The sequence below is a fragment of the Cajanus cajan genome, chromosome 7 (assembly GCF_000230855.2).
Source record: "Cajanus cajan strain Asha chromosome 7, NIPB_CcT2T_4, whole genome shotgun sequence".
In the NCBI taxonomy this organism is placed as follows: Eukaryota; Viridiplantae; Streptophyta; class Magnoliopsida; order Fabales; family Fabaceae; genus Cajanus; species Cajanus cajan.
In genome coordinates, this window is record NC_138523.1 from 29785572 (window position 1) to 29857660 (window position 72089).

Below are 72089 nucleotides of genomic sequence, written 5' to 3' on the forward strand. Positions count from 1 at the left end.
TGGCCTTGGAGAAGGTAAACTCAGCTACCGAGGATGTCAGAAGCGCCGAGGTATGCACCCACCTGGAGAGGCTACTCAACATTTTCCCACCGGAAGACGCTACAAGTCAGAAGGTCGGCACAATACCCGGACAATTGGGTCAACTCCTTTACTTGTCAGCCGATACACCAAGAGGCCGTCCGACTAAGTAAAGGGGGGGCAGCTGTAGACCCCTAAAATTGTCCGGGTCGGAAATAAAGCTTGAAGACTCTCGAAGACTGAAGGATAATCAGCCAGAAGGACTCCTCGAAGGCCCTAGGAGGGTTCTCTGTAGGTCCAGAGGTCTTAGAATAGCTCAAAATAAAGAAGTGGAGGGAAAAAGCCCAATACGGCCGTACTGAACTCAATACGGCCGTATTGAAGCTTCAATACGGCCATACTGAAGTCAGTACGACCGTATTGACACTTCAATACGACCGCTGCGAACTCAATACGGGCGTATTGAAATTTCTGACTTTCAATACGACCGTATTGAACTCCAATACGACCGTATTGAAGTTCAAAAATTTCAATACGGCCGTATTGGCCCTGTAGGCCGTACTGCGCCTATTCCCTATAAATATGACGTCAATTGGACGTCATTCCACACTTTTCAACATAGTTTGAACCCTCTCCTTGAGTATTCTGGGGTTTTTGAGCAGTGTTCTGCCCTAGAAATCACTCAGAGAGTTGATCCGACGAAGTTCTTGAGCCCCGAGCCATTTTGCTTGAGGATCGAACCTAGTCGAGGGGAAATCTTTTTGATTCCCTTAGTTAAAATTTTGTTCTAGGAGAGCGAGGAGCGGGCTTGTAGAGCGTGGGAACGCCAAAACGCTTCCCAGTTCATTTTTTATAAAAAGCACGCTTCAAGAGGTTTCCCTTCAATCCTTCCTTTTACTGCTTTCTGTGTGCATATTTAAACTGTCATCATGTAGATAGTCAATTCATAATTGTTTAGAATAAATAGGGGTAATTTAGTAATTTTACGCTGTTATTTTAGAAAATAATCTGTCATAGGGAACCCGAAAGGGGCGCTGTGGGGTGCTAACACCTTCCCCACGCGTAACCGACTCCCTTACCCAACTCTGGTTGTAGTGGCCAAAGTTGATTTTTAAATCAATTGCCTTATCCCTTTTTCCAATGTTTTGAGTAAAACATTGGTGGCGACTCCACGAACCCTCCCTTTATGAAAACCTCTAATCCATGGAGGGTCCCGCTTGGGATTAATATGGATTATTGAGCCTTTTAATAAAATTGCTCGTTTGACGAGGTCTCAGTTTGAGAATAAGTCATTCTAGCAATCCACTATTTTTAAACAAATAAAACGAGTCCAACCATCCTTCGCGAATGCCGAAAGCCCGTTTCGGGCCGGTGGCGACAACCATTTTTGAAAAATAATCCCCTCTAAAACACAAACTTTTGAAAAATATACCTTTCCTTCTTTTCTCTCTTGTCCCAACGATTTTAGAATAATCTAGCGGAAGCATGGAGAAATAAATCATCACTGATAATGGATCTAATCTGAACAACAAAATGGTGGAAGAACTGTGCCAAGAATTCAAGATCCAACACCACAACTCTTCCCCATATCGGCCAAAGATGAATGGGGCAGTCGAGGCAACCAATAAGAACATCAAAAAATAGTGCAAAAGATGGTTGTCTCATTTAAAGACTGACACGAGATGTTACCCTTCGCTCCTCATGGCTATAGGACTTCAGTACGTCCATTTACAGGAGCTACTCCATTCTCACTCGTTTATGGGGTGGAGGCAGTTCTACCCATCGAAGTCGAGATACTCTATCTAAGGGTAATCATGGAAACAAAACTTTCCGAGGCAGAATGGGTTCAAAGCCAATATGACCAGTTGAACCCTATCAAAAAGAAACGGCTGAACGCCATATGCCCTGGTCAAGCCTATCAGAGGAAGATCAAAAAGGCTTTTGACAAGAAAGTCCACCCTCGAGTCTACCATGAGGGAGAGTTGGTAATGAAGAAATTACTACCAACTCAAAAAGGGCAAAATCGGAAGGTGTGCCCCAAATCACGGAGGACCATACGTGGTAAAACGAGCCTTCTCAGGAGGAGCATTGATCCTCACAAACATGGATGGAGAAGAACTTCGATACCTAGTCAACACTGACGTGGTAAAGAAGTACTATGCTTGAAGACGTTGCTTGCATAGGCCCGCTAGGACGAAAACCCAAAAAGGGCGTCCTAGGCAAAAGTTAGGGCAAAATAAAAAGCCCGCCTGTACAAGGGTACTAGGCAAAACAAAGGCAAAAATTATCCCCGCTAGGATACGTCCTAGGCAAAAGTTAGGGGCAAAAGAATAAGATGTAAAAACAAAGCAAGCAACGATCGCTTGAATCGAAAACCGAAAGGCGGTTCAAGTGATTATCTTCTAGAAGCAAGCGTCTTGCAGCATCTACACTCCTGGCTCAGGCCGAAGCAATTAGGGGAACGTAAAGAGCAACAATTACAGATATAATTGTTAAGCCCAATGTATATAGCCTACCCTGGCCAGCCATTCTTCAGAAATTTCCTTCTGTATATCTTTCTGTAAAAAAAAAAAACACTTGTGAATATCAAATAAAATATCCATTTGTTTCTTTTCTCTCTTGACCATGTGATTATGCCTCTAAATTGATGTTTCAAAAATTGTACGAAACTCTTTTAATAATCGGTCAATAAAAGAAAATGGGAGGGGTTCCTGTAAAATCCATAATCTCCTGCATAAAGGCTCACAAAAATACTCCCTCACGTCAATGACAGAAAGTCCTCCAAAAAGAAGAGGATAGGGAGAGCCACTCACTTTTCTAAATAAATGAACAAAAATAAAAAATTGTATTGCGTTTGTGCATCACACACACATTAGTTGCACATTCAAAGACCTTATTATGAGGCAACTGCATAAAATAGAAAAATAGAAAATTGCTTGTGTATGACAGCAGCAAGCAAAATACAAAGATTCAGAAAATCAACAGCATCATAAAGAATAATTGAGCCTGGAGAGGCTTGCCGAAAGAATACTCTCAAAATAACTGAGCCTGGAGAGGCTCGCCGAAATAATACTCTCTCAGAATAATTGAGCCTGGAGAGGCTTGCCGAAAGAATACTCTCAGAATAATTGAGCCTGGAGAGGCTTGCCGAAATAATACTCGTACAGAATAATTGAGCCTGGAGAGGCTTGCCGAAACAATACTCCCACAAGAATAATTGAGCCTGGAGAGGCTTGTCGAAATAATACTCCTTCAGAATAACTGAGCCTGGAGAGGCTTGCCGAAATAATACTCTCTCATAAAAACTGAATTTAATTTCTTTAGCACTTTTAATTTCTGTACAGCAAAAGCCAAAAACATAAAAAAGGTAAAATACAGAAAAAGCCAAATCAGAAGAAAAGGCAAAATACAGAAAAAGCCAAAAATGAAAAAAGGCAAGGATATAGAAAATCCAACAAACAGTTTGTACAGAATAACTAAGCCTGGAGAGGCTTACCAAAATAATACTCCACATCCTCCACAGTATGCAGAATAACTGAGCCTGGAGAGGCTCGCAGAAATAATACTCCCCAGAGGGAACCTCAGCTCAAGCTCACGGAAAAATCCCCAGCGAGAGCTATCAAAGCAAAATCGACACAATCCCCAATGGAAGTGCGATCATCCAAACAGTATATACAAGTCAAAGGACTTAACACTTCCTCAGTGGAAGATAGCTCTCCGACTCAAAGCGCTGAGCGAGGCTAAGCCTGTAGAGGCTTCCTAAAAAATACTCTGGGATACGTAAGATCCCCAAATCCCCAGTCGCCTACTCAAGAGGCATTCCTACAAAAAGAAAAGATCAAAAATTTCAATAAATATTCCCCAAGCGGAATGCGGCACTCAGCCAAACACTGAACATCAAGATAATTCGCCTACTTAGAGGCACTTCTTCAAGAAGAGAAAATCAAAAAGATCAATAATAATTCCCCAAGTGGAATCTGGCTCTTAGCCAAACATCAAGCGTCAAGATGATACGCCTAACAGAAGAGGCTAATCAAAATGAATGACAAAATCCCCCAGCGGATAATAGCCTACACAGAGGCAGCAAAAATCAGAAAATCAAAAAGAGATACCCGAATAAGGATAAACCGGGATACTCCACCAACGTCAAAGGACGTCAGCCAAACATAAGGCATCGCTCAACTCAGAGAGAAAGAGCATCTGTGTCTACACCCCAAGGAGTCAGAAATTCCCCATGGGTACCAACAATGCAATGCAAGTTGGGGCACAGGAACCTATGAATGACTGCACATCCCCTAGACGGATCCCTGCGTTATCCAGCCCTCAGTGGCACAAAATCAGAAAAAACCGTCGAAGCAGCATCGTGGACTGTGGAGACAAAATCATCTCAAAGCCTAAAAGGCAATACTCAGCTACCCAGTTGTCGAGAGCACCGAGGTATGCACAAGTCTGGAGAGACGGTACTCAAACAAGGTCTGGAGAGACGGTACTCAAACAAGGTCTGGAGAGACGATACTCAAACAAGGTCTGGAGAGACGGTACTCAAACAAGGTCTGGAGAGACGGTACTCAAACAAGGTCTGGAGAGACGGTACTCAAACAAGGTCTGGAGAGACGATACTCAAACAAGGTCTGGAGAGACGATACTCAAACAAAGTCTGGAGAGACGATACTCAGAGTCTGGAGAGACGGTACTCAAGGTCTGGAGAGACAGTACTCAAAGTCTGGAGAGACAGTACTCAAACAAAGTCTGGAGAGACGGTACTCAAACAAAGTCTGGAGAGACGATACTCAAGGTCTGGAGAGACAGTACTCAAGGTCTGGAGAGACAGTACTCAAGGTCTGGAGAGACAATACTCAAGGTCTGGAGAGACAATACTCAGCCATCAGCGTCGTCAGAAGCACGTTGATGTTAAACTTAGCTACCGAGGTTGTCAGAAGCGCCGAGGTATGCAACAACCTGGAGAGGCTACTCAATAATTTTCCACCGGAAGACGCTACAAGTCAGAAGGTCGGCGCATCACCCGGACAATTGGGTCAACTCCTTTACTTGTCAGCCGGTACACCAAAAGGCCGTCCGACTAAGTAAAGGGGGGGCAGCTGTAGACCCCTAAAATTGTCCGGGTCGAAAATAAAGCTTGAAGACTCTCGAAGACTGAAGGAAGATCAGCCAGAAGGACTCCTGGAAGGCCCTAGGAGGGTTCTCTGTAGGTCTAGAGGTCTTAGAATAGCTCAAAATAAGGAAGTGGAGGGAATGAAGCCCAATACGGCCGTACTGAACTTAATACGGCCGTATTGAAGCTTCAATACGGCCGCCGTGAACTCAATACGGTGTATTGAAGTTTCTGAAACTTCAATACGGCCGTACTGAAATCAATACGGCCGTATTGAAGCTTCAATACAGCCGTATTGAACTTAATACGGCCGTATTGAAATTTCTGAATTTCAATACGGCCGTATTGAACTCAATACGGCCGTATTGAAGTTCAAAAATTTCAATACGGCCGTATTGCTTCTGTAGGCCGTATTGCGCCTATTCCCTATAAATATGACGTCAATTGGACGTCATTCCACACTTTCATACTCAGTTTTGACTCCCTCCTTGAGTATTCTGGGGTTTTTGAGCAGTGTTCTGCCCTAGAAATCTCTCTGGGAGTCGATCCGACGAAGTTCTGGAATTCCGAGCACTTAGCTTGGAGATTCGAACCTAGTCGAAGGGAAATCCTCCGGATTTCCATAGTCAAAAGTTTTTAGGAAGGAGCGAGCGAACTTGTAGAGCGAGGGAACGCCAAAAAGCTTCCCAGTTTTACTCAATATATAAAAGCACGCTTCAAGAGGTTTCTTCTTAAATCCTTCCTTTTACTGCTTTCTGTGTGCATATTTAAACTGTCATCATGTAGATAGTTAATTTATAATCGCTTATAATAAATAGGGGTAATTTAGTAATTTTACGCTATTATTTTAGAAATAATCTGTCATAGGGAACCCGAAAGGGGCGCTGTGGGGTGCTAACACCTTCCCCACGCGTAACCGACTCCCTTACCCGACTCTGGTTGTAATGGCCAAAGTTGATTTATAAAATCAATTGCCTTATCCCTTTTTCCAATGTTTTGAGTAAAACATTGGTGGCGACTCCACGAACCCTCCTTTTGCGAAAACCACTAATCCATGGAGGGTCCCGCTTGGGATTAATATGGATTAGTGAGACTTTTAATAAATAAATTGGATAAGATCGACAAGGTCTCAGTTTGAGAACAAGTCGTTCTAATAATCCAATACATTTTCAAAACTAAAATAATAAGCGAGTTCGACCGTCTTCGCGACCGCCGAGGCCCGTTTCGGGCCGGTGGCGACACATGGTCAAGCCTATCAGAGGAAGATCAAAAAAGGCTTTTGACAAGAAAGTCCACCCTCGAGTCTACCATGAGGGAGAGTTGGTAATGAAGAAATTGCTACCAACTCAAAAGGACAAAATCGGAAAGTATGCCCCAAATCACGGAGGACCATACGTGGAAAAACGAGTCTTCTCAGGAGGAGCATTGATCCTCACAGACATGGATGGAAAAGAACTTCGATACCCAGTCAACGCTGACGAGGTAAAGAAGTACTATGCTTGAAGACGTTGCTTGCATAAGCCCGCTAGGATGAAAACCCGAAAAAAGGCATCCTAGGCAAAAGTTAGGGCAAAACAAAAAGCCCGCCAGTACAAGGGTACTAGGCAAAACAAAGGCAAAATTATCCCCGCTAGGATACGTCCTAGGCAAAAGTTAGGGGCAAAAGAATAAGATGTAAAAGCAAAGCAAGCAACGGTCACTTGAATCGAAAACCGAAAGGCGGTTCAAGTGATTATCTTCTAGAAGCAAGCGTCTTGCAGCATCTACGCTCCTGGCTCAGGCATCTCACCCGAAGCAACTAGAGGAATGTAAAGAGCAACAATTACAGATATAATTGTTAAGCCCAATGTATATAGCCTACCCTGGCTAGCCATTCTTCAGAAATTTCCTTCGGTATATCTTTCTGTAAAAACACTTGTGAATATCAATAAAATATCTATTCATTTTCTCTTCTCTCTTGACCATGTGATTATGCCTCTAAAATTGGTATTTCATAAAAATTGTACGAAATTCCTTTAATAATCAGTCAATAAAGAAAATTGGAGGGGTTCCTATAAAATCCATAATCTCCTCCATAAAAGGCTCACAAAAATATTCCCTCACGTCGATGACAGAAATTCCTCCAAGAAAAGGAGGATAGGGAGAGCCATTCATTTTTCTAAAAACATTAAATCATCAAACTTGCATTTTTGCATCACACACACATTAGTTGCACATTCAAAGACCTTATCATGAGGCAATTGCATAAAATAGAAAAATAGAAAAATTGCTTGTGTATGACAACAAAATACAGAAAAAGCCAAAAAACGACAAAAAAGGCAAAAATATAGGAAAAGCCCAAAAACGACAAAAAAGACAAAAAATTTAGAAAATCAATCGCATCGTACAGAATAACTGAGCCTGGAGAGGCTTGCCGAAATAATACTCTCTCAGAATAACTGAGCCTGGAGAGGCTTGCCGAAATAATACTCCCACAGAATAATTGAGCCTGGAGAGGCTTGCCAAAATAATACTCGTACAGAATAATTGAGCCTGGAGAGGCTTGCCGAAACAATACTCCCACAGAATAACTGAGCCTGGAGAGGCTCGCCGAAATAATACTCAACAAATTGTACAGAATAATTGAGCCTGGAGAGGCTCGCCGAAATAATACTCCCTAGAGATATCTCAGCTTCCACTCACGGGCCAAATTCCCCAGTGAAAGCTATCAAACCAAGATCAGCAAGATTCCCCAAGGAGGGTTTGATCGTCTAAACAGAATATCCAAGTCGAAAGGACTTAAACTTCCTCAGTGGAAGGTAGCTTTCCAACTCAAGTGATGAGTGAAGCTAAGCCTGAAGAGGCTTTCTAAATAATACTCTGGGATACATAAGATCTTCAAACCCCATTCGCCTACTCAGAGGCACCCCTTCAAAAAGCAAAAAATCAAAAAACATCAATAACCATTCCCCAAACGAAATCCGGCACTCAGCCGAACACCGAACATCAAGATCATTCGCCTACTCAGAGGCACCCCTTCAAAAAGAGGAAAAATCAAAAAGATTAATAATCATTCCCCAAGCGGAATTCGACACTCGGAACATCAAGATCATTCGCCTACTCAGAGGCACTCCTTCAAAAAGCAAAAAATCAAAAACATCAATAAACCATTCCCCAAATGGAAATCGGCTCTCAGCCAAACATCAAGCGTCAAGATGATCTGCCTAACAGAAGAGACTAATCACAATCAATGACAAAATCCCCCAGCGGATAATAGCCTACACAGAGGCAACAAAATCAGAAAAACAAAAAGAGTCACCCGAATAAGGATAACCGGGATACTCCACCAACGTCGAAAGGACGTCAGCCAATCATAAGGCATCGCTCACATCAGAAAGAGCATCTATGTGTCTGCATCCCCAAGGAATCATAAATTCCCCAGTGGGCACCAACTACACAATGGAAAGTTGGGACACAAGAACCTATGAGTAACTGCACATCCCCTAGACGGATCCCTGCGTTATCCAGCCCTCAGCGGCATCAAAATAAAAAACAACCGTCGAAGCAGCATCGTGGACTGTGGAGACAAAATCATACGACAAAATCCCCTAGTGGATAACAGCCTACGCAGAGGCAATAAAACCAGAAAATCAAAAAGAGTCACCCGAATAAGGATAACCGGGATACTCCACCATCGTCGAAAGGACGTCAGCCAACCATAAGGCACCGCTCACATCAGAAAGAGCATCTTTGTGTCTGCACCCCCAAGGAATCAGAAATTCCCCAGTGGGCACCAACTACGCAATGGAAAGTTAGGACACAAGAACCTATGAGTAACTGCACATCCCCTAGACGGATCCCAGCGTTATCCAGCCCTCAGTGGCACAAAAATCAAAAACAATCGTCGAAGCAGCATCGTGGACTGTGGAGACAAAATCATCACAAATCCCTGGAGAGGGCAAACTCACGCTACCCCGAGGTTGTCAAGAACACGGAGGTATGCAACTACCACGAGGTTGTCAAGAACACGTTGGTATAGCCTGGAGAGGCGGTACTCGGCTACCCCGAGGTTGTCAAGAACACGGAGGTATGCAACTACCACGAGGTTGTCAAGAACACGTTGGTATAGCCTGGAGAGGCGGTACTCGGCTACCCCGAGGTTGTCAAGAACACGGAGGTATGCAACTACCACGAGGTTGTCAAGAACACGTTGGTATAGCCTGGAGAGGCGGGTACTCAGCTACCCCGAGGTTGTCAAGAACACGGAGGTATGCATGAGCCTGGAGAGGCGACGACTAATACTCACCCTGGAGAGGGCAAACTCAACCTGGAGAGGCTACTCAACAATTTTCCCACCTGAAGACACTACAAGTCGGAAGGATGGCCTTATTCCCCGGACAATTGGGTCAACTCCTTTACTTATCAACCGGTACACTAAAAGGCCGTTTGACTAAGTAAAGGGGGGGCAGCTGTAGACCCCTAAAATTGTCCGGGTCGGAAATAAGACTCGAAGACTCTCGAAGATCAAAGGAAAGTCAGCCAAAGGGACTCTTAGAAGACCGTGGGATGACAATCTGTAGGTTTAGAGGTCTTAGAGTAGCAAAAAATAAGAAAGTGGAGGGAATGAAGCCCAATACGGCCTCCCAAAAGTTCAGTACGGCCGTATTGAACATTTTAAACTACAATACGGCCGCACTGAACTCAATACGGCCGTATTGAAGTTTCTGAACTTCAATACGGCTGCACTGAACTCAATACGGCTGCACTGAACTTCAATACGGCTGCACTGAACTCAATACGGCCGTATTGAGGTTTTTTGAACTTCAATACGGCCGTACTGAATTCAATACGGCCGTATTGTAGTTCAAAACTTCAATACGGACCGTATTGACCCCCAGAGGCCGTATTGCGCCTCATCCCTATAAATATGACGTCAATTGGACGTCATTCTACACTTTTACACTGAGTTTTAACCCTCTTCTTGAGTATTCTGGGTTTTTTTGAGCAGTGCTCTGCCTAGAAATCACTCGGAGAGTTGATCCGACAAAGTTCTCGAGTTCTGAGCTTTTTGCTTGAGTCTCGAACTGAGTCGAAGGGAAATCCTCCGGATTTCCATAGTTAAAATTTTCTAGGAGGGAGCGAGCGGGCTTATAGAGCGAGGGAACGCCAAAAAGCTTACCAGTTTTACTTGAATATAAAAGCACGCTTCAAAGGTTTCTTCTTAAGTCCTTCCTTTTACTGCTTTCTGTGTGTATATTTAACTGTCATCATGTAGATAGTTAAGTTATAATTGTTTAGAATAAATAGGGGTAATTTAGTAATTTCGCACTATTATTTTTAGAAATAATCTGCCATAGGGAACCCGAAAGGGGCGCTATGGGGTGCTAACACCTTCCCTACGCGTAACTGACTCCCTTACCCGACTCTGGTTGTCATGGCCGAAGTCGATTTTTGAATCGATTGCCTTAAACTTCTTTTTCCAATGTTTTGAGTAAAACATTGGTGGCGACTCCACGAACCTTTCCTTTTTAAGAAAACCGCTAATCCATGGAGGGTCCCGCTTGGGATTAACATGGATTGGTGAGCCTTTTAACAAAATTGCTCGTTTGACAAGGTCTCAGTTTGAGAATAAGTCATTCTAGCAATCCATATTTTTAAACAAATAAAAGAGTCCAACCATCCTTCGCGAATGCCGAAAGCCCGTTTCGGGCCGGTGGCGACAGGACTTAGGTAAACATCTATGTCATTTACTGATTGTTTTGGGCCTGCAATCATCATACACAACATTACATATTTTCTCTTCATGCACAACCAAAGAGGCAAATTGTAAATTGAAATGAGAACAGGACATGAACTATGGTTGGTGCTTAAGTTTCCAAAAGGACTCATTCCATCTAAAGCAAGCCCAAGCCTAAGGTTTCTTTCCTCACTACCAAAATGTGGAAACAAACCATCAATTTTTTTCCACTATGGGGAATCAGCTGGATGGCAAAGTATGCCATCACAATTTCTATTGTCTGCATGCCATATAAGGTTCATTGCATCAGTTGCATTAGCAAACAATCGCTTGAACCTTGGAATAATTGGAAGATACCATAACACCTTCGCTGGAGGCCCCTTGTCAACTACATCTTCATCACTACTACGACCATCGTCCTTCACTTTGTACCGTGACAACCCATAACGAGGACATTTGTGCAATGATTCAAACTCTTTTCTATATAATATGCAATCATTAGGGAATGCATGTATTTTCTTATATTGTAGACCCATCGAACACAAAACCTTTTTTTGCCTCATAATGACGATCTGGCAACGTGTTGTCTTTTGGAAGAATTAACTTCAACAACTCAAGCAAGTTTGTGAAACTTTTATCACTCCACCCATATTTTGCCTTCAAGTTCATTAATCTCAACACTGTTGATAATTGTGTGAAGGTTGTACAATCAGGAAACAAAGGTGTCTCTGAGTCACTTTTTAAAGTATCATACACATGTGATTGTTCTTGCTGGAAAAACTCTTGTCCCACATCATGAATCATGTCTTCTATTTGATCTTCCATTTCTACATCAGCTTGCTCAGTTTGGGCCACAGTTTGAGTTTCTTTATCTTCACCATGCCATATCCATGTTGTATAGCTCATTAAAAACCCATCACAAATAATATGGTCCCGTATTTCGTCAATTACACGTCGTCTCCCATTTAAACAATTAACGCAAGGACAATAAAATTTTCCATTCAAATATGCTCGATTTTGTTGAGCAAATTCCAAAAACTGTTCAACCCCATTTTGATACTCATCAGTGATTCTTCTTGCATTTATCCAACTACGATCCATTTTTCTTCTGTGAGACAAATTTATTTACACAATTAAGTATTTATGGTCTCTCTATATAGTACAAGAGCAAACCATACACTAGTTCAATGTTATTTGAACCTATTATTTCATTTATCTAAGTAGGTAGAAGATCCAAATATAAGTCATCTTATTTCATCAACTACATAAATAAAATTCATCTCATTTCTTCAACTAGATAAATAAACATGATGGAGACCTCCCTTCCATGGTTGAAAGTGATGTGATGAAGAGAGTCACCTTTCCCATGATCTAGGTTCACCAAAGGGAAAATGATTGGGGAAGTGTTTAAGGTGGGGTTGTTTTGGACGTGAAAGTAGAGGTGAGATGGTGAGGGGTGGCGGAAGTGTATGGTGCTCAAAGGTTGGCTCACTCCAAAGGTAGATGGAGGCCACTCTAGGTTTCTCACTCTCCAATGGTGGAGATAGGAGAAGGTTAGCCAAAGGTAACCTAGTGACTAAGGAAGAGATGTTGAGGCAAATAATGCTCACTCAATATCATATAATCCAAAGTATTTACAAGGTGTGGTGCATTGGGTATTTATAGGAGGGGAGGCATCTAGGGTTGCATTTAGAGGATGCATGGCCAAAATTCACAAGGCAAATGCACTCCAAATGATATGCAAATTAACCCTAGATGCAACTTGGTGGCCAAGGATGGAATCTTTGGGTTTAGATTGGCTATATCTAGGTGCATGATAAGACCATGCAACCTTTGCCCTCCACTTGGGCCTAAGCCTTTCTAACACCAAAAATAGGTCCAAGAACACCAAAAAATTGCGTCACCCCCTAATTTAACACCCTAGCCCAAAATTAAAACCCTAATCATCTAGAGCACCCCATAATACAAGGGTAAAATGGGAAATATAAAAGAAAATAAATTCTAAGTCCTAAACACCCTAAAATACAAGGGTAAAATTGGTAAATAAAATAAACTCTATACTAATGAAGCTTAGGAGAGAACTAATACTCTATGATCATGAGGAGAGTGTCCCTTGGTGTGTGAGCTCCCTCCTCCTCTTCAACTCTCCTAGCCATGGACCTAGTGATGGGGCCCACATGTGTCCTCAAGGATGGTCCTCCATCATCCCCTCCTTCTTGAGAAGAATCTGTCCTCAGATTAGAATCTTCATCCAAATCCTCAGCTCCTAAAAATGGGGTGAGATCACATACATTAAAAGATGAGCTAATGCCATACTCAGAAGGAAGGTCTAATTTATATGCATTGTCATTTATTTTATGAAGGACTTGGAATGGTCCATCTCCCCTAGGGTTTAGTTTTGACATCCTTTGAGTGGGAAACCTATCCTTCCTCAAATGAAGCCAAACCCAATCCCCAACTTCAAAAGTTATTTTCTTTCTTCCTTTGTTGTTGTATTTGCCATATTTTTGTGTTTTCTTTTCAATTTGGCTCTTGATCTTTTCAAGATATTTCTTAATAAAATCCGCCCTAGATATTCTTTCTTTGTGAAACAAGGAAGGGTTATTAGGAAGGGGTAATAGATCAAGAGGAGTTATTGGGTTAAAGCCATAGACAACTTCAAAGGGTGAAAGATTAGTAGTCTTACGGACTACTCTATTGTATGCAAATTCTAGATGGGGGAGACAATGATCCCAAGTTTTCTTATTCCCTTTGAGGAGTACCCTTAACAAAGTGGATAGGGATCTATTTACTACTTCGGTTTGGCCATCGGTTTGAGGATGACAAGTAGTAGAATAGAGAAGCTTTGTTCCTAGTTTTTCCCATAGTACTTTCCAAAAGTGACTAAGGAACTTAGCATCCCTATCGGATACAATTATTTTGGGTAGACCATGCAAGCGGACGACTTCCCTAAAGAAAAGTTTAGCTATATAGCTAGCATCATCCACTTTGTGGCATGGTATAAAATGAGCCATTTTGCTAAAACGGTCCACTACCACAAAGATGGAGTCAAATCCCCTTTGAGTCCTTGGAAGTCCAAGCACAAAGTCCATACTAATATCTACCCAAGGGGATCTAGCTATAGGAAGGGGGGTATAGAGTCCATGAGGCATTACTCTTGATTTAGCTTTTAAACAAGTAATGCACTTGGAGCAATGCCTTTGGACATCTATTCTCATGTGTGGCCAATAAAATTTAGTCTTTAAGAAACTTAGGGTTTTGTCAACCCCAAAATGGCCCATGAGACCTCATTCATGACTCTCTTTGACCAAAAGCTTTCTAATGGATCCTTGGGGTATGCAAAGTTTGCCCATTCTAAAAAGATACCCCTCAAGAAGATAGAATCCATCAAAAGGCTTTTGGAGACATTTGGCATAAGTGGATTGGAAGTCTAAATCAAGCTCATACAATTCCTTTACATCATCAAAGCCAAGTATTTGTGTTCCTAAGGTGGAGAGCAAGGTATGCCTCATTGAAAGAGCATCAGCTACCATATTGCTCTTTCCCTTCTTATATTTGATGATGTAGGAGAATTGTTCAAGATATTCCACCCACTTTGCATGCCTTTTATTCAACTTCCCTTGCCCTCTAAGATACTTGAGTGACTCATGGTCGGTGTGTATAACAAATTCTTTAGTCACTAAGTAGTGCTCCCAAACTTGTAGAGCTCTTATGAGGGCATAGAGTTCCTTGTCATAGGTGAGATAATTCAAGGTGGCCTCATGGAGTTTTTCACTAAAGTAAGCAATGGGGTGACCTCCTTGAAGTAACACAGCACCTATGCCTAGACCGGATGCATCACATTCTAGCTCAAAGGTTTGGTCAAAATTTGGTAGAGCTAGAATGGGTGCATTGGTGAGTTTCTCTTTTAGGGTTTTGAAAGCTTTTTCTTGGGCTTCACCCTAAAGGAATGGTACATCCTTCTGAACAAGCTCATTAAGAGGGGATGCAAGTGTGGAGAAGTCTTTTACAAACCTTCTATAGAAGCTAGCTAAGCCATGAAAACTTCTAACTTCTCCAACACTTTTTGGGGTGGGCCATTCTTGGATAGCCTTTATTTTCTCAGAGTCAACTTGTACTCCCTCTTTGCCAACTATGAAGCCCAAAAAATTTACTTGTTCTTGACAAAAAGTACATTTTTCAAGGTTGGCATAGAGATGGTTGACTCTAAGAATTATTAGGACTTGCCTTAGATGTCCAAGATGTTCATCTAAGGTCTTACTATATACAAGGATGTCATTAAAGTAGACAACCACAAATTTTCCTATGCAATCCCTAAGAATATGATTCATTAGGTGCATAAAAGTACTAGGGGCATTAGTGAGGCCAAAAGGCATCACTAACCACTCATATAAACCAAATTTGGTCTTAAAAGCAGTTTTCCACTCATCACCCTCTTTGATTCGAATTTGGTGATAACCACTTTTAAGGTCAATCTTGGAAAATATGATGGCCCCATGCAATTCATCTAACATATCATCTAGCCTAGGGATTGGGTGCCTATATTTTATTGTTATGTTATTGAATTAGTGCACATCCTCCATTTGCCATCTTTCTTAGGCACCAAGAGAACGGGGACAGCTCAAGGGCTAAGGCTCTTTTGAACCCAACCCTTCTTCAACAAGTCATCAACTTGAGCTTCTATCTCTTTGGTTTCTTGAGGGTTAGTCCTATAGACGGGCCTATTAGGAAGACTAGAACCCGGTATGAGGTCTATTTGATGTTCTATTCCTCTTAAGGGTGGAAGTCCACTTGGGACTTCTTGAGGAAATAGGTCATCAAACTCCTTTAAAAGTTTTTGAACCTCATGAGGTAGAGACTCAAGCTCATGACTAGTGGCAGCAAGTGTCTCTTTAAAATAGAGAAGGTAAAAAGGTTGTTCAATCAAAAGTGTTTTTTTGATGTCATTTTTAAGGGATAGATCACTTTTGTGAACAACTTCTTTAGAGGGGACACTTGCCTCTAAACTTGGCACGCTCTCTTCCCCTTCTTTATTCTTTAGGGGAAGGTCTTTTTGTTCTTTCCTTTATTTTCTACTTTTTTTTTTCTTCTCCCTCTCTTTTGACTTTCATTTTGAGTTGGTCCTCACACACTTGAGAAGGTGATAGAGGAAACAACACAATCTTCTTGCCTAAGTGATGGAAACTTATTTTGTTGGTTAGGCCATCATGAATAGTTTTTTTGTTAAATTGCAAAGGCCTTCCAAGTAGAATATGACTAGCATCCAATGGCACTATATCACATAAAACTTCATCTTGGTATTTTCCAATGGAGATAGGTATATTCACTTGTTGATTAACTACAATACCTCCCTCCTCATTGATCCATTGTAATTTGTAAGGTTTTGGATGAGGTATAGTAGTTAAGGCTAGCTTATCCACTAATCTAGTGCTACAACAATTGCAACTAGATCCACTATCCATAATGAGAGAACAAGTGTTTTCTAAAACTTTGCACCTTGTATGAAACAAGTTCTCTCTTTGGGATTGATCTAAATCACTAGATTGGCTTCCAAGAAGCCTTCTAACCATTAACAAGTCTCCTTCACAAGGGTAGATTTCTTCCTCGGACTCTAAGATTCCTTCTTCATCACTTGAAGAAGAAGAAGTAGCTTCATCAAGGCTACTATAGTGGTCTTGGCCCTTTAAAATCATGGTTTTCTTTGTTGGGCATTGAGAGGCAATGTGCCCTCGACCAAGACACTTAAAGCACTTGATGTCACTTGTCTTAGTTTCTTTGGAAGATGTCCTTTGAGAGGTTTATTTTTCTTTTTCTTTAGGAAAATGTTTGAAAGAGGGGTCCTCCTTCTTGAAACTCATGGAGTAAGATGGAGTGGAGTCTTTTCTAAAAGTTTTCCTTTTGAGTTGGTGCTCCACTCTAGAACAAAGTTGAACAAGTTCATTCAAATTTCTATATGGTAAGAGTTCAACTTTGTCTCTTATTTCAAGGTTAAGACCACTTTGGAATCTTGAGATGGTGGTCCTCTCTTCTTCCCTTATCCCAGCCCTTATCATGAGTAACTCCATAGATTGCCTATATTCTTCCACACTAGATGACCCTTGTTTCAATCTTTGTACCTTGTCCATAAGCTCACGGTCATAGTATGGAGGAATATGCCTCCTTCTCAAGGCACTACGAAGCTCATTCCAATATTGAATTGGAGGCTCATGGTTTATTCTTCTATCTTTTTCTAAGGAGGTCCACCAATACATGGCATGCCCTTGGAAGCTAAGGGTTGCCAAAGAAACCTTTCTTTCTTCACTCACTCCATGGCAAGAAAATAATTGTTCTACTTTCATTTCCCAATCCAAATAAGTTTCAACATTGTCTTTGCCATGGAATGGGGGAAGAGTGATGTGAGGTTCCCTATTGGAAGACTCCCTATGTCTATATTGCCTTGGGAGTCTTTGATAGTAATCATCATTGTGATGACTACTATAGAAGATATCACTTGGAGGTTGGGTATGATGCCCTTCCTCCTCATGGACACTTGAATGTATCATATGCCCCTTACCTCTTGAAGATTTAGGAGAAGTGACTCTTGGTTTTGAACCACTAGCCTCTCCTCCCACAACTAGCCTATTAAGCAACCTTTTTATTTCTTCATTATTTTTTTCAAATTCCTTTTCTCTTTGTCTTAATTTTTCCTCTCTTTTTATATTTTCCTCTTCTTTTTTTCTTAGGTACTCCTTTAGTTGCCTAAGTTCATCCCTAACACTAGACCTAGTACTACATGAGTTATGACCATGGACACTAGAATGATCACTCATCTTTGATCCAAAAAGGTTTTCACAAGTTTGTTTTCAAAAAGGTTTGAAAAAGGTTTTCACAAAGAGTGAGTGATAAAAGGCTTTCACAAAAAAAAGGTTTTTCAAGCTGCAAGATAGGTAGGAAAAGGCCTAAGTGTACAAAGTGAACTATCAAAGGGAGGTGGACTACTAAGAATCACTTAATAACCAAGCCTTATCAAGTAATAATCACTAAGCCTTTTCCACTTTTCTCACAAAACAATTTGGCACAACAATAAAGTGTGTGTGTGCACGTTCCCCCTAGTAGGCAAAAGCAAACCTTCTAAACATAATTGGAGACAAAGATAAAACCCTAAACAATCGTACTACCAAAAGCTTTAAAACATGCAAAAGGAAAGCACTTAAAACATATACTAGTCGAAGTCCTAGGTGAAGGTTTTCAAATCACCTTCAACTACACGAAACTAAACCAAAATGAAGAGGTTTAAAAATGGCCAATTACAAACCAAAATAAAGAAAGAAGGCCCAAATACAAGTGGCCCAAAAGAAATCAAGCAAAAAAAATGAAAAGACAAAATTTTTAGGTCTTCAACTCCTCCACTTGGGTTCCTTCACAATGAGCAAACTTTGTTAGTCCTCTCCAAGTGTTTAACACTCCTTTTGTGTAGTGTAAATCCCTCCAAAGGCTAGGTTTGGATTCGGTTCACTCCTCTACTCAAATCCACCAAAAGTTTTCTAGTTTGCTAGATAGGTTCTTCAGCTACATTCAAAATGAAACCAACCCAAAGAGCAAGAGTCCAAGAAATAAAAATAAAAAAGCACAATTAGGAAAGGCTAAACTCAGAGAGAATTGATTGAGACAAAATAAAAGAGGCCAAAGAAAAGACAAACTAAAATTAAGACACAATTAAAAAGGAAGCACACAAAAGAGTTTTCTTAGAATGACACTAGAATGGATTAGTGTTTAGTCCACTTGCTTAAGTCTTTTATATGATTCGGTGCAGCCACTCTTAAGGTCTCAAAAGAGGTTCAATAAGGTCTTAAGTCCAACTCCCAAATGCATAGGTAAAGGTCCAAGTCCACAAGTCTAGCAACAAGTCCTTTTTGGTCAAAAAAATTTTTGTTCTTTCTTTTCTTCCTTTTCTTTTCACGTCAATTTTTTTATATTCCTTGGGTCCAATTTCTTTTCTTTAATGTTCAGCCCATTTGTTGCTTAGGTTTTGCACTTGTGGGTGGAGAAAAATTAGGTCAAATTTAGTTGAAAGAGAAGGAGACAAGTGGTGTGTTCTTAGAGGGTTTTAGGGAATCTTTTTAGTGGAATGAGTTTTGTACTATTTAGGACAAGTTGTTTTGTACCAAATTTCCAGCACACCTCTTAGATTCTTTTAGGGTTATCAATCATCAAATATAGACCATAACAAGTTGAAATGCAAGGAAAAAGTGGGCAGCAATTTAAATGCATGTGCAAGGAAGCATTTTACACATGGAAACTCAAAAAAATACAAGGAACATGCTAGGACTAAATAGCATGCATGAATGACTCCTAGATGGTATCTATATGTCACGCCCACTTTATATCATGCAACATGGTATTTTTGGTTCATGTATTCATGCAATGTGTTTGGCATACATACATGGAATTTTTTTTTGTAGACAATATAGGAAACAAGACTTGACAAAACTTAAAAGATTCAAAAATCAAAAAGCATGTTCATATGAGACTCCAACCTAAAAATAAAAAAGCATGGAAAACACCTAGCAATGGAAACCTAAAATATTCAAGGAAGGCTCATAAGGAACAAAGTATGAGCCCAAAACTATTCGGCCACACAAGAAATGACAAGAAGGAGAGAAATGACCGAATAGAAAAAAATAAGCAAGAAGACAAGGAGGACAAGATATTACCCTTGATGAACCTTGGCTCTAGATACCACTTGATGGAGACCTCCCTTCCATGGTTGAAAGTGATGTGATGAAGAGAGTCACCTTGCCCATAATCTAGGTTCACAAAGGGAAAATGATTGGGGAAGTGTTTAAGGTGGGGTTGTTTTGGACGTGAAAGTAGAGGTGAGATGGTGAGGGGTGGCGAAAGTGTATGGTGCTCAAAGGTTGGCTCACTCCAAAGGTAGATGGAGGCCACTCTAGGTTTCTCACTCTCCAATGGTGGAGATAGGAGAAGGTTAGCCAAAGGTAACCTAGTGACTAAGGAAGAGATGTTGAGGCAAATAATGCTCACTCAATATCATATAATCTAAAGTATTTACAAGGTGTGGTGCATTGGGTATTTATAGGAGGGGAGACATCTAAGGTTGCATTTGGAGGATGCATGGTCGAAATTCACAAGGAAAATGCACTCCAAATGAGATGCAAATTAACCCTAGATGCAACTTGGTGGTCAAGGATGGAATCTTTGGGTTTAGATTGGCTATATCTAGGTGCATGATAAGACCATGCAACCTTTGCCCTCCACTTGGGCCTAAGCCTTTCTAACACCAAAAATAGGTCCAAGAACACCAAAAAATTGTGTCACCCCCTAATTTAACACCCTAGCCCAAAATTAAAATCCTAATCATCTAGAGCACCCCATAATATAAGGGTAAAATGGGAAATACAAAATAAAATAAATTTTAAGTCCTAAACACCCCAAAATACAAGGGTAAAATTGGTATATAAAATAACCCCATACTAATGAAGCTTAGGAGAGAACTAATACTCTATGATCATGAGGAGAGTGTCCCTTGGTGTGTGAGCTCCCTCCTCCTCTTCAACTCTCTTAGCCATGGACCTAGTGATGTGGCCCACATGTGTCCTCAAGGATGGTCCTCCATCAAAACAACATAAATATAATTGAGTTTAAGGTACCATACTAAGAAGATATCACAAACTAGATGTGTTGACTAATGGATGTCAAGAAGAGAAGTATCACCCTCTGCACACTTCCTGCCAAATCAAAATCAAGTTTAAGATTTATGTGACTACATACGTGCCTTCTCATTATGAAGTTTAGATAATCCATTGTTGAACAAAAATGCTCCAATGAAGTATAAGCTGAAGTTCAAACCTTATTTAACTTAATAATAAAAATATATGACAATTTTTTGGGTATTTGTAATTAACAAGGATAGTTTTTGAAAATATAGTAGAATCTAGCCTTTCTAAGCATCTCATATTTCTACCAACATTAAGTATTTTCACTAAATGGCAGAAACTTAGACAAAATACCACTAACTATGTTGATTTACAACATACCAACATTAAGGATTTTCACCAAAATATTAACTGAATTAATATTTAGATGCTCTAGAATACAACATACCACTAACCATCTTGATTTACCATACTAGACAAAATGTTCACTGACTTAGTTTCAAGTTTCAAATTATATATATATGAGTCAGGCACACTAGCTATAAGTTATCTGCACACAAGCTATAAGCCATCATGGAGATTTCTAATTTAATATTTATGAATCAGGCACACAACCTATAAGTCAAAAGGAAATTGAATCAGCCAGATTTGTGAATTGAAATTTTGTTCATTCAAATGGCACGAAATATAACAAATTAATAGTAGCACTTGACTCCTAATTTGAGGAACACAACGCACAAACAAATGAAAATTCGTATCAGGTTATATGATGTTTGTTTGATATGTAATTTGGCTACTTGTTACTTTGCAGTTTTCACGTCAATACAAAATCAAGCACAACATAAAAATGCATTCATAGATTTTGAAAACACTAGCACAACACAATTTTAATTTTGATTACTTGGTGATGATGAACCAATTCTATTGAATAGCAGGGCTGTATCAACAAAATAAATTTCATAACCACTAGCTGCTTTGTTGCCTGATGCAACATTTGGGTTACTTCCACACTGTTCCATTCTGCACAGTTTTTTGTTTTTGTTTTTTTTTTCCTTTGCAGGAGCTATTTCTTTGCTGACAAGAGGATCTCCAAATCTGCACAGCTAGTTTTTCCACACACGGTACGGAGTTTTCCTTGTGTATATTGCTTAGGAACTTAGGATTTATGGACCTTCTCCTTAAACTAAGATACAAAACTTTGTTGGTGTTTAAAAATGTGGAGAAGATTTACTAATAAGGTTATAAACAAAATGTAGAACTAATAATTTCATGCAGTATGCGGAAAATAATAGAAACAAGAAATAGAATGCAGAAAAAATAAATTTTAGTGAAGTTAAAAGTGAGTATAAAACTGCAAGGTAAAGGTTCTAAATTTACCTTTTTCAACAGTGGAATGAATTTGTTGTAAAGGAGTTCCAAGCTGGTTCTGATTTCCAAACAAGGTGGTTGCACCACTTGATTTTTTCTTGGTAGTTCAAATAAGGATTAAAGCTGGGCGTTTGCCTTCTGGATCAATATGGAAAAGCTTTGCCACATTAGGATTCACAGTTTGATAAAAACTGACATCATCCTCAAGTCTTGATGCGGCAACAAGCTCCTCACTCTCAGAACCCTGCACATCATGCATCACAGGATATATAAACAAACCACAAAAACCAACAATTTCATTCATTCAACTATTACAACTCGGGCCTATATTTATTTAATCTAGAGAATCAAATCAGCAATGGAAAACAGTCATTATACTCCAAAATTATCACGTCATCCAGGATACAAAGCCAAAATCACCTTATCATGATGAACATCATAGGAAAACATCAACCAATCAAACCATTTTAAAATTGACCAGTTGAATTAGAAAAAGAGGGAAAACATTTTTCTTTATGAATCTGGGATATCCTCTTGAAACACCGAAATCCATTTTTAAAGGGTTGATCTATATTTGTTCATATAATATCTTACAGAAATAGAGCTACATGAACATCATGACTGCTAAATCATCAAAAAGTCATGAAACAAGTATTTTTTGTAGAACTATACATGTTTCATCTCAACATTATATATAATACCCATACATAATAATTGTGAGTCAATGAATGTTTGGGTTGAAAATTTGAGGAATTGGTGCAACTAGTGAAACAATTCAGAGAAGACAGGCAAGATATTTTATAGGAATTACACAATAATTCATACATGAAAAGATAAACCTTAAATATGCTTCTTCATTCTGTATTCTACCATGGAAACAACTTCAAATAATTAGAACAAAATGTTATGAATGGTTTGACTTTAGGTTTATGTTTTACTAGATAGAATTTTAGTATTAATCATTATTAGCCTGCGTACCATACATATCCTGCTTGTTTATTTTATATCACAAACCCCTAAAATCAACTAAAAGTAAAAAATAGTATAAAGGAGAGATTATTATTGATGAAAGAAAAGACAATGAGCCAGAGCTATTTCAAATGTAAAACCCAGAGCTTGTGCAGGGTCAGGGATTGTATGCTTAATTTTTTTATTTATCTAGGTCATTGCTAATTTCAGGTTGCTACACGTACACTGACACTCTTGCAGTTTTAACAAATCAGGCATTTCTCATATTTAAAATTTAAAGTGTTTAATGGTAGGTTTCCTCAGAACCTCGGAAGCACGGATACACCAATTTCTATCCCGTATCCGTATCGGATACGCCTAGGATACGTATCTCAAACGTATCTAGAATTATTTTGTTAAAAAAAAAAAAAAAAATATTTTTGCAGATTTAATGTTCTACGATTCCATTGATCAAAAATCAACCATAAATAAGCAGAAAAATTAAGAAATTTGAGACGAAAAATACAGAGATGTGTTGATGTGTTGCGCTGCCAAACAACAGAGTTTTCGAGCGCCAGACCCAGTCAAACAACAGAGTTTCCAAGCAGCGAGCACTAGACCCACTCATCCAAGTAACTCCATTTCTTCATTATTCTTCCCTGCAGTGAGTGAGAAGGGGCTGGGCAGTGAGTGAGTCCCGTCGCGAAGTGAGTTTCTTCATTATTTTTCCCCGCAGTGAGTGAGAAGGGGCTAGGCAGTGAGTCGCGTCTTCGTGAAGTGAGTTTCTTCATTATTCTTCCCCGCAGTGAGTGAGAAGGGGCTGGGCAGTGAGTGAGTCCTCTACAACGTGTATGTCTTTTGCGAGGACAGGCATTGGGGAACTTTTTCTTTTTTAAGTGATAAGACTTTTATTTTCTTTTTATTTAAATTGTAAAAAGGGTTAATATAAAATTATAATTTTATGATGATTTTATAATTATTAAAAATATAATTATTCTTGCAACTTTAAACATTTAGAATAATTAATTACTATTTTTTTTCATTTAATTTTATGATTTATTTAAAAAGTTTTTAACTTTATGTAAATTATAAATTAATAATAATTATAATTTTTTTAATTCTTTTTTAGCATCTCTAAAATAGTAAAATGTATAAAAAAATTGTAACAATTAGCAATTTAACATAGATATACTTTTTTTATAGTTTATATTTTCATGATTTAGAGTGATTAAAATTTTTAAGTTGTATAATTTATTTAACAATTAGCAATTTAACATAGATATACTTTTTTTTTGCAGAAGCATAAAAATTATTTATTTATAATGTCAACAGCAAATGCTTCTGGTTCTGATTCTAATATCAATTCTAAAATTCCAAGTAAGTTCGTTTCTGATGATGTTGTACAAGATGATCATGCTCCTCTTTGGTGTTAAGTTAGCATATTAGATAAAAATTCAGAAGGGGGAGGAAATAAGAGTTGGTCTTGTAATTTTTGTCAAAAGGTTTATAGAAGTTCTTATTCAAGAGTTAAAGCTCATTTGTTGAGGATTTATGGAACTGGAATTTCTGTGTGTGCAAGTGTAAATGGTCAATATTTGGTTGAATTGAAATCAATTGTTGAATTGGCTGAAAATAAAGTGAAAGCTAAGCATGTCCCATTGCTTACAGAGAAAATGCATCATAGTTCTTTATTGAAAAAGAGAAAAGTTGGTCCTTTGGAGAAAGCATTTAATTTAGAAAATAGAGATAATCTCAAAGCTCTTATTGCTAGAATGTTTTATTCTTCTGGATTGCCCTTCAACCTTGCTAGAAATCCCTATTATGTGAATTCTTATTCATTTGCTACAAATCACATGCTTAATGGTTTTCTCCCTCCTGGATACAATGCCTTGAGGACAACTCTCTTACAACAAGAGAAGGCACATGTTGAGAGGTTGCTTAAACCTATTAAATCGACTTGGAATGCAAAAGGTGTTAGCATAGTATCTGATGGATGGACAAATGTCCAAAGAAGACCTTTAATTAATTTTATGGCTACAGGTGAAGGGGGTCCAATATTTTTAAAAGCTATTAATGCTTCTGATGAGATTAAAAACAAACATTATATGGCTGATATGATGATAGAAGTTATAAAATAAGTAGGTGAACAAAATGTTGTTCAAATTATAACAGATAATGCTCTTGTATGCAAAGGTGCTGGCATGATTGTTGAAATTTCTTTTCCTAAAATTTTTTGAACTCCTTGTGTTGTTCACACATTGAACCTTGCGTTGAAGAATATATGTGCTACCAAAAACACTAAAAGGAATGAGGTAGCTTATGCTGAATGTAATTGGATTACTCAAGTTGTTGATGATGTTTCTTTTGTTAGGAACTTTATCATGAATCACTCAATGAGATTGGCAATTTTTAATCACTTTTCACCTCTAAAATTGCTTGCTATAGCTGAAACACGCTTTGCATCTATTCTAGTGATGTTAAAGAGATTTAAACTTTTGAAAGGTGCTTTGCAATCGATGGTTATTAGTGAAGAATGGAATTCTTATAGAGAAGATGATGTGGGTAAGGCCCAAGCTGCAAAAGAATTTATTTTGAATGATGTGTGGTGGGACAAAATTACATATATTCTTAATTTCACCGAGCCTATTTATAGTATGCTTAGAGCTTGTGACACAGATAGTCGCACGCTTCATTTGGTCTATGAGATGTGGGATAGTATGATAGAAAAAGTAAAGACGTCTATATATAGATATGAAGGAAAAGAGTTATAAATGATACATCAACATTTTATGAAGTTGTTTATTCTATACTAATTGATAGGTGGACTAAGAGTTGCACCCCTCTCCACTGCATGGCTCACTCTTTGAATCCTAGGTAAAATTAGTTTAATAAATATTTATTTGTTTTTAGTATTTATTTATAAATAATTTGATAGTTACTAATTTTTTTTATTTATTAATTTTTTTATCTATTCACAGGTACTACAGTGATGAATGGCTTCAAGAGGCTCAAAATAGAATTTCCCCACATGAGGATGAAGAAATTTATATGGAAAGAAATAAATGTTTAAAAAAGCTTTTCATAACAGCTGAAGAAAGAAGAAAGGTTTCTCTTGAATATGCTGATTTTTCATCAAAAGCTCATAATTTTGCTTCTTTTGACTCAATTGAAGATAGATGGACATTAGATGCTAAATCCTGGTGGGTAATGCATGGTTCTTCTGCCCCTCTCCTTCAAAAGCTTTCTTTAAAGCTTCTTGTACAACCTAGTTCTTCATCTTGTTGCGAAAGGAATTGGAGTACTTATTCCTTCATTCACTCCTTGAAAAGAAATAAGTTGAATCCTAAAAGAGCAGAAGACTTGGTTTATGTACATACTAATTTGCGACTCTTATCTAGGAAAAGTGAAGAATATATGCAAGGGAGTACTAGAATGTGGGACATTGGTGGAGATGCATGGGGTAGCTTTGATGGTGTTGAAAATCTTGAAGTGGCGTCATTATCTCTTGATGAACCAGAAATGGAAGCTGTCTTATTTACAGATGATGGTCAAGGAGGGGATGAAATTGATACTATTCCTATTTCTCGACAATAAAAAAATGATTTATAATTTTTTTAGTAATGTTTAAAAATTAAAAAGCAGGAAATGTATTCTTAATTTAGATTTTTGATTAATTGATCATGATGCAGCACAGAGAACTACCATTACAAAAATGACAAATGAAAGAGACTACACTATGTGAAAATGAGATGAACATATTGATTTTAAAATGCAAAATTTAATTATAGAAACGTGAGAGAAGTGGATGAACAACAGAGTAGAAGAATTATAATTTTGTGCAGTAAATATATTGCAATAACTTTAATTTAAGAAATTACATCAAGGTATACTTTTATGAAACATGCTTATTAGAAAAAGAAAAAAGCAAACAAAAAAATAAAAAGACCTGAGCTTCAACTTTGTTTGGAATGGTCTCAAAAGCAAGCAAATTTGGACCAGCTTCAACGAGAACTTGCAATCTACGGTGATGAAAATCCTTCAACTTCTTTAAATTAACATCTGGTCCATAGCAACCACTACAAGAAGAAATCAATATGAATTAATTTCGCAAACATACCAAAAACATACAGTAGTTTCTCTAAAGGACAGATAAGAACCAAACTATTAAATTTTAAAGAGTGTTGAAGCACCTGTATTTTGAGCCATCAACAAGGTAAGCTCCATAGCTTCCAATGGAGGCTACAACCAAAGCTCTTCTATTTCTATTCCCAGGATTTCTTTTGACTGAATTCCAGAAACTATCACGGGCTTCAACTGCCAATTTGTCACTCCTTTCTAGTAGTGATTCCCCTTCTTCAATGGATAGCCCCTTGGATGAAAATCTAGGTAGTGTAGCCTATAATAATTATAGAACCTTAGGATATATTATATAAGAAAACAATAAATTTGCAAACTTTCATGTCAACAAAATGTATCAACACCCAAAGGTGCTGATCTTTTCTACTCCAACACTAAGATTTCACCCTTGGTATATAGAACTAAAATAACAAACAGTGAATGTTGAAAATTACACGCAAATGTTTCATGTTATGTTAATTGAAATTTTTTTAAAAATTTAGATACTTCAGTTCACTTCAGTTGAGTTCTTGAGTGCTCTTCAAATTCACTAAATAAATAACAACTATTTTACCAAAAAATCCAACTCATCTTAGTAATGTGGGCATGTGGTTTATGGATAAAAAGGGATTTCAGAATGTTATTTTATGGATAAAAAGGAATTTCAGAATGTTATTTTATGGATAAAAAGGGATTTCAGAAGGCTATATCAAACAAAAAGCGGCAATTGTGGCTTCTGTTTTGCCCAAACTTTTCAACGACTTTAACTTTGTGTAGTAAGGAATAGTCACAGAAACAGATCATGCACCTGTGAAATTGTAACCAAACATTAAGATTCAATTTATTAAAACAAAACTAAAGTGATATTAAAGAAATAATGAATTAATTTAAGTTCATATCAACACTAATCAAGCTTTTGGAAATTATTTACATTCATTATCAATCTGAATTTTGAATTCATGATGGCAAATGCTTCATGTCAGATTTAATACTTTATAAATTCATTGCAGCCTAGTTAGATTTCCAAAGATAGAGAAAATTTCACAGTTATCCTTCTCACAATATCGTAGTGAAAATGGTTAAAGCCTTACAGGAAATTGAAGTCTATATTTTCTTCTACCATCTCAAAATTCATTCCATCTTTATCAAAAAGAAATCAAACCATTTAGGAAATCAAAGACAAGGCAAACAAAACAGGTATTTTAAACACTTGAATGCAGAACCTATGCTAAACTCATTTTTTCATCTCTAGAGTTCTTGATCAAATTAAAACCCGTATGATAAGAGGAAAAAAAATAAGTCATGACTTGATTTTCCAAAACCATATTAAAGCAAAAGAAGTAATCCATCTGCGACTAACATTAATTAATATGAACTTCACAACATAATCGGAAGAATAAAAAGAGTTGATGAAAAATTATCTTAATTAGCTATTAATTAACATGGGATGAATGAAAATATAACCTTACTAGTTTTTTCAACAATCACCAGTGATTCCGGGAGTTCCTCCAAACACTTCAATACGGATGAATGGAGATTCTCACAAAAGTGATTAAATCCATAATATTGAAGAGTTCAGACACAGTTAACCCAAAAAAAGAAAAATACAAATTATGTGATTAAATATATTACATTTCACTACATGATTAAATATATATGTGAATGGTTGAATAATTGAAAAATAATAATGGCTTATATATAACATTTTAAGGCCTGCCACTGCTATCAAGTTTCAAAGTCCACTCCAAGTCAGCTAGAAATAGACGTTGGACTTGATTGTTTTAGAAAGATTGGACAAGATACTATAAACTAAAGAAAAGCAAACAAGTCCATAGAAAATTAGGTAGTCATACAACAGTGGTGAGTAATAATTAGTTATGGTTCATGGTATAGTTTTTGCAGAAAGGATTACAACTTGAAAAAAGTGGACAACGAAGTATGCTCGAAGTTTCATAGTGGGTTGTGTTCGCATTCAAGCAGGTTGTCATTGAATTTACGGTAGTGTGTTAGGAATAAATTACTTTATGTTGATGCATTAGGAATCAATTACTTTATGTAATGGTATCATTAAATTTACCTCAGGGAGTCAAGAATCAATTTCTTTACGTCAAGGTGTCATTAAATTTACCTCAGAACATCAATAATCAATTGCTTTAAGTTAAGGTGTCATTAACTTTATCTTAGGGTGTTAGGAATCAGTTGTTTTACATTAGGGTGTCATTGACTTTATGTTAGTGTATCATGAATCAATTGCTTTAAGTCAATGTGTTAGGAATCAATTACTTTATGTCAGTGCGTCACTAATTTTACCTTAAGGCGTCAGGAATCAATTGTCGTCAGGGTGTCATTAACTTTACCTTAAGGTGTTAGGAATCAATTATTTTACATCAAGGTGTGATTAACTTTACCTTAGGGCATTAGGAATGAAATGTTTTATGTCATAGTGTCATTGACTTTACCTTAAGGCATTAGGATGTGTCATTGCTTTACGTTAGTACATTAAGAGTCAATTGCTTTACATTTATGTGTCATTGACTTTACATAAGTGCATCAAGAATCAAATGCTTTACATAAGAACATCAATGTGTCTTTCAAAAGGAATGGTTCATATTTATTCTTCAAAATTAACAAACCATATTTAACATGCGGTTTAGTGATTCTTCTATTTAAATGAGGGTATTCTTCTTTACAATACCACATATACAAACCTTTGCTTACTAAATACCTTCTATTTTTCATTACATAAAATATCTTCCTCATCTTTCCATGTCTTAGTCTTCTACGATGGTGAGATCACCAAAACAAGTGAAGGGGACACATTTGTATCCTTTGACCCAATGTTTTTTTCTAGTTAATCCACATATCACACTTGATGCTTTGAAAAACAAAATCTAAAGAAGAATTAATTTAGACTAACATTATTCATGCAAAATAAGGGTTTGTATAAGTTTTACATTAGCCAATAACACATGTCATTTCTTTAACTCCCTATTTGTTCTTTTATCTTTCCCATGCATTCAATTCTAATTCTAAGTACAACATAAAAAACCAAGAAAACAAACATGACCGAGGATAACAAAATTAATCAAATTCTAAACATCCAGGATGCGGTAATTGAGTTTGAATAAAGAGAAATTTCTAGACATGCAAAAATTGCTTGGGGAAGAAGTCTGAATGATCTAGCCTCATTATAAAAAATAAAAAAAAGGATAATAACTCCTCTCCGTCTAGATCCAAAATAAATGAGGAAACTGAGAAAATCAAAGAGATCATCTAGGAAAATGATTGTCACAAGAGATGCTTTACATGGTAATAGGTTGCTATTTATGCAGTAACTGGGGGCATCACCTTTCTCCTTGGTATATGGGATAAGACAATGTCCCTAATCAAAATAGAAATCCCCGCCCTTAGAGTACTCATGAAAGTCAAGTTTTCTAAATCAAAACGAGTTCAAAAAGTTTCTAATCAATTAAACCCCATCCAAGAAGAAGAATTGGATGTTACACACATGAGCGCTGTGATACCCTCTACCCCAACATTAATACACAATAAATGTAAACTATAATTTTTTGAGTAAATAAAATCTTTCATAGTTGATAACATCTTTCATGGATAAAACGAGTGTCTCAAATATCATAAGGTAGAAGATCCACATTCATAACTCATAAACCATAACTCTAATTTAGAAATTACAAAAGAAAAGAAACAAAGGTTTTCAAAATAGTTTAATGGAAACAACATCCTAGACTACTCCTAATTACACCCCAATGTCACATGTATCAGAGAACATCCAACTGAAGCCTAAAATTTGTCACCAACATCCTCGTGCTGATGGTCACCTGCAACATAATGAAAGACATACATAGAGCAAACATGAGTGTGAGAAACATCTCACTCAGGTTAAGGTGTAAAAATAAATGTTAGACAACACACAAAAAAAACTTAATACAAGTCACAAGCACAAATCACATATAAACAATACACATACACAATCAGTATCATATGTATATTTATTTATCATGTAATGATGTCATGAACTCGACTCATAAATCCATACATGTGGCGCCAGTCATGTGTCTCATAATCACATATCACGTGGTATGCTACCAAAGCAACATACCTGGAGTAGTCTAGTTGATGGAAATCCTTTGGAGAAGTGATTGATGTTCCTCTCCAAACTCCATCTTCACGACCAATCCTTCTCTTGAGGCTCTTAATGGCATTTCACGAAAGCTATCTCAAGCTCCAAAGCTTGATGGAAGAAACTCAAGGTGTCTCGGTTTCTTCTTGAGGAAGAAGAAGAATAATGAACCAAGGCACAACGGAGGAAATTCTTTGTGAAGGTTCTTAAGGAGAAAGGTTTTCTCCAAGGAATTGGACTCTTGAAAGAGAGAAAATTTTTTGAATTCTAGTCTCATAAATTCTTCAAAAGTGAGTACATAGGTAGGAGGAGAGTTTATATAGAGTAGGGAAACTTATGGAGCAAGCTACGCTAACCATGGTTCAAGGGAACCATGGTTGGCTTAGCTTGACCGTCCACCATGGTTTGGGAGGCTTGTGGAGAAATCTTCTAACTTAGTAGATTAGGAAGCATGCTAAGTTAGAAGCTTGTAGCACAAGCTTCCCAAGTTGCCAAGGTTCACAAGTGAATCCGGCCAAAAGTAAGCTAGGCGGCCAAGGTGGGCTTTTCCATACTTAATCCAATCTAAAAAATTAGAATTTGTTTAGTTAAGTTCACAAAATGATGGTGAGGCCTAGCTAAATCAATTCCTTGGAAAATATGGAGTAAAACAAGCCCAATATGTAAAATTTGGCCTAGGCCTAACTTTGGCCCAATTACTAATGACACCTACACACCTTACTAATTGTCACCCCACTTCTACTATTGAAAATAAAAAAATGAATGACCCTTAATACAAGGTCAAATGGAGCAAAAGTCTCCAAGTAACATATCCTAAATATACAAAAGGTTATCCTACAAAGAAAGAAATAAAGTGCCTCACAAATACAAAGGCAAAAATAGACCTATACAAGAACTACTATGTACAAATAAGTTAGGCTTTCTCTTCAAGATGCCTATGTGAAGAGTAGCTTGGGCTTAAAGAGCCCACTAACCTCTAAGCTAGCCATTTTTTTCTGCATGCTCCTAACCATAGTTCTAGTGATTGGGCCCTTGGCCCATGGTCCATCACTAGTAGTACATGCCGACTCAACCAGCACTCTCAACTAGAAGGATGTACTGCTAGGGTCTCGTCGAGATAGCGAAGCCGCACAAGCTATGTCCCATGCACACAAACGTGCATAATTGGGCTTTCCAAACCACGCTATCCCTTAGGACTCCTCCAAGATGTTTCACCCGAAGGGCCTTCCCTAATGGTGTACTCCATATCGTACCTCGTCACATAGATGCATATGAAGCACGTCACATATTCACATGGTCATGGACTCAACATATCACTTGTCATATCTCATCATGTCACTTGTTCTTATATCGCATTATCATACTCATAGTCACAAGGTCACATATAAGAGATTCACATCCTCATCATGCTCATAGAAACACATCACTTGCATTAACACAATAATAAGGCAATTCTCACACCATTAGCACCTTCAAACATGGCTTAAAACTTTTCTTTTTTCAAAATTAAACAGATATTCACACTCAGCAAACATCAAGGAACATAACAGAAAACTCAAACATCAAAACAGAAAACATTCATATTTTGTCTATTTCTCGTGGGAGCCCACAGAACACTCTAATCCCTATCAAAACATATTCAAACTCAAAATTAAAAATACATTCATGCTCAGTAATCATCAGGAAACATATTCAAAATCAAAATTAAACATACATTTATGCTCAATAATTATCAAGGAACACAATAGAAAACTCAAAAGCCGAAACAGAAAACATTCAAAAAGAACATTCAGAAAGAAAAATAGAAAACTTTTATAAAGTGTTTGTTCCAATATGCATACACCAATAGTAAAGGATTGGGGACCAATCTGACTACCCAACAATTATTTTCACACCCCGAGTGAGGTTTCTCACTCCCCCTTACCTGGATGAGAAGCAGATGAAGCACATACATTTCCCTAGTGATCTCCTCCTCCTCCTCGTTCTCTTGAGTTTTGAGAGGGCGTAGTAGAGAAATAAGTATAAAATGAGAACGTGAAATATAATTCCAGACAACTCTCTCTTAAAATAATAATAACAAAATTACCACTACATCCTTCCTTCTCATTTAAAAAAAAAATAATTAAAAATTATCAAATACACTTCCTCCTTTTTAATTAAAATAACATATACTTAACTTTAATAAAATAAATTTCATAAGAACTTATCGCATATCAAATAATCAAATATTAATTAAAAATCGTGCTTTATATTAAAATAGAGCTCATATAAAATAACATATGTTTTATATCAAAAATCACTACTAGAAAGGTGCAATTCTACATCGTCAATTTTACATCGGTTTAGGTAGAACCGATGTAAAAATTAGATGCGGTGGCATATTCGTAAATATAAGTTGAATGGAAAGCAAATTTACATCGGTTATGTACAAAACCGATGTAATTATTAAGCATTTTACATCGGTTTTAATTGGACCGATGTAAATTTAAATGTGCGGTGGCAATCTTGTAAATATTTACAAGTAGATCTACATCGGTTTTCAAAATAACCGATGTAGTATTGAAGCTAGGGTTTATCACGTACAGTGTGCGTTGCAATCTGAAGTGCCTCCACCATTCTCACAACGTCAACCTCCTCCCTCCAAGATCTCTCCTCTCCACCAAGGCCATCTTGCTCTCGGTAGCCACGAAGACAAACACGGCAAACTTGCCGAGGGCCTTACGAAGCGTGGCGGCGCTCTTGTAGTCACCGTAGATGAGCACGTACTCGAGGAGCTCGTCACAGTGGACCATGGCGAGGAAGTCGTCCTTGAAGACGAAGAGGTAGTCGCGACCGTGGAGCTAGGAGGGGCGACAGGGACACGTGGTGGCGGTGACAATGAAGTGTAGGTTGCGGCAGGACTCGCGAAGGCTGGCGGTGAGGGCGTCCTTGCCGACACCGCTGGGGCCGTGATGATGAGGTCTTTGCTTGATGGTGGGATGCGTGTTGAAGATCTACCATCCATACCTCGTTTTGGATCGTCTCCTCGTTGAGCCAGCATAGGCTTCCATAAGATTCCCCCGAAGGATTAAGGGAACCTGATTGTGGCTATGGCGTTGCTGCTAGGTTGTGGCATTTCATATATCATAGCATTTATCTGGACCAATATATATCTTCAGAGTTCTCCTCACTTATTAACACTCCTAAGCAGTAAAAAAGGTAGTGTTTTTTAGAAACTTACTTGGTTTTTATGTTGCTGTAGCTATTTTTACTTTTATGCATTTTTGTTATTGTCAGCACTATAAACTGTCTTTATTGTTCCTTGATAACGAAGAGTTGGCAAATTACTATGGTGATTGAAAGTTTCTTTTGTTCAGATTCGAGGATGGAAGGCATGGGAGGCAGAAACTTCATCTCATGGTTACGAGTTTGCCAATGGTACAATGACCAATGATGTATTTAACATTTTTTGAGTGTAAAAATAACTAGTTGCTTAATTTTACTGATAAGTATTCCAATTTACTTTGAAATGCTGCAACATGCAATCTCATGCCAATATTGGGAATTTACTATTCCTGCAGATTGTCGCCACCGGCCCGAAACGGGCTTTCGGCATTCGCGAAGGATGGTTGGACTCTTTTATTTGTTTTAAAAATGTGGATTGCTAGAATGACTTATTCCCAAACTGAGACCTCGTCAAACGAGCAATTTTATTAAAAGGCTCACCAATCCATGTTAATCCCAAGCGGGACCTGTAGACCCCTAAAATTGCCCGGGTCGGAAATAAAGCTTGAAGACTCTCGAAGACTGAAGGAAGATCAGCCAGAAGAACTCCTGGAAGGCCCTAGGAGGGTTCTCTATAGGTCTAGAGGTCTTAGAATAGCTTAAAATAAGGAAGTGGAGGGAATGAAGCCCAATACGGCCGTACTAAACTTAATACGGCCGTATTGAAGCTTCAATATGGCCGCAGTGAACTCAATACGGCGTATTGAAGTTTCTGAACTTCAATACGGCCGTACTGAAATCAATACGGCCGTATTGAAGCTTCAATACAGCCGCAGTGAACTCAATACGGCCATATTGAAATTTCTGAGCTTCAATACGGCCGTATTGAACTCAATACGGCCGTATTGAAGTTCAAAAATTTCAATACGGCCGTATTGATTCTGTAGCCCGTATTGGGCCTGTTCCCTATAAATATGACGTCAATTGGACGTCATTTGACACTTTCACACTCAGTTTTGACTCCCTCCTTGAGTATTCTGGGGTTTTTGAGCAGTGTTCTGCCCTAGAAATCTCTCTGGGAGTCGATCCGACGAAGTTCTGGAATTCCGAGCACTTAGCTTGGAGATTCGAACCTAGTCGAAGGGAAATCCTCCGGATTTCCATAGTCAAAATTTTATAGGAGGGAGCGAGCGGGCTTGTAGAGCGAGGGAACGCCAAAAAGCTTCCCAGTTTTATGAAATATATAAAAGCACGCTTCAAAGGTTTCTTCTTAAAATCCTTCCTTTTACTGCTTTCTGTGTGCATATTTAATTGTCATCATGTAGATATTTAAAGTATAATCGCTTATAATAAATAGGGGTAATTTAGTAATTTTACACTGTTATTTTAGAAATAATCTGTCATAGGGAACCCGAAAGGGGCGCTGTGGGGTGCTAACACCTTCCCCACGCGTAACCGACTCCCTTACCCAACTCTGGTTGTAATGGCCAAAGTTGATTTATAAAATCAATTGCCTTATCCCTTTTTCCAATGTTTTGAGTAAAACATTGGTGGCGACTCCACGAACCCTTTTACTACGAAAACCACTAATCCATGGAGGGTCCCGCTTGGGATTAACATGGATTGGTGAGACATTTAATAAATAAATTGGATAAGATCGACAAGGTCTCAGTTTGAGAACAAGTCGTTCTAATAATCCAATACATTTTCAAAACTAAAATAAAAGCGAGCTCGACCGTCTTCGCGACCGCCGAGGTCCGTTTGGGCCGGGTGGCGACAGATGGCGACTCCACTGGGGAAGCTTCGAGAGTCAGTCCCATTTAGTGACAGATTATTTTTAACAAATAATAGTTAAAATTACTTTATTACCCCTCACTTGTATGATAACATGTTTATCTATTTGGCTTTAATAACTGTTGTATTTTTAAATTTACGCAATTGTTTGAAATAAAAACTGCACACAAACCTTTGCACACAACAGTTCCCTCTATACCCGGGGGCATGAGTGATTAACCATAGGGAGTGGATGTTAGTACGGCCGGTTGTCGAATGGGTCTATAGGTGCCCGTAGACCGTTGTCGGAAAACATCACTCAAGGTGATAACCATGAACTTGAGTCCGACGGTGCGTTGGAGCTTTCCATCGACCTACGATGAGAGGAATTGGGTCCCTATAATGGGGGCACCTTGGGGGCCTTGGACTGGTGAGAACAGTTAGAACCTACCTTGAATATGCACCTTTCTGCAGGATACCCCTACCTCGTGATTCGCTCGTGACTGTTCGTGGATGAGTGAATTGTTTGTGTAAATGCTTATGTGCAATTGTTTGTGCATTAATAAATAACCTCGTGATAAGGTCTAAAGAATAATCCCCATGCATGAAAAAACCATGACATGAGAGGAAAGACCATGTGTGAAAATATAATAAAAGTGAGGAGCATGTGCATCATTACCAATAAAGATATCATGCATCCTCATAAACCATGCATTCTAGGTTCACCAATACCTCTTGACATGAGTAAAAGAGACCCATAATTATCGAGATTCTCCGTTGAGGAGAGATCATAAGTCAAGGAGGGTAGTAACACTCTGTTTTAAAAAGGCAGCGCCTTAAAAATGGAGGGTTATCAAGCTCATGTCAAGAGCGTATCCATAAATAAGCTAATTAGAATAAACATTCATTTTAGAAAGTGGCTGGTCATCTCTCTGTCCTCACGCGCGCGCAGAAAATCAAGAAAATGGAAGCGCTGGGGGAGCAAAATAAGAAGCTCACAACCGAGCTCTCTCAGCTCAACAAGAAAATGGACGCGTTGGAGGAACGAAATAAGGAGCTTACAGCCGAGCTCTCACAGCTCAAAGAGCAAATGGCGCAAATGATGGAACTCATGCGTCACCACAACATACAAGGGGCTGAGCACAGTGACCATGAGTCCCATCATGTTGGAGGAAGAGTGGAACAAGAGCTGAAAAGCGGGAAGCTAGCTAAACCTTCCCAATCATTTAGAGCTAAGAAGACCTTTGGGAAGAATAAGGAGAGAGAAGTCAGTACCATAACCATCTCTTCGTCTTCTTCCACTTCGAAGTCAGGAAGATCGCAATTCAAACCTGTGAAGAAGTTTGATAAACTTCCGACCACATATAGCGACATCCTGCCGAAGCTAGTGGAAGCACGTCTTCTAGCTTACGTTCCACTAAAGGAGATCGATCCACCTCATCCCAGTTGGTACAAACCACAAGACAAATGTTTATACCATTCGGGGGCATCGGGGCATTCAACGGAGAACTGCAGAGCTCTTAAATATAAGGTCCAAGACCTTATTGATGCCGGGTGGATCACTTTTGATTCGATAGCGCCCGACGTGAGCAAGAATCCTCGGCCAAAGCAGGATTAGAGAGAATAACAAGCCATGATAGGGCCCCTCCACTTTTTTCTTTTAGGGACTCATGATCTGTACCCAAGATCATGAGAACCTTTTCATGTAAATAAGGGTTTTGTACAGTTCTACATACATATATCAATAAAGAGGCATATTTCACACATTATTCTCTTATTTTGTTCTTTTCTCTCTCTCTCATTAACATTAATAAATTCTAAACCTAAACAGAACCAATAAAATAATTATGTCTGTAATTGTTCGCTCTGACCGGGATCCGAAAGTTGAGGATAAACGGGTTGAGTTGGACAGTGATGAGGAGACCATCTCTCCGGATCTGCAAAGACTGCTAGATCAAGAAACTCGTCTACTCCAACCGTGTCAAGAGAAATTAGAGACCGTGAATTTGGGGCAAGGCCGAGAGATAGAAGAGGTCAATATTGGGACCCATATCGGTGATGAAATAAGGACACATGTTTCCACTATGATTATGATAAAATCATTCTTTCTCATTGCTTCTTTTCTTGCTTATAATAAAATTCTGAACCACATTTTTTTTTAACCCTGTTTGAATAAACATGAATGAGGTTAAAATCATCTTAATAATAATAAACCCACATCATTTTTATGTGGAAGTGTGCGTGACAACTTGGAGCACCTTTTCTTGGCCTCAATAAGTGCCATCATGGATAAAAAGAAATCCTAAAAACAAAAAAAAGCTCGGCAGGAAACCCAAAAAGGGACTGCGCAAAAATAAGAGCAAAAAACCCGCTAGGAATCCCACGAAAGGGTGACCTAGGCAAAAGTTAGGGTTGCAAAAATGAATAAAAACAAAAGTCCGCTAAAACGCCACAAAAGGGTGTTTTAGGCAAAAATAAGGACAATCAAAAAACAAAAGAAATCCATGATGGTACCATGAACCGAATTCAAAAAGAAAGGTTCAAGAGAAGCTATCCAAGTTGTCAAAATCACAACGTCAATAAACAAAGATTTTCTTAACTTCATAAGTGTTTAATCAAACAAGCCTAAACACATAAGCCTACCTCGGCTAACCATTCTTACAAAAACCATTTTTGAAAAATAAATCCCCTCTAAAACACAAACTTCAGAATAAAAATATCTTTCCCTTCTTTTCTCTCTTGTCCCAAAAGATTTTAGAATAATCTAGTGGAAGTATGGAGAAATAAATCATCACTGATAATGGATCTAATCTGAACAATAAAATGGTGGAAGAACTGAGCCAAGAATTCAAGATCCAACACCACAACTTTTCCCCATATCGGCCAAAGATGAATGGGGCAGTCGAGGCAACCAAAAAGAACATCAAGAAAATAGTGCAAAAGATGGTTGTCTCATTTAAAGACTGACACGAGATATTACCCTTTGCTCTTCATGGTTATAGGACTTCAGGAGGCAGTTCTACCCGTCGAAGTCGAAAAACCTTATATAAGGGTAATCATGGAAGCAAAACTTTCCGAGGCAGAAAGGGTTCAAAGCCGATACGACCGGTTGAACCTTATCCAAGAGAAACGGCTGAACGCCATATGCCATGGTCAAGCCTATCAGAGGAAGATCAAAAAGGCTCTTGACAAGAAAGTCCACCCTCGAGTCTACCATGAGGGAGAGTTGGTAATGAAGAAATTACTACCAACTCAAAAGGACAAAATCGGAAAGTGGGCCCCAAATCACGAAGGACCGTATGTGGTAAAGCGAGCTTTCTCAAAAGGAGCATTAATCCTCATAGACATGGATGGAGAAGAACTTCGATACCCAGTCAACGCTGACGTGGTAAAGAAGTACTATGCTTGAAGACGTTGCTTGCATAGGCCCGCTAGGATGAAAACCCAAAAAGGGCGTCCTAGGCAAAAGTTAGGGCAAAATAAAAAGCCTGCCAGTACAAGGGTACTAGGCAAAACAAAGGCAAATTTACCCCGTTAGGATACGTCCTAAGCAAAAGTTAGGGGCAAAAGAATAAGATATAAAAAACAAAGCAAGCAATGATCACTTGAACCGAAAACCGAAAGGCGGTTCAAGTGATAATCTTCTAGAAGCAAGCGTCTTGCAGTATCTACACTCCTGGCTCAGGCATCTCACCCGAAATGATTAGGGGAACGGGAAGAGCGACAATTACAGATATAATTGTTTAAGCCAAAAATGTATAGCCTACCTTGGCCAGCCATTCTTCAGAAATTTCCTTCTGTATATCTTTCTGTAAAAACACTTGTGAATATCAATAAAAATATCCATTTGTTTCTTTTCTTTCTTGACCATGTGATTATGCCTCTGAATTGGTTTTTCATAAAAATTGTACGAAATTCCATTATTAATCGGTCAATAAAAGAAAATTGGAGGGGTTCCTGTAAAATCCATAATCTCCTGCATAAAGGCTCACAAAAATACTCCCTCGCGTCAATGACAGAAAGTCCTCCAAGAAGAAGAGGATAGGGAGAGCCACTCACTTTTCTAAATAAATGAACAAAAAATAAAAAAATTGTATTGCATTTGTGCATCACACACACATTAGTTGCACATTCAAAGACCTTATCATGAGGCAACTGCATAAAATAGGAAAATAGAAAATTGCTTGTGTATGACAGCAGCAAGTAAAATGCAAAGATTCAAAAAATCAACAGCATCATACAGAATAACTGAGCCTGGAGAGGCTTGCCGAAAAAATACTCCCAGAATAACTGAGCCTGGAGAGGCTTGCCGAAACAATACTCTCAGAATAACTGAGCCTGGAGAGGCTTGCCAAAATAATACTCCTTCAGAATAACTGAGCCTGGAGAGGCTTGTCGAAATAATACTCCTCCAGAATAACTGAGCCTGGAGAGGCTCGCCGAAATAATACTCATACAGAATAATTGAGCCTGGAGAGGCTTGCCGAAATAATACTCCCACAGAATAATTGAGCCTGGAGAGGCTTGTCGAAATAATACTCCTTCAGAATAATTGAGCCTGGAGAGGCTTGCCGAAATAATACTCCTACAAAATAACTGAGCCTGGAGAGGCTTGCCGAAATAATACTCTCTCATAATAACTGAATTTAATTTCTTTAGCACTTTTAATTTCTGTACAGCAAAAGCCAAAAACATAAAAAAGGCAAAATACAGAAAAAGCCAAATCAGAAGAAAAGGCAAAATACAGAAAAAGCCGAAAATAAAAAAGGCAAGGATATAGAAAATCCAACAAACAATTTGTACCGAATAACTAAGCCTGGAGAGGCTTACCAAAATAATACTCCACATCCTCCACAGTATGTAGAATAACTGAGCCTGGAGAGGCTCGCAGAAATAATACTCCCCAGAGAAACCTCAACTCAAGCTCACGGAACGAATCCCCAGCGAGAGCTATCAAAGCAAGATCGACGACATCCCCAATGGAAGTACGATCTCCCAAGCAGAATATCCAAGTCAAAGGACTTAAACTTCCTCAGTGAAGATAGCTCTCCAACTCAAGTGTTGAGTGAGGCTAAGCCTGTAGAGGCTTCCTAAATAATACTCTGGGATACATAAGATCCCTCATTCCCCAATCGCCTACTCAGAGGCATCCCTGCAAAAAGAGAAAAATCAAAAATATCAATAAATATTCCCCAAGCGGAATCCGGCACTCAGCCGAACACTGAACCCCAATTCCCCAGTCGCCTACATAAGAGGCACTCCTTCAAAAGGAAAAATCAAAAATATCAATAAGTATTCCCCAAGTGGAATCCGGCTCTTAGCCAAACATCGAACGTCAAGCCGATACGCCTAACAGAAGAGGCTAATCAAAATCAACGACAAAATCCCCCAGCGGATAACAGCCTACACAGAGGCGATAAAAATCAGAAAACCCAAAAGAGATACCCGAATAAAGATAACCGGGATACTCCACCAACGTCAAAGGACGTCAGCCAAACATAAGGCATCGCTCAATTCAAGAAGAGCATCTGTGTCTACACCCCAAGGAAACAAAAATTCCTCAATGGGTACCAACAATGCAATGCAAGTTGGGGCACAGGAACCTATGAATGACTGCACATCCCCTAGACGGATCCCTGCGTTATCCAGCCCTCAGTGGCACCAAAATCAAACCGTCGAAGCAGCATCGTGGACTGTGGAGACAAAAATCATCTCAAATCCCTGGAGAGGGCAAACTCACATTGCCAATGTCGTCAAGAACACGGAGGCAGACCCTGGAGAGGGCAAACTCACCCTGGAGAGGGCAAGACTCACGCACAAGTCTGGAGAGGCGACGACTAATACTCACCCTGGAGAGGGCAAACTCACCCTGGAGAGGGCAAGACTCACGCACAAGTCTGGAGAGGCGACGACTAATACTCACCCCGGAGAGGGCAAACTCACCCTGGAGAGGGCAAACTCACCCTGGAGAGGGCAAGACTCACGCCCAAGTCTGGAGAGGCGACGACTAATACTCACCCCGGAGAGGGCAAACTCACCCTGGAGAGGGCAAACTCACCCTGGAGAGGGCAAGACTCACGCACAAGTCTGGAGAGGCGACGACTAATACTCACCCCGGAGAGGGCAAACTCACCCTGGAGAGGGCAAACTCACCCTGGAGAGGGCAAGACTCACGCACAAGTCTGGAGAGGCGACGACTAATACTCACCCCGGAGAGGGCAAACTCACCCTGGAGAGGGCAAACTCACCCTGGAGAGGGCAAGACTCACGCACAAGTCTGGAGAGGCGACGACTAATACTCACCCCGGAGAGGGCAAACTCACCCTGGAGAGGGCAAACTCACCCTGGAGAGGGCAAGACTCACGCACAAGTCTGGAGAGGCGACGACTAATACTCACCCTGGAGAGGGCAAACTCACCCTAGAGAGGGCAAACTCACCCTGGAGAGGGCAAGACTCACGCACGAGCCTGGAGAGGCGACGACTAATACTCACCCTGGAGAGGGCAAGACTCACGCTACCAAAGTGACTAGAAGCGCGGAGGTATGCACCACCCTGGAGAGGGCAAGACTCACGCACAAGCCTGGAGAGGCGACGACTAATACTCACCCTGGAGAGGGCAAGACTCACGCTACCAAAGTGACTAGAAGCGCGGAGGTATGCACCAACCTGGAGAGGCTACTCAACAATTTTCCCACCTGAAGACACTACAAGTCGGAAGGATGGCACCTTACCCGGACAATTGGGTCAACTCCTTTACTTGTCAATCGGTACACCAAAAGACCGTTTGACTAAGTAAAGGGGGGGCAGCTGTAGACCCCTAAAATTGCCCGGGTCGGAAATAAAGCTTGAAGACTCTCGAAGACTGAAGGAAGATCAGCCAGAAGGACTCCTGGAAGGCCCTAGGAGGGTTCTCTGTAGGTCTAGAGGTCTTAGAATAGCTTAAAATAAGGAAGTGGAGGGAATGAAGCCCAATACGGCCGTACTAAACTTAATACGGCCGTATTGAAGCTTCAATATGGCTGCAGTGAACTCAATACGGCGTATTGAAGTTTCTGAACTTCAATACGGCCGTACTGAAATCAATACGGCCGTACTGAAATCAATACGGCCGTATTGAAGCTTCAATACAGCCGCAGTGAACTCAATACGGCCATATTGAAATTTCTGAGCTTCAATACGGCCGTATTGAACTCAATACGGCCGTACTGAAGTTCAAAAATTTCAATACGGCCGTATTGATTCTGTAGCCCGTATTGGGCCTGTTCCCTATAAATATGACGTCAATTGGACGTCATTTGACACTTTCACACTCAGTTTTGACTCCCTCCTTGAGTATTCTGGGGTTTTTGAGTAGTGTTCTGCCCTAGAAATCTCTCTGGGAGTCGATCCGACGAAGTTCTGGAATTTCGAGCACTTAGCTTGGAGATTCGAACCTAGTCGAAGGGAAATCCTCCGGATTTCCATAGTCAAAATTTTATAGGAGGGAGCGAGCGGGCTTGTAGAGCGAGGGAACGCCAAAAAGCTTCCCAGTTTTACGAAATATATAAAAGCACGCTTCAAAGGTTTCTTCTTAAAATCCTTCCTTTTACTGCTTTCTGTGTGCATATTTAATTGTCATCATGTAGATATTTAAAGTATAATCGCTTATAATAAATAGGGGTAATTTAGTAATTTTACACTGTTATTTTAGAAATAATCTGTCATAGGGAACCCGAAAGGGGCGCTGTGGGGTGCTAACACCTTCCCCACGCGTAACCGACTCCCTTACCCAACTCTGGTTGTAATGGCCAAAGTTGATTTATAAAATCAATTGCCTTATCCCTTTTTCCAATGTTTTGAGTAAAACATTGGTGGCGACTCCATGAACCCTTTTACTACGAAAACCACTAATCCATGGAGGGTCCCGCTTGGGATTAACATGGATTGGTGAGACATTTAATAAATAAATTGGATAAGATCGACAAGGTCTCAGTTTGAGAACAAGTCGTTCTAATAATCTAATACATTTTCAAAACTAAAATAAAAGCGAGCTCGACCGTCTTCGCGACCGCCGAGGCCCGTTTGGGCCGGTGGCGACAGGACCCTCCATGGATTAGCGGTTTTCATAAAAAGGAAGGGTTCATGGAGTCGCCACCAATGTTTTACTCAAAACATTGGAAAAAGAGGTTTAAGGCAATCGATTCAAAAATCGACTTCGGTCATTACAACCAGAGTCGGGTAAGGGAGTCGGTTACGCGTGGGGAAGGTGTTAGCACCCCACAGCGCCCCTTTCGGGTTCCCTATGACAGATTATTTAAAAATAATAGTGCGAAATTACTAAATTACCCCTATTTATTTTAAGCAATTATAAATTAACTATCTACATGATGACAGTTTAAATATGTACACACAGAAAGCGGTAAAAGAATGGACTTTAAAGAGATAAACCTTTGAAGCGTGCTTTCTTATATATCTTGACAGAAATTGGGAAGCGTTTTGGCGTTCCCTCCCTCTACAAGACCGCTCGCTCCCTCCTATAAAATTTTAACTATGGAAATCCGGAGGATTTCCCTTCGACTAGGTTCGAGACTCAAGCAAATGGCTCGTGACTCAAGAACTTCGTCGGATCAACTCTTCGAGTGATTTCTAGGCAGAGCACTGCTCAAAAAAAACCCAGAATACTCAAGAAGAGGGTTAAAACTCAGTCTGAAAGTGTGAAATGACGTCCCATTGACGTCATATTTATAGGGATGAGGCTCAATACGGTCTATGGGGGTCAATACGGTCCGTATTGAAGTTTTGAACTACAATACGGCCGTATTGAATTCAATACGGCCGTATTGAAGTTCAAAAACCTCAATACGGCCGTATTGAACTTCAGTGCAGCCATATTGAAGTTCAGTGCAACCGTATTGAATTCAATGCAGCCGTATTGAAGTTCAGTGCAGCCGTATTGAATTCAATGCAGCCGTATTGAAGTTCGGAAACTTCAATACGGCCGTATTGAGTTCAGTGCGGCCGTATTGAAGTTCAAAATGTTCAATACGGCCGTACTGAACCTCTGGGAGGCCGTATTGGGCTTCATTCCTCCCACTTTTCTTATTTTAGCTATCCTAAGACCTCTAGACCTATAGAGAACCCTCCTTGGGCCTTCTGGAAGTCCTTCTGGCGGATCTTCCTTCAGTCTTCGAGAGTCTTCAAGCTTTATTTCCGACCCGGACAATTTTAGGGGTCTACAGCTGCCCCCCCTTTACTTAGTCGGACGGCCTTTTGGTGTACCGGCTGACAAGTAAAGGAGTTGACCCAATTGTCCGGGTGATGTAACCGAGGAATGATGCATGTTATATTGAGATTTGGTGTCATCAACCAAATGATTTTCCTTTCCTTTAGAAGATGTGTCAACCCTCCTATTGACTACTATATCTCCATGTTTCCACTATATTATTCAAAAATCGTTTGGGACAAGAGAGAAAAGAAGGAAAGGATATATATATTTTTTTTCGAAAGTTTGTGTTTTAGAGGGGATTATTTATTTTTTGAAAAATGGATTTTGTAAGAATGGCTTGGCCAATGGTAGGCTTAAGTGTTGTAGACCCCTAAAATTGTCCGGGTCGGAAATAAAGCTTGAAGACTCTCGAAGACTGAAGGAAGATCAGCCAGAAGGACTCCTGGAAGGCCCTAGGAGGGTTCTCTGTAGGTCTAGAGGTCTTAGAATAGCTCAAAATAAGGAAGTGGAGGGAATGAAGCCCAATACGGCCGTACTGAACTTAATACGGCCGTATTGAAGCTTCAATACGGCCGCAGTGAACTCAATACGGCGTATTGAAGTTTCAGAAACTTCAATACGGCCGTACTGAAATCAATACGGCCGTATTGAAGCTTCAATACAGCCGTATTGAACTCAATACGGCCGTATTGAAATTTCTGAATTTCAATACGGCCGTATTGAACTCAATACGGCCGTATTGAAATTCAAAAATTTCAATACGGCCGTATTGCTTCTGTAGGGCGTATTGCGCCTATTCCCTATAAATATGACGTCAATTGGACGTCATTCCACACTTTTTCACATAGTTTTAACCCTCTCCTTGAGTATTCTGGGGTTTTTGAGCAGTGTTCTGCCCTAGAAATCACTCGGAGAGTTGATCCGACGAAGTTCTTGAGCCCCGAGCCATTTTGCTTGAGGATCGAACCTAGTCGAAGGGATGTCGCCACCGGCCCAAACGGGCCTCGGCGGTCGCGAAGACGGTCGAGCTCGCTTTTATTTTAGTTTTGAAAATGTATTGGATTATTAGAACGACTTGTTCTCAAACTGAGACCTTGTCGATCTTATCCAATTTATTTATTAAATGTCTCACCAATCCATATTAATCCCAAGCGGGACCCTCCATGGATTAGTGGTTTTCGCAAAAGGAGGGTTCGTGGAGTCGCCACCAATGTTTTACTCAAAACATTGGAAAAAGGGATAAGGCAATTGATTTCATAAATCAACCTTGGTCATCACAACCAGAGTTGGGTAAGGGAGTCGGTTACGTGTGGGGAAGGTGTTAGCACCCCACAACGCCCCTTTCGGGTTCCCTATGACAGATTATTTCTAAAAATAATAGTACAAAATTACTAAATTACCCCTATTTATTCTAAGCAATTATAAATTAACTATCTACATGATGACAGTTTAATATGCACACAGAAAGCAGTAAAAGAAGGGATTTTTAGAAAAGAAACCTCTTGAAGCGTGCTTTTATATATTTCGTAAAACTGGGAAGCTTTTTGGCGTTCCCTCGCTCTACAAGCTCGCTCGCTCCTTCCTAAAAACTTTTAACTATGGAAATCCGGAGGATTTCCCTTCGACTAGGTTCGATCCTCAAGCAAAATGGCTCGGGGCTCAAGAACTTCGTCGGATCAACTCTCCGAGTGATTTCTAGGGCAGAACACTGCTCAAAAACCCCAGAATACTCAAGGAGAGGGTTGAAATTATGTTCAAAAGTGTTCAATGACGTCCAATTGACGTCATATTTATAGGGAACAGGCCCAATACGGGCCCTGGAGCCAATACGGCCGTATTGAAATTTTTGAACTTCAATACGGCCGTATTGAGTTCAATACGGCCGTATTGAAATTCAGAAATTTCAATACGGCCGTATTGAGTTCACTGCGGCTGTATTGAAGCTTCAATACGGCCGTATTGATTTCAGTACGGCCGTATTGAAGTTTCAGAAACTTCAATACGGCCGTATTGAGTTCACTGCGGCCGTATTGAAGCTTCAATACGGCCGTATTAAGTTCAGTACGGCCGTATTGTGCTTCATTCCCTCCACTTTCTTATTTTGAGCTATTCTAAGACCTCTAGACCTACAGAGAACCCTCCTAGGGCCTTCCAGGAGTCCTTCTGGCTGATCTTTCTTCAGTCTTCGAGAGTCTTCAAGCTTTATTTCCGACCCGGGCAATTTTAGGGGTCTACAGCTGCCCCCCCCTTTACTTAGTCAAACGGTCTTTTGGTGTACCGATTGACAAGTAAAGGAGTTGACCCAATTGTCCGGGTAATGTGCCATCCTTCCGACTTGTAGTGTCTTCAGGTGGGAAAATTGTTGAGTAGCCTCTCTAGGTTGGTGCATACCTCCGCGCTTCTAGTCACTTTGGTAGGGTGAGTTTGCCCTCTCCAGGGTGAGTATTAGTCGTCGCCTCTCCAGGCTCGTGCGTGAGTCTTGCCCTCTCCAGGGTGAGTTTTCCCTCTCCAGGGTGAGTTTGCCCTCTCCGGGGTGAGTATTAATCGTCGCCTCTCCAGACTTGTGCGTGAGTCTTGCCCTCTCCAGGGTGAGTTTGCCCTCTCCAGGGTGAGTTTGCCCTCTCCGGGGTGAGTATTAGTCGTCGCCTCTCCAGACTTGTGCGTGAGTCTTGCCCTCTCCAGGGTGAGTTTGCCCTCTCCAGGGTGAGTTTGCCCTCTCCGGGGTGAGTATTAGTCGTCGCCTCTCCAGACTTGTGCGTGAGTCTTGCCCTCTCCAGGGTGAGTTTGCCCTCTCCAGGGTCTGCCTCCGTGTTCTTGACGACATTGGCAATGTGAGTTTGCCCTCTCCAGGGATTTGAGATGATTTTTGTCTCCACAGTCCACGATGCTGCTTCGACGGTTTGATTTTGGTGCCACTGAGGGCTGGATAACGCAGGGATCCGTCTAGGGGATGTGCAGTCATTCATAGGTTCCTGTGCCCCAACTTGCATTGCATTGTTGGTACCCATTGAGGAATTTCTGTTTCCTTGGGGTGTAGACACAGATGCTCTTCTTGAATTGAGCGATGCCTTATGTTTGGCTGACGTCCTTTGACGTTGGTGGAGTATCCCGGTTATCTTTATTCGGGTATCTCTTTTGGGTTTTCTGATTTTTGTCGCCGCTGTGTAGGCTGTTATCCGCTGGGGATTCTGTCGTTGATTTTGATTAGCCTCTTCTGTTAGGCGTATCAGCTCGACGTTCAATGATTGGCTAAAAAGCCAAATTCCACTTGGGGAATTGTTATTGATTTTTTTTTTCTTTTTTTGGGTTTTCCTTTTTGAAGGAGTGCCTCTTGTGTAGGCGACTGGGGATTTGAAGTTCAGTGTTCGGCGGAGTGCCAGATTCCGCTTGGGGAATACTTATTGATATTTTTGATTTTTCTCTTTTTGCAGGGATGCCTCTGAGTAGGCGATTGGGGAATGAGGGATCTTATGTATCCCAGAGTATTATTTAGGAAGCCTCTGCAGGCTTAGCCTCACTCAACACTTGAGTTGGAGAGCTATCTTCACTGAGGAAGTGTTAAGTCCTTTGACTTGTATATACTGTTTGGATGATCGCACTTCCATTGGGGATTGCGTCGATTTTGCTTTGATAGCTCTCGCTGGGGATTTTTCCGTGAGCTTGAGCTGAGGTTCCCTCTGGGGAATATTATTTCTGCGAGCCTCTCCAGGCTCAGTTATTCTGCATACTGTGGAGGATGTGGAGTATTATTTTGGTAAGCCTCTCCAGGCTTAGTTATTCGGTACAAATTGTTTGTTGGATTTTCTATATCCTTGCCTTTTTTATTTTCGGCTTTTTCTGTATTTTGCCTTTTCTTCTGATTTGGCTTTTTCTGTATTTTGCCTTTTTTATGTTTTTGGCTTTTGCTGTACAGAAATTAAAAGTGCTAAAGAAATTAAATTCAGTTATTATGAGAGAGTATTATTTCGGCAAGCCTCTCCAGGCTCAGTTATTTTGTAGGAGTATTATTTCGGCAAGCCTCTCCAGGCTCAATTATTCTGAAGGAGTATTATTTCGACAAGCCTCTCCAGGCTCAATTATTCTGTACGAGTATTATTTCGGCAAGCCTCTCCAGGCTCAATTATTCTGAGAGAGTATTATTTCGGCGAGCCTCTCCAGGCTCAGTTATTTTGAGAGTATTCTTTCGGCAAGCCTCTCCAGGCTCAGTTATTCTGTATGATGCTGTTGATTTTCTGAATCTTTGTATTTTGCTTGCTGCTGTCATACACAAGCAATTTTCTATTTTTCTATTTTATGCGGTTGCCTCATGATAAGGTCTTTGAATGTGCAACTAATGTGTGTGTGATGCACAAATGCAATACAATTTTTTATTTTTGTTCATTTATTTAGAAAAGTGAGTGGCTCTCCCTATCCTCTTCTTCTTGGAGGACTTTCTGTCATTGACGCGAGGGAGTATTTTTGTGAGCCTTTATGCAGGAGATTATGGATTTTACAGGAACCCCTCCAATTTTCTTTTATTGACCGATTAATAATGGAATTTCGTACAATTTTTATGAAAAACCAATTCAGAGGCATAATCACATGGTCAAGAAAGAAAAGAAACAAATGGATATTTTTATTGATATTCACAAGTGTTTTTACAGAAAGATATACAGAAGGAAATTTCTGAAGAATGGCTGGCCAAGGTAGGCTATACATTTTTGGCTTAAACAATTATATCTGTAATTGTCGCTCTTCCCGTTCCCCTAATCGTTTCGGGTGAGATGCCTGAGCCAGGAGTGTAGATACTGCAAGACGCTTGCTTCTAGAAGATTATCACTTGAACCGCCTTTCGGTTTTCGGTTCAAGTGATCGTTGCTTGCTTTGTTTTTATATCTTATTCTTTTGCCCCTAACTTTTGCTTAGGACGTATCCTAACGGGGGTAAATTTGCCTTTGTTTTGCCTAGTACCCTTGTACTGGCAGGCTTTTTATTTTGCCCTAACTTTTGCCTAGGATGCCCTTTTTGGGTTTTCATCCTAGCGGGCCTATGCAAGCAACGTCTTCAAGCATAGTACTTCTTTACCACGTCAGCGTTGACTGGGTATCGAAGTTCTTCTCCATCCATGTCTATGAGGATTAATGCTCCTTTTGAGAAAGCTCGCTTTGCCACATACGGTCCTTCGTGATTTGGGGCCCACTTTCCGATTTTGTCCTTTTGAGTTGGTAGTAATTTCTTCATTACCAACTCTCCCTCATGGTAGACTCGAGGGTGGACTTTCTTGTCAAGAGCCTTTTTGATCTTCCTCTGATAGGCTTGACCATGGCATATGGCGTTCAGCCGTTTCTCTTGGATAAGGTTCAACCGGTCGTATCGGCTTTGAACCCTTTCTGCCTCGGAAAGTTTTGCTTCCATGATTACCCTTATATAAGGTTTTTCGACTTCGACGGGTAGAACTGCCTCCTGAAGTCCTATAACCATGAAGAGCAAAGGGTAATATCTCGTGTCAGTCTTTAAATGAGACAACCATCTTTTGCACTATTTTCTTGATGTTCTTTTTGGTTGCCTCGACTGCCCCATTCATCTTTGGCCGATATGGGGAAGAGTTGTGGTGTTGGATCTTGAATTCTTGGCTCAGTTCTTCCACCATTTTGTTGTTCAGATTAGATCCATTATCAGTGATGATTTATTTCTTCATGCTTCCACTAGATTATTCCAAAATCTTTTGGGACAAGAGAGAAAAGAAGGAAGGGATATATTTTCAAAAGTTTGTGTTTTAGAGGGGATTATTTTATTTTTGAAAAATGGATTTTGTAAGAATGTTTGGCCAAGGTGGGCTTATGTGTTTAGGCTTGTTTGATTAAACACTTATGAAGTTAAGAAAATCTTTGTTTATTGACGTTGTGATTTTGACAACTTGGATAGCTTCTCTTGAACCTTTCTTTTTGAATTCGGTTCATGGTACCATCATGGATTTCTTTTGTTTTTTGATTGTCCTTATTTTTGCCTAAAACACCCTTTTGTGGCGTTTTAGCGGACTTTTGTTTTTATTCATTTTTTGCAACCCTAACTTTTGCCTAGGTCACCCTTTCGTGGGATTCCTAGCGGGTTTTTTGCTCTTATTTTTGCGCAGTCCCTTTTTGGGTTTCCTGCCGAGCTTTTTTGTTTTTAGGATTTCTTTTTATCCATGATGGCACTTGTCGAGGCCAAGGGGAGGTGCTCCAAGTTGTCACACACATTTCCACATAAAAATGATGTGGGTTTATTATTATTAAGATGATTTTAACCTCATTCATGTTTATTCAAACAGGGTTAAAAAATGTGGTTTAGAATTTTATTATAAGCAAGAAAAGAAGCAATGAGAAAGAATGATTTTATTATAATCATAGTGGAAACATGTGTCCTTATTTCATCACTGATAAGGGTCCCAGTGTTGACCTCTTTTATCTCTCGGCCATGCCCCAAATTCACAGTCTCCAATTTCTCTTGACGAGTTGGAGTAAGCGAGCTTCTCGTTTTAGCAGTCTTTGCAGATCCGGAGAGATGGTCTCCTCATCACTCTCCAACTCAACCCATTCACTTTTGGATCCCGGTCAGAGCGAACAATTACAGACATAATTATTTTATTGGTTCTGTTTAGGTTTAGAATTTATTAATGTTAATGGGGAAAGAGAGAAAAGAATAAAAAGAGAATAATGTGTGAAATATGCCTCTTTATTGATATATGTATGTAAAACTGTACAAAAACCCTTATTTACATGAAAAGGTTCTCATGATCTTGGGTACTGATCATGAGTCCCTAAAAGAGAAATATGAAGGGGCCCTATCGTGGCTTGTTCTTCTCTCTACTCCTGCTTTGGTAGAGGATTCTTGCTCACGTCGGGCGCTGTTGAATCAAAAGTGATCCACCCTGCATCGATAAGGTCTTGGACCTTATTTTTGAGAGCTCTACATTTCTCCGTTGAATGCCCCGATGCCCCCGAATGGTATAGACATTTGTCTTGCGGTTTGTACCAATAGGGGTGAGGTGGATCAATCTTCTTTAGTGGAACGTAAGCTAGAAGTTTGGCTTCTACTAGCTTCGGCAGGAGATCGCTGTAGGTGGTCGGAAGTTTATCAAACTTCTTCACAGGGGTGAATTGCGACTTTCCTGACTTCGAAGTGGAAGAAGATGAAGAAATATTTACGGTATTGACTCCTCCCTCCTTCTTCTTCCCGTAGGTCTTCTTGGCTTCAAATGATTGGGAAAGCCCAGCTAGCTTCCCACTTTTCAGCCCTTGTTCCACTCTTTCGCCAATGGTGACGATGTCCGAGAAGAGTGTTGTTGTGTTCCCTATCATTTTATCGTAATAGGGACCAGTCAACGAGTTGATGAATAAGGACACCATCTCCTTATCCGACAGCGGGGGCTCTATCTGTGCCGCCAACTCCCTCCAACGTTGGGCGTACGCCTTGAAGGATTCATCATTCTTTTTACTCAAGGCTTGAAGATCTGACCTATCGGGTGTTAGGTCGATGTTGTATTTATAGCGCTTGAGAAAGGCGTCGGCCAACTGCCTCCACGTATGTACTAGATTTCCATCTAGCTGCATATACCAGTTGAGTGCAGTTTCAGCTAAGCTCTCTTGAAAGCAGTGGATCAAGAGCTTTTCATTTGTGGCATATGCAGCCATCTTGCGACAGTACATGGTGAGATGACTTTTGGGGCAAGTCGATCCCACATACTTTGGGAAATCCGGCACTTTAAATTTAGGAGGGAATTGAATGTCCCTCACTAAGCACATGTCGGCGGCATCTTTGATGTCAAAATCATGCCCCTCCATAGCTCTTAGCCGATCCTCGAGGGCGTGGAATTGTTCCTTTGATACTTCGGGCTCTTTAATCATAATTCCAGCCCCAAGGTGTACGGCGTGTGGAGGATCTTTTTCATGCTCTTCCTCCTCTCCCTCATGATGGGACCCATGATCACTGTGATGAGATTCATGGATGTTGTGATGACGCATGAGTTCCATCATTTGCGCCATTTGGTCTTTAAGTTGTGAAAGCTCGGTTGTGAGCTTTTTGTTTTGCTCCTCCAATGCTTCCATTTTCTTGATCTTCTTTGCGCGTGTGAGGACAGAGAGATGACCAGCCACTTTCTAAAAATGAATATTTAATCTAATTAATTTATGGAATGAATACGCTCTTGACATGAGCTTGATAACCCTCCATTTTTAAGGCGCTGCCTTTTAAAAATAGAGTGTTACCACCCTCCTTGACTTATGATCTCTCCTCAACGGAGAATCTCGATAATTATGGGTCACTTTTACTCATGTCAAGAGGTATTGGTGAACCTAAAATGCATGGTTTATGAGGATGCATGATATCTTTATTGGTAATGATGCACATGCTCCTCATTTTTATTATATTTTTACACATGGTCTTTCCTCTCATGTCATGGTTTTTTCATGCATGGGGATTATTCTTCAGACCTTATCACGAGGTTATTTATTAATGCACAAACAATGTCACATAACGAATGCACAAACAATTCACTCATCCACGAACAGTCACGAGCGAATCACGAGGTAGGGGTATCCTGCAGAAAGGTGCATATTCAAGGTAGGTTCTAACTGCTCTCACCAGTCCAAGGCCCCCAAGGTGCCCCCATTATAGGGACCCAATTCCTCTCATCGTAGGTCGATGGAAAGCTCCAACGCACCGTCGGACTCAAGTTCATGGTTATCACCTTGAGTGATGTTTTCCGACAACGGTCTACGGGCACCTATAGACCCATTCGACAACCGGCCGTACTAACATCCACTCCCTATGGTTAATCACTCATGCCCCCGGGTATAGAGGGAACTGTTGTGTGCAAAGGTTTGTGTGCAGTTTTTATTTCAAACAATTGCGTAAATTTAAAAATACAACAGTTATTAAAGCCATATAGATAAACATGTTATCATACAAGTGAGGGGTAATAAAGTAATTTTTAACTATTATTTGTTAAAAATAATCTGTCACTAAATGGGACTGACTCTCGAAGCTTCCCCAGTGAAGTCGCCATCTGTCGCCACCCGGCCCAAACGGGCCTCGGCGGTCGCGAAGACGGTCGAGCTCGCTTTTATTTTAGTTTTGAAAATGTATTGGATTATTAGAACGACTTGTTCTCAAACTGAGACCTTGTCGATCTTATCCAATTTATTTATTAAATGTCTCACCAATCCATATTAATCCCAAGCGGGACCCTCCATGGATTAGTGGTTTTCGCAAAAGGAGGGTTCGTGGAGTCGCCACCAATGTTTTACTCAAAACATTGGAAAAAGGGATAAGGCAATTGATTTCATAAATCAACCTTGGTCATCACAACCAGAGTTGGGTAAGGGAGTCGGTTACGTGTGGGGAAGGTGTTAGCACCCCACAACGCCCCTTTCGGGTTCCCTATGACAGATTATTTCTAAAAATAATAGTACAAAATTACTAAATTACCCCTATTTATTCTAAGCAATTATAAATTAACTATCTACATGATGACAGTTTAATATGCACACAGAAAGCAGTAAAAGAAGGGATTTTTAGAAAAGAAACCTCTTGAAGCGTGCTTTTATATATTTCGTAAAACTGGGAAGCTTTTTGGCGTTCCCTCGCTCTACAAGCTCGCTCGCTCCTTCCTAAAAACTTTTAACTATGGAAATCCGGAGGATTTCCCTTCGACTAGGTTCGATCCTCAAGCAAAATGGCTCGGGGCTCAAGAACTTCGTCGGATCAACTCTCCGAGTGATTTCTAGGGCAGAACACTGCTCAAAAACCCCAGAATACTCAAGGAGAGGGTTGAAATTATGTTCAAAAGTGTTCAATGACGTCCAATTGACGTCATATTTATAGGGAACAGGCCCAATACGGGCCCTGGAGCCAATACGGCCGTATTGAAATTTTTGAACTTCAATACGGCCGTATTGAGTTCAATACGGCCGTATTGAAATTCAGAAATTTCAATACGGCCGTATTGAGTTCACTGCGGCTGTATTGAAGCTTCAATACGGCCGTATTGATTTCAGTACGGCCGTATTGAAGTTTCAGAAACTTCAATACGGCCGTATTGAGTTCACTGCGGCCGTATTGAAGCTTCAATACGGCCGTATTAAGTTCAGTACGGCCGTATTGGGCTTCATTCCCTCCACTTTCTTATTTTGAGCTATTCTAAGACCTCTAGACCTACAGAGAACCCTCCTAGGGCCTTCCAGGAGTCCTTCTGGCTGATCTTTCTTCAGTCTTCGAGAGTCTTCAAGCTTTATTTCCGACCCGGGCAATTTTAGGGGTCTACAAGGGAAATCCTCCGGATTTCCATAGTTAAAAGTTTTTAGAAGGAGCAGGCGAGCTTGTAGAGCAAGGGAACGCCAAAAAGCTTCCCAGTTTTACTCAATATATAAAAGCACGCTTCAAGAGGTTTCTTCTTAAATCCTTCCTTTTACTGCTTTCTGTGTGCATATTTAAACTGTCATCATGTAGATAGTTAATTTATAATTGCTTAGAATAAATAGGGGTAATTTAGTAATTTTACGCTGTTATTTTAGAAAATAATCTGTCATAGGGAACCCGAAAGGGGCGCTGTGGGGTGCTAACACCTTCCCCACGCGTAACCGACTCCCTTACCCAACTCTGGTTGTAATGGCCAAAGTTGATATATAAAATCAATTGCCTTATCCCTTTTTCCAATGTTTTGAGTAAAACATTGGTGGCGACTCCACGAACCCTCCTTTTACGAAAACCACTAATCCATGGAGGGTCCCGCTTGGGATTAATATGGATTGGTGAGACGTTTTAATAAATAAATTGGATAGGATCGACAAGGTCTCAGTTTGAGAACAAGTCGTTCTAATAATCCAATACATTTTCAAAACTAAAATAATAAGCGACCTCGACCGTCTTCGCGACCGCCGAGGCCCGTTTGGGCCGGGTGGCGACAGATGGCGACTCTGCTGGGGAAGCTTCGAGAGTCAGTCCCATTTAGTGACAGATTATTTTTAACAAATAATAGTTAAAATTACTTCATTACCCTTTGCTTGTATGATAACATGCTTTATATATTTGGCTTTAAATAACTGTTGTTTGTTTAAATTTCCGCAATTGTTTGAAATAAATTGCACACAAACCTTTGCACACAACAGTTCCCTCTATACCCGGGGGCATGAGTGGTAATCCATAGGGAGTGGATGTTAGTACGGCCGGTTGAATGGGTCTATAGGAGCCTACGAGACCGTTGTCGGAAAAACATCACTCAAGGTGATAACCATGAACTTGAGTCCGACAGTGCGTTGGAGCTTTCCATCGACTTACGACGAGAGGAATTGGGTCCCTATAATGGGGGCACCTTGGGGGCCTTTGACCAAGTGAGAACAGTTAGATCCTCCTTGAATATGCACTTTTCTACAGGAGACCCCTACCTCGTGATTCGCTCGTGACTGTTCGTGGATGAGTGAATTGTTTGTGCATTGATTATGTGAAATTGTATGAGCATACATTGCATTATTTAAACATACAACATTCCCTTTTTTAAAATAAAAATAAATAGGAATAAGAATCTTCCATTGCATGGTGTTAACATCTACCTTCATCACATTCATATAGGTAGTTTCCCTTTTCACCCAAAAAATAATAATAATAAAAAATACCCAAAAAAGAAAAAGGGTTATTTATCCAAACCAAGCAATATCATGCATCATCTTAGGGACATCCTAAAAACATGATAATGCTTAGTTGAATAAACACAATGCATGCATATTCATCGTCATCATCTCATATCATGCATATAGATCATGGAGGGATCTAGGAGTCATTCATTTCATACATCCCTCCTAGTAATTCATTAATAAACATTAATAAAAAGAAAGAAATAATCGATGCGTATGTTCAAGATGGATCGCACGCCATTTGTTATTAAGTGTAAGCCAACAACCACGCCAAGCGAGCACACGTCAACTCCATTGTTGGTAATCAAGACAAACAAAGGGGAAGGTCCAACACCATTAAGGATCACAGTTCCAAGGCCTTTCCCTTACAAATCAAATAAGGCTGTGCCGTGGATATATGACATCCACTCTTCTGCCGACAGCGATATCTCCAACATCGCTGGACTTGGGGGCATGACTAGGAGTGGCAGGATCTACACTCCCGAAGATCTTCATGATAAAGCCCCCAAGAATAAAGAAAAAAGAAGAAAAGAAAATCGAGGAAAAAGAATCCGAGGAGGAGACAGACGAGCTGTTAAAGTTTATCCGACAGAGCGAGTACTCCATCGTGGATCAACTTCATAGGACGCCAGCAAAGATCACTTTGTTGTCGTTGATCCTAAGCTCCGAACCGCATCGGCAAGCTCTGTTGAAAGTCTTGAACGAGGCGTATGTATCACACACCATATCCCAAGACAAATTTGAGGGAATTGTTAGTCACATCACGGCTAATGATCACCTCACCTTCACAGATGAAGAGATCCCCACCGAGGGACCGCACCATAACAAGCCCTTGCACATCTCTGTAAAGTGCAAGGAGTATCACATCGCGAAGGTCTTGGTGGATAATGGATCTTCCTTGAACGTGATGCCAAAAAGAACGTTCGATCAGATGGCAATCAAGGGAGTCCAAATGCGCCCAAGCAACATGATCGTTCGAGCTTTCGACGGCTCTAAAAGAGAAGTGGTGGGAGAAGTCAGTCTTCCAATCCAAATCGGACCCACTATCTTTAACGTCGAATTTCAAATAATGGACATTACTCCTGCATACAGCTGTCTCCTCGGCCGACCTTGGATTCATGATGCGAAAGCTGTACCCTCTACGCTCCACCAGAAAATCAAGTTCATCGTGGGTGACAAACTGGTGACCGTGCAAGCTGAAGATGACATACTCATCAGTAAGCCATCCAACATACCTTATGTGGATGCAGCAGAGGAAGCTTTGGAAACCGCCTTCCAAGCATTGGAAATCGCCAATGTTGAAATGTTTCCCCGAGAAATGAAGAAGGTAGCCCATATGCTCACAAAGAACGGATACTTGCCAGGACAAGGATTAGGCAAGAACTCCCAAGGAATCCCGGAGCTACCCATTATCAAGGACAATCCGGGGAAACAAGGGTTAGGATACAACCCTGTTAAAGATCAAAGGACGAAGAGGAATCAAGATCCTTCTCGACGTTCTTTAAGCCAGATCTTTAGGAAGGCTGGTTCACAAACGTCAAGGCCAGCTGTCGTCATCAAGTGTCCTTTTCCTTCTAATAGGGATGTGTAAATTCAGTGACTATTAGAGATCACTCCTCGGGGACAGCCCGACCCCCGAGCCTCTATAGGGCACATGTTTCCATCATGATTATAATAAAATCATTCTTCATTAATTCTTTATTGCTTCTTTTCTTGCTTGCAATAAAATTCTAAACCACGTCATTTAACCCTGTTTGAATAAACATAAGTGAGGTTAAAATCGTCTTAATAATCAATAAACCCGCATCATTTTTATGTGGAAATGTGCATGATAGCTTGGAGCACCTTTTCTTGGCCTCAATAAGTGCCATCATGGATAAAGAAATCCTAAAAATAATAAGCTCGGCAGGGAACCCAAAAAGGGGACTGCGCAAAAATAAGAGCAAAAGACCCGCTAGGAATCCCACGAAAAGGGTGACCTAGGCAAAAGTTAGGGTTGAAAAAAATGAACAAAGACAAAAGCCCGTAAGACATCACGAATGGGTGTTTTAGGCAAAAGTTAGGGCCGTCAAAAAAGAAAAACAAAATAAATCCATGATGGTACCATCAATTGAATTCAACAAGGAGCTCAAGAAAAGTTATCCGAGTTGTCAAAGCACAATCATTAATAACAAAGATGTGCTTAACTTCATAAGTGTTTAATCGAACAAGCCTAAACACTTAAGCCTACCATTGGCCCGCCATTCTTACAAAATCCATTTTTCAAAAAAAATAAAATAATCCCCTCTAAAACACAAACTTTTGAAAATATATCCTTTCCTTCTTTTCTCTCTTGTCCCAACGATTTTTGAATAATCTAGTGGAAACATGGAGATATAGTGGTCAATAGGAGGGTTGACACATCTTCTAAAGAAAGGGAAGAATCATTTGGTTGATGACACCAAAATCAAATACGCATCATTCCTCGGTAACAGAAATCAGCAGAGCACAGCTCGTCTAGAGGAATGGCAAAAATCCAAACAGAAGAACGCATCGATTAATTCTTTTGAAAAAACGAATCAAATAGAATTAGGTGCATCATATACTGCATACATGCATACAGATGATAGGTGTACTGGAAGATCACTTATTCTCTGTTTCTTAAAAAAAAAAAAAAAAAAAAAAAAAAAAAAAATCAATGCGCCTGTATTGAGTTTAATACGGGCGTATCAAGGTGAACGTTGAAGCAACGTTTCGTATTCAATACGACGTATTAAACACAATACGGGCGTATTGACGCTCAATACAGCCGTATTCCATTCAATACGGGCCGTATTGATTGCCACATTTGTACAATAACGGTAAAGCCAATACGGCCGTATTGAATTCAATACGGCCGTACTGGCGAAAACTTCTCTATAAATAAGCCTCCCCCCTCTCATTTTTGCACACCAATCTTCATTTTCTGCATATTTTGTTTGTGAGTGCACCCTAGACAGCTTCTCAGAAATGGCAGAGTCATCACGAAAAAGACAGAGAGCCCCAGCTCGACGTGAGATGACGGATCGACACAGGCAACGGCTGGAGCTCATAGAGACATTCAACTTCGAGCCGTCAAGGGTGCTCGACTTTGACCTTCTCCGAGCAGTGGGCTTGGAGGATGACGTCAGGGGTTACTTCGGCAGCATAGGATGGGGATTTCTCCTTGATTCCCCTTCTCAGCTGTACTTGACAGCCACGAAGGAGTTCCTGGCCTCCGTCGGTGTTACTGAGTCGACGAACAGTTATGGGGAAGATGTCTGCTCGGTTGACTTCTGGATGAATCAGGGGTACCGCTCCTTGACTTTGGACGAGTTCAATGTCCAGGCAGGATTTTTCAGCCGCACTGATCAGCTGGAATTTCGTGATGCCATATGCGAGTGGCCTGATCAGTGGACTCCGGTTGACATGTGGAGATTGCTCACTGGCCGAGAGGATTACCATTCAGGGGTAAAGGGCTCCCGGCTTCCGACCGCTCTTCGGATCTGCCACAAGATCCTTACCAGTACTATCCATGGCAGGTCCAAGAGCCCCGAGTCGATTACTCGTCCGGACCTGCTGGCATTATATTGCATGGCCACCGGACGGAAGGCCAACCCTGGATATTTCTTCCTCGAGCATGTGAAGAAGCTGGGGGCACGAGAGGGAGGAGAATCTAGACAGGGGTATATCTTGGTCGCCCCACTCCTTTCACAGCTGGCGGAGACATGGGGATGCCCCGATGGCGAAGAGCCAAGGGCCCTGGCGCCAAAGCTGATCGGTGCTACCACTTTGATTAGCATGAGGATCATTACTAGGTCAGCTGGAGGGTTTGTACGAGTAGATGGCCCCGATGCCTATGCCGACATCCTCAATGACCTCGACTTTGAGGGCGATGGCAGTCCACAGCCAGAGACTGGCACCTCGCAGTCGGATAGGGCCTACTTTGATGCCCGCTTTGACGCTTTACAGCAAAGCATCGATACTCGATTCGATGCTTTTCAGCATAGCATCGGCACATGGCAGCAGAGTACAGATGCTCGACTAGACACCTTGGTGCAAGGGTTTGACAACCTCTCCGTCTGGATGCATCGTCGCTTCCCGGACCCGCCACAGGACCCGCCGGCAGAGGAGTGAAGACCGGCTTCTGTTTTCTTGCTTTTTCATGCATTAGTTTGGTTGGGCTTAGCCCCATTTCTCAAATTTTCCTTGTACAAAATTCATTTTTAGTAATGAAATTTGCCACTTTTGAATTCAAAATTCTCTAGCAATTTAAATTCTGTACAGCAAAAGCCAAAAACACAAAAAAGACAAAATACCAGAAAAAGCCAAATCAGAAGAAAAGGCAAAACACAGAAAAAGCCGAAAATAAAAAAGGCAAGGATATAGAAAATCCAGCAAACAGATTGCACAAGATAACCGAGCCTGGAGAGGCTTGCCGAAACAATACTCATCAGTTTGTACAGAATAACTGAGCCTGGAGAGGCTTACCAAAATACTCCTCATCTTCCACATCAAAGAATAAATGAGCCTGGAGAGGCTCGCAGAAATAATACTCCCCAGAGGGAACCTCAACTCATGCTCTTGGATTCAAAATCCCCAGCAAGAGCTATCAAGCAAGATCGTCAAAATCCCCAATGGAAGTACGATCTCCCAAGCAGAATATCCAAGTCAAAGGACTTAAACTTCCTCAGTGAAGATAGCTCTCCAACTCAAGTGTCGAGTGAGGCTAAGCCTGTAGAGGCTTCCTAAATAATACTCTGGGATACATAAGATCCCTCATTCCCCAATCGCCTACTCAGAGGCATCCCTGCAAAAGGAGAAAAATCAAAAAACATCAATAACCATTCCCCAAGCGGAATCCGGCACTCAGCCGAACACTGAACCCCATTCCCCAATCGCCTACATAAGAGGCACTCCTTCAAACGGAAAAATCATAAAAAGATCAATAATCATTCCCCAAGTGGAATCTGGCTCTCAGCCAATCGTTGAACATCAAGGTGATATGCCTAACAGAAGAGGCTAATCAAAATCAACATCCAGAATCCCCAGCGGATAACAGCCTACACAGAGGCAGCAAAAAATCAGAAAATCAAAAAGAGTTACCCGAACAAGGATAACCGGGATACTCCACCAACGTCGAAAGGACGTCAGCCAATCATAAGGCACCGCTCACATCAGAAAGAGCATCTTTGTGTCTGCATCCCTAAGGAATCAGAAATTCCCCAGTGGGCACCAACTACGCAATGGAAAGTTGGGACACAAAAAACCTATGAGTAACTGCACATCCCCTAGACGGATCCCTGCGTTATCCAGCCCTCAGTGGCACAGAAATCAAAAAACAACCGTCGAAGCAGCATCGTGGACTGTGGAGACAAAATCATCACAAATCCCTGAAAAGGAAATATTCACGCTACCCCGTCGTCACAAACACGGAGGTATGCAGCTTCCGGCTCGAGCAATGAGCGAAGCTATCTCTGGAAAGGAGGTACTCACTGCTTACCGTTGTCACAAGGGTACTTAGCTTCCGGCTCGAACAAAGAGTGAAGCTAAGCCTGGAGAGGCGGTACTCACAGCTTCCAGCTTGGGCAGCAAGCAAAGCAAAGCCTGGAGAGGCGAAACTCACACTGCTCACCGTCGTCACAAAGGTGCTTAGTTTCCGGCTCGAACAAAGAGCGAGACTAAGCCTGGAGAGGCGAAACTCACACTGCTACCGTTGTCACAAGGGTACTTAGCTTCCGGCTCGAACAAAGAGTGAAGCTAAGCCTGGAGAGGCGGGTACTCACAGCTTCCAGCTTGGGCAGCAAGCAAAGCAAAACCTGGAGAGGCTACTCGACAATTTTCCACCGGAAGACGCTACAAGTCAGAAGGTCGGCGCATCACCCGGACAATTGGGTCAACTCCTTTACTTGTCAGCCGATACACCAAAAGGCCGTCCGACTAAGTAAAGGGGGGGCAGTTGTAGACCCCTAAAATTGTCCGGGTCGGAAATAAAGCTTGAAGACTCTCGAAGACTGAAGGAAGATCAGCCAGAAGGACTCCTGGAAGGCCCTAGGAGGGTTCTCTGTAGGTCTAGAGGTCTTAGAATAGCTCAAAATAAGGAAGTGGAGGGAATGAAGCCCAATACGGCCGTACTGAACTTAATACGGCCGTATTGAAGCTTCAATACGGCCGCAGTGAACTCAATACGGCGTAATGAAGTTTCAGAAACTTCAATACGGCCGTACTGAAATCAATACGGCCGTATTGAAGCTTCAATACAGCCGTATTGAACTCAATACGGCCGTATTGAAATTTCTGAATTTCAATACGGCCGTATTGAACTCAATACGGCCGTATTGAAGTTCAAAAATTTCAATACGGCCGTATTGCTTCTGTAGGCCGTATTGCGCCTATTCCCTATAAATATGACGTCAATTGGACGTCATTCCACACTTTTTCACATAGTTTTAACCCTCTCCTTGAGTATTCTGGGGTTTTTGAGCAGTGTTCTGCCCTAGAAATCACTCGGAGAGTTGATCCGACGAAGTTCTTGAGCCCCGAGCCATTTTGCTTGAGGATCGAACCTAGTCGAAGGGAAATCCTCCGGATTTCCATAGTTAAAAGTTTTTAGAAGGAGCAGGCGAGCTTGTAGAGCGAGGGAACGCCAAAAAGCTTCCCAGTTTTACTCAATATATAAAAGCACGCTTCAAGAGGTTTCTTCTTAAATCCTTCCTTTTACTGCTTTCTGTGTGCATATTTAAACTGTCATCATGTAGATAGTTAATTTATAATTGCTTAGAATAAATAGGGGTAATTTAGTAATTTTACGCTGTTATTTTAGAAAATAATCTGTCATAGGGAACCCGAAAGGGGCGCTGTGGGGTGCTAACACCTTCCCCACGCGTAACCGACTCCCTTACCCAACTCTGGTTGTAATGGCCAAAGTTGATTTATAAAATCAATTGCCTTATCCCTTTTTCCAATGTTTTGAGTAAAACATTGGTGGCGACTCCACGAACCCTCCTTTTACGAAAACCACTAATCCATGGAGGGTCCCGCTTGGGATTAATATGGATTGGTGAGACGTTTTAATAAATAAATTGGATAGGATCGACAAGGTCTCAGTTTGAGAACAAGTCGTTCTAATAATCCAATACATTTTCAAAACTAAAATAATAAGCGACCTCGACCGTCTTCGCGACCGCCGAGGCCCGTTTGGGCCGGTGGCGACAAGTGTTTAGGCTTGTTTGATTAAACACTTATGAAGTTAAGCACGTCTTGGTTATTAACGTTTGTGATTTGACAACTTGGATAGCTTTTCTTGAGCCCCTTTGTTGAATTCAGTTGGTGGTACCATCATGGATTTATTCTGTTTTTCGATTGCCCTAACTTTTGCCTAAAACACCCATTTGTGGAGTTTTAGCGGGCTTTTGTTTTTGTTCATTATTTTGCAACCCTAATTTTTGCCTAGGTCACCCTTTTGTGGGATTCCTAGCGGGTCTTTTGCTCTTATTTTTGCGCAGTCCCCTTTTTGGGTTTTCTGCCGAGCTTTTTATTTTTTAGGATTTTTGTCCTGAATGGATTTCTTTTTATCCATGATGGCACTTGTCGAGGCCAAGGAAAGGTGCTCCAAGTTGTCACACACACTTCCACATAAAAAAGATGCGGGTTTATTTTTATTAAGACGATTTTAACCTCATTTATGTTTATTCAAACAGGGTTAAATAATGTGGTTTAGAGATTTATTGCAAGCAAGAAAAGAAGCAATAAGAAATAATGAAGAATGATTTTATTATAATCATAGTGGAAACATGTGCCCTATCGAGGCTCGGGGGTCGGGCTGTCCCCGAGGAGTAATCTCTAATAGTCATCAGGTTTACACATCCCTATCGGAAGGAGAAGAGCACTTGATGACGACGACCGGCCTTGACGCTTGTGAACCGGCCTTCCTGAAGATCTGGCTTAAAGAACGTCGAGAAGGATCTTAATTCCTCTTCGTTCTTTGATCTTTGTTAGGGTTGTATCCTAACCCTTGTTTCCCCGGATTATCCTTGATAATAGGTAGCTCGGGAATTCCTTGGGAATCCTTGCCAAGTCCTTGTCCCGGCAAGTATCCATTCTTGGTGAGCATATGGGCTACCTTCTTCATTTCTCGGGGAAATGTTTCAACATTGGCGATCTCCAATGCTTGGAAGGCGGTTTCTAAAGCTTCCTCTGCTGCATCCACGTAAGGTATGGTGGATGGCTTGCTGATGAGTATGTCATCTTCAGCTTGTACGGTCACCAGTTTGTCATCCACTATGAACTTGACTTTCTGGTGGAGCGTAGAGGGTACAACTTTCGCATCATGAATCCAAGGTCGGCCAAGGAGACAGCTGTATGCCGGAGTAATGTCCATCACGTGAAATTCGACGTTGAAGATAGTGGGTCCAATTTGGATTGGAAGATTGATCTCTCCCACCACTTCTCTTTTAGAACCGTCGAAAGCTCGAACGATCATGTTGCTCGGGCGCATTTGGACTCCCTTGATTGCCAATTGCTTGAGCGTTCTTTTTGGCATCACATTCAAGGAAGATCCATTATCTACCAAGACTTTAGCGATGTGATACTCCTTGCACTTTACAGAGATGTGCAAGGGCTTGTTATGATTCGGTCCCCCAGCGGGGATTTCTTCATCGGTGAAAGTGAGGTGATCACTAGCCGTGATGTGACTAACAATCCCCTCAAACTTGTCTTGGGAGATAGTGTGCGACACATATGCCTCGTTCAAGACTTTCGACAGAGCTTGCCGATGCGGTTCAGAGCTTAGGATCAACGACAACAGCGTAATCTTTGCTGGCGTCCTATGAAGTTGATCCACGATGGAGTACTCGCTCTGTCGGATAAACTTTAACAGCTCATTAGTCTCCTCCTCGGATTCTCTATCTTCCTCGGTTTTCTCCTTTTCTTTTCCTTTATTCTTGGGAGCTTTGTCGTGCAGATCTTCGGGAGTGTAGATCCTCCCACTCCTAGTCATGCCCCCAAGTCCAGCGATGTTAGAGATATCGCTGTCGGCAGAAGAGTGGATGTCGTATATCCACGGCACAACCTTATTTGATTCGTAGGGAAAAGGCCTTGGAGCAGTTATCCTTAACGGTGTTGGACCTTCCCCTTTGTTCGTCTTGATTACCAACAACGAAGTTGACGTGTGTTCGCTTGACGCGGTTGTTGGCTTGCATTTAATAACGAACGGTGTGCGATCCATCTTTTGAACATATGCATCGCTTAATTCTTTCTTTTTATTACTGTTATTAATGGATTACTAGGAGAGATGTATGAAATGAATGACTCCTAGATCCCTCCATGATGTATATGCATGATATGAGATGATGATGTTGAATATGCATGCATTGTGTTTATTGAACTAAGCATTATCATGTTTTCGGGATGTTCCTAAGATGATGCATGATATTGCTTGGTTTGGATAAATAACCCTTTTTTCTTTTTTGGGTATTTTTATTTACTATATTTTTTGTATTTTTGGGTGAAAAGGGAAACTACCTATATGAATGTGATGAAGGTAGATGTTAACACCGTATAATGGAAGATTCTTATTCCTATTTAATTTTATTTTAAAAGAATAGGAATGTTGTATGTTTAAAGAAATGCAATGTATGCTCAAACAATTTCACATAAACAATGCACAAACAATTCACTCATCCACGAACAGTCACGAGCGAATCACGAGGTAGGGGTATCCTGCAGAAAAGTGCATATTCAAGGTGGTTCTAACTGTTCTCACCGGTTTGAGGCCCCCAAGGTGCCCCCATTATAGGGACCCAATTCCTCTCGTCGTAAGCCGATGGAAAGCTCCAACGCACTGTCGGACTCGAGTTCATGGTTATCACCTTGAGTGATGCTTTCCGACAACGGTCTACGGGCACCTATAGACCCATTCGACAACCGGCCGTACTAACATCCACTCCCTATGGCTTACCACTCATGCCCCTGGGTATAGAGGGAACTGTTGTGTGCAGTTTTTATTTCAAACATTTGCGAAAATTTTAAACATACAACAGTTATTAAAGCCATATAAATAAAGCATGTTATCATACAAACAAAGGGGTAATGAAGTAATTTTAACTATTATTTGTTAAAAATAATCTGTCACTAAATGGGACTGACTCTGGAGGCTTCCCCAGTGAAGTCGCCATCTGTCGCCACCGGCCCGAAACGGGCTTTCGGCATTCGCGAAGGATGGTTGGACTCTTTTATTTGTTTAAAAAATATGGATTGCTAGAATGACTTATTCCCAAACTGAGACCTCGTCAAACGAGCAATTTTATTAAAAGGCTCACCAATCCATGTTAATCCCAAGCGGGACCCTCCATGGATTAGCGGTTTTCATAAAAAGGAAGGGTTCATGGAGTCGCCACCAATGTTTTACTCAAAACATTGGAAAAAGAGGTTTAAGGCAATCGATTCAAAAATCGACTTCGGTCATTACAACCAGAGTCGGGTAAGGGAGTCGGTTACGCGTGGGGAAGGTGTTAGCACCCCACAGCGCCCCTTTCGGGTTCCCTATGACAGATTATTTAAAAATAATAGTGCGAAATTACTAAATTACCCCTATTTATTTTAAGCAATTATAAATTAACTATCTACATGATGACAGTTTAAATATGTACACACAGAAAGCGGTAAAAGAAGGGACTTTAAAGAGATAAACCTTTGAAGCGTGCTGTCTTATATATCTTGACAGAAATTGGGAAGCGTTTTGGCGTTCCCTCCCTCTACAAGACCGCTCGCTCCCTCCTATAAAATTTTAACTATGGAAATCCGGAGGATTTCCCTTCGACTAGGTTCGAGACTCAAGCAAATGGCTCGTGACTCAAGAACTTCGTCGGATCAACTCTCCGAGTGATTTCTAGGCAGAGCACTGTCGCCACCGGCCCGAAACGGGCTTTCGGCATTCGCGAAGGATGGTTGGACTCGTTTATTTGTTTAAAAATAGTGGATTGCTAGAATGACTTATTCTCAAACTGAGACCTCGTCAAACGAGCAATTTTATTAAAAGGCTCACTAATCCATATTAATCCCAAGCGGGACCCTCCATGGATTAGTGGTTTTCATAAAAGGAGGGTTCGTGGAGTCGCCACCAATGTTTTACTCAAAACATTGGAAAAAGGGATAAGGCAATTGATTTAAAAATCAACTTTGGCCACTACAACCAGAGTTGGGTAAGGGAGTCGGTTACGCGTGGGGAAGGTGTTAGCACCCCACAGCGCCCCTTTCGGGTTCCCTATGACAGATTATTTCTAAAATAATAGCGTAAAATTACTAAATTACCCCTATTTATTATAAGCGATTATAAATTAACTATCTACATGATGACAGTTTAAATATGCACACAGAAAGCAGTAAAAGGAAGGATTTAAGAAGAAACCTCTTGAAGCGTGCTTTTATATATTGAGTAAAACTGGGAAGCTTTTTGGCGTTCCCTCGCTCTACAAGCTCGCTCGCTCCTTCCTAAAAACTTTTGACTACGGAAATCCGGAGGATTTCCCTTCGACTAGGTTCGAATCTCCAAGCTAAGTGCTCGGAATTCCAGAACTTCGTCGGATCGACTCCCAGAGAGATTTCTAGGGCAGAACACTGCTCAAAAACCCCAGAATACTCAAGGAGGGAGTCAAAACTGAGTGAAAAAGTGTGGAATGACGTCCAATTGACGTCATATTTATAGGGAATAGGCGCAATACGTCCTACAGGGGCAATACGGCCGTATTGAAATTTTTGAACTTCAATACGGTCGTATTGAAGTTCAATACGGCCGTATTGAAGTTCAGAAATTTCAATACGGCCGTATTGAATTCAATACGGCTGTATTGAAGCTTCAATACGGCCGTATTGATTTCAGTACGGCCGTATTGAAGTTTCAGAAACTTCAATACGCCGTATTGAGTTCACTGTGGCCATATTGAAGCTTCAATACGGCCGTATTGGGGTTCAGTACGGCCGTATTGGGCTTTTTCCCTCCACTTCTTTATTTTGAGCTATTCTAAGACCTCTAGACCTACAGAGAACCCTCCTAGGGCCTTCGAGGAGTCCTTCTGGCTGATTATCCTTCAGTCTTCGAGAGTCTTCAAGCTTTATTTCCGACCCGGACAATTTTAGGGGTCTACAGCTGCCCCCCCTTTACTTAGTCGGACGGCCTTTTGGTGTACCGGCTGACAAGTAAAGGAGTTGACCCAATTGTCCGGGTGATGTGCCGACCTTCTGACTTGTAATGTCTTCCGGTGGAAAATTGTTGAGTAGCCTCTCCAGGTGGGTGCATACCTCGGCGCTTCTGACATCCTCGGTAGCTGATTTTAACACCAACGTGCCTCTGACGACGCTGATGGCTGAGTATTGTCTCTCCAGACCTTGAGTATTGTCTCTCCAGACCTTGAGTACTGTCTCTCCAGACTTTGTTTGAGTATTGTCTCTCCAGACTTTATTTGAGTATCGTCTCTCCAGACTCTGAGTACTGTCTCTCCAGACTTCGAGTACTGTCTCTCCAGACTTTGAGTATCGTCTCTCCAGACTTTGAGTATCGTCTCTTCAGACTCTGAGTACTGTCTCTCCAGACTTTGAGTACCGTCTCTCCAGACTCTGAGTACTGTCTCTCCAGACTCTGAGTATCGTCTCTCCAGACTCTGAGTATCGTCTCTCCAGACTCTGAGTATCGTCTCTCCAGACTCTGAGTATCGTCTCTCCAGACTTCGAGTACTGTCTCTCCAGACTTTGTTTGAGTACTGTCTCTCCAGACTTTGTTTGAGTACTGTCTCTCCAGACCTTGTTTGAGTATTGTCTCTCCAGACTTTGTTTGAGTATTGTCTCTCCAGACCTTGTTTGAGTATTGTCTCTCCAGACCTTGTTTGAGTATTGTCTCTCCAGACCTTGTTTGAGTACCGTCTCTCCAGACTTCGTTTGAGTATCGTCTCTCCAGACTTTGCCTCTCAAAGATGAGGTAGTTGAGTATAGTTTGTCTCCACAGTCCACAATGCTGCTTCGACGGTTTGTTTTTCTGATTTTGTGCCGCTGAGGGCTGGATAACGCAGGGATCCGTCTAGGGGATGTGCAGTCATTCATAGGTTCTTGTGTCCCAACTTGCATTGCTTAGTTGGTACCCATGGGAATTTTTGACTCCTTGGGGTGTAGACACAGATGCTCTCTGAGTTGAGCGATGCCTTATGTTTGGCTGACGTTCTTTTGACGTGAGTGGAGTATCCCGGTTATCCTTATTCGGGTGTCTCTCTTTGATTTTCTGATTGTGTTGCCTCTGTGTAGGCTGTTATCCACTGGGGGATTTTGTCGTTGATTTTGATTAGCCTCTTCTGTTAGGCGTATCGGCTTGACGTTCGATGTTTGGCTAAGAGCCGGATTCCACTTGGGGAATACTTATTGATATTTTTGATTTTCTTCTCCTTTTTGCAGGGATGCCTCTTGAGTAGGCGATTGGGGATTTGGGGATCTTATTGTGTCCCAGAGTATTATTTAGGAAGCCTCTACAGGCTTAGCCTCGCTCAGTGCTTTGAGTCGGAGAGCTATCTTCCACCGAGGAAGTGTTAAGTCCTTTGACTTGTATATACTGTTTGGATGATCGCACTTCCATTGGGGATTGCGTCGATTTTGCTTTGATAGCTCTCGCTGGGGATTTTTCCGTGAGCTTGAGCTGAGGTTCCCTCTGGGGAGTATTATTTCTGCGAGCCTCTCCAGGCTCAGTTATTCTGCATACTGTGGAGGATATGGAGTATTATTTTGGTAAGCCTCTCCAGGCTTAGTTATTTGGTACAGATTGTTTGTTGGATTTTCTATATCCTTGCCTTTTTTATTTTCGGCTTTTTCTGTATTTTGCCTTTTCTTCTGATTTTGGCTTTTTCTGTATTTTGCCTTTTTTATGTTTTTGGCTTTTGCTGTACAGAAATTAAAAGTGTTAAAGAAATTAGATTTATGAGAGAGTATTATTTCGGCAAGCCTCTCCAGGCTCAGTTATTTTGTAGGAGTATTATTTCGGCAAGCCTCTCCAGGCTCAATTATTCTGTGGGAGTATTGTTTCGGCAAGCCTCTCCAGGCTCAATTATTCTGAGAGTATTATTTCGGCGAGCCTCTCCAGGCTCAGTTATTTTGAGAGAGTATTATTTCGGCGAGCCTCTCCAGGCTCAGTTATTTTGAGAGTATTCTTTCGGCAAGCCTCTCCAGGCTCAGTTATTCTGTATGATGCTGTTGATTTTCTGAATCTTTGTATTTTGCTTGCTGCTGTCATACACAAGCAATTTTCTATTTTTCTATTTTATGCGGTTGCCTCATGATAAGGTCTTTGAATGTGCAACTAATGTGTGTGTGATGCACAAATGAAATACAATTTTTTACTTTTGTTCATTTATTTAGAAAAGTGAGTGGCTCTCCCTATCCTCTTCTTCTTGGAGGACTTTCTGTCATTGACGCGAGGGAGTATTTTTGTGAGCCTTTATGCAGGAGATTATGGATTTTACAGGAACCCCTCCAATTTTCTTTTATTGACCGATTATTAATGGAATTTCGTACAATTTTATGAAAAACCAATTCAGAGGCATAATCACATGGTCAAGAAAGAAAAGAAACAAATGGATATTTTTATTGATATTCACAAGTGTTTTTACAGAAAGATATACAGAAGGAAATTTCTGAAGAATGGCTGGCCAGGGTAGGCTATATACATTGGGCTTAACAATTATATCTGTAATTGTTGCTCTTTACGTTCCCCTAATTGCTTCGGCCTGAGCCAGGAGTGTAGATGCTGCAAGATGCTTGCTTCTAGAAGATAATCACTTGAACCGCCTTTCGGTTTTCGGTTTAAGCGATCGTTGCTTGCTTTGCTTTTACATCTTATTCTTTTGCCCCTAACTTTTGCTTAGGACGTATCCTAACGGGGTAAATTTGCCTTTGTTTTGCCTAGTACCCTTGTACTGGCAGGCTTTTTATTTTGCCCTAACTTTTGCCTAGGACGCCCTTTTTGGGTTTTCATCCTAGCGGGCCCATGCAAGCAACGTCTTCAAGCATAGTACTTCTTTACCACGTCAGTGTTGACTAAGTATCGAAGTTCTTCTCCATCCATGTTTGTGAGGATCAATGCTCCTCCTGAGAAGGCTCGTTTTCCCACGTATGGTCCTCCGTGATTCGGGGCATACTTTCCGATTTTGTCC

The 72089-nt window shown here is 40.7% G+C and overlaps 2 protein-coding genes and 1 long non-coding RNA gene across 3 annotated transcripts; 1 reads left to right on the forward strand and 2 right to left on the reverse strand.

Moving 5' to 3' along the window:
- Positions 1 to 11077: 11077 nt before the first annotated feature.
- On the reverse strand, positions 11078 to 11948 carry LOC145949942 (uncharacterized). The gene is made up of 2 exons (XM_083060851.1): positions 11380 to 11948; positions 11078 to 11327 (listed from the first exon to the last, which is right to left on the reverse strand). Exons 1-2 carry the CDS (start codon positions 11946 to 11948, stop codon positions 11078 to 11080), a joined length of 819 nt encoding a protein of 272 aa, XP_082916977.1.
- Positions 11949 to 26472: 14524 nt separating this feature from the next.
- Positions 26473 to 27405, reverse strand: LOC109793854 (homocysteine S-methyltransferase 1-like). The gene is made up of 4 exons (XM_020353325.2): positions 27391 to 27405; positions 27010 to 27215; positions 26766 to 26895; positions 26473 to 26517 (listed from the first exon to the last, which is right to left on the reverse strand). Exons 1-4 carry the CDS (start codon positions 27403 to 27405, stop codon positions 26473 to 26475), a joined length of 396 nt encoding a protein of 131 aa, XP_020208914.2.
- Positions 27406 to 33356: 5951 nt separating this feature from the next.
- Positions 33357 to 34632, forward strand: LOC145949509 (uncharacterized). The gene is made up of 3 exons (XR_014427762.1): positions 33357 to 33567; positions 33642 to 34274; positions 34433 to 34632. It is a non-coding gene; the product is annotated as an uncharacterized LOC145949509 (long non-coding RNA).
- The last annotated feature ends 37457 nt before the right edge of the window (positions 34633 to 72089 follow it).

Coding starts and splice junctions, on each gene's coding strand:
- LOC145949942 (XM_083060851.1), bottom strand. CDS start 11,948: ATGGATCGTAGTTGGATAAATGCAAGAAGAATCACTGATGAGTATCAA. Junction 11,328..11,379: donor AAAGGTTTTGTGTTCGATGG/GTCTACAATATA, acceptor CATATTATATAG/AAAAGAGTTTGAATCATTGC.
- LOC109793854 (XM_020353325.2), bottom strand. Junction 26,896..27,009: donor GTTGATGGCTCAAAATACAG/GTGCTTCAACAC, acceptor TTCTTCTTGTAG/TGGTTGCTATGGACCAGATG. Junction 26,518..26,765: donor CAAACAAAGTTGAAGCTCAG/GTCTTTTTATTT, acceptor TTGTAATGGTAG/TTCTCTGTGCTGCATCATGA.